Below are 72,089 nucleotides of genomic sequence, written 5' to 3'. Positions count from 1 at the left end.
AGAATTTATTTAATGCTTTAGGATTTGTAAAGTTCTTAAAATTTTTTCAAATAATAATGGTTTAAGATACACTGATAATTTGATATATTCATAAATAATTGTAATTAGAGTAATGTGCAGTTTGGGGAATTAATTTTAGGTGGCAATGGTGGTAGTGGTAAATTCATGATCTTAAAATGGTAAAGTGACTGAACCCTTAGCTGAGGACAAAAGGAATGGCATACGACTTCTAGTCTTCTGGTACACTGCCACCTTGGCTCAGTAGGGAGTTAGTTAATAGCCACTTACCTGGGGAAACACACCAAGAGTAAAAAGAGCAAATGTGTTTGGAACAAGTTAGATTTTAGAACTTAAGCTCAAGAGCAGTCTTTTGCCCTGGATTTCATGGCCTAGGACACAGCTGACATGGCATTAGGATTTCTTTGGCTTGAGGGTGAGGTAGCTCAAGATGGTTAAGATTCCTGAAAAGACTAGTATTTATCATATTGAGGCCTGGGAAAATAGATTTTGAAAGGTTGGAAAGAGCTGCTCTGGCCAACCAATTTCATGCTGATAGAATTAGAACTGTTCTCTTATCTAGGTTAGGAGAAAGACTTTAGGCAAGAATGAGGAAAGGAAAATAGGCAAATATCCTGCAATAATAATAATAGCAAATCCTTATGCTGCCTCGCAAATGCTATAGTTGTGAAAAGACTAAATTAAACTCTAAGAAGCATTTTAATATATGAAATGTTAATCTTTAATTTCTTGGCATTCTTTTACCTCTATTCCATTTCCCTGTATTGATGAGTCAATCTCTAAACAACTGAAACTGCCATTCACAATTTCTTCTCCAAATCCTCCCCTCTAGGGAGACTGCATGGTTCCTTTTGTTCCCATTGTCAGGAAATAGTGAACTAGGGAAAATGTTATGGCCTTCTTTTTAGATAGGACTTGAATTTGAGAGACTCATCTGTGCATGTCTAAATAAAGTATACATTTGAAATCAGAAGGTAATAGCAATTAAGTTTTGAGACCTGGGTTTACTGGTATGTAAAAGTCTGGGCTAGCTCCTTGGAGGCCTCAGGATCAGCCAGAGTCAGGATAAGCAAAAGTCCTTGGTCTTTAGGAGGAGAAGTAAAGGAGACGGACAAAACTGCCAGTTTTGCCAAGGATCCCTCCTTGATTCTAGAGTCCAGAATCTCCACACTTTTTTCCTTCTCTTCCTGCAGCCAAGTGCTGTTCTCTCACCTCTCTCACCCACCCCTTACCTACAATTCTCTTAATCCCAAACACTGAGCCAGCATTAACTGAGAGAAGAGAAATTCCAAAGATGCTGATAGTTATTGGTCAATAGGTAATTAGCCTTAAGTGCTGGGTTGTCTGATTCGAGCACACCTTTTAAGAGTTTCAGCCCTTTACACTGGTGGAAAAAAAGAAAAAAAATTTGGATTTTGGGAATAGAAGTTGGAGGACATAAACTGTGCAATCTTATAGTATTTTGACTAACAATTTTAATATGTATTTCATGGATTTCAGAAACACACACATATAGGATTTGGTTTAAGAAAAAGAATGGGCTTCATCATTTGCCAAATGCATAGGCATGTCATTGGGCATCTTAGGGTAAAGATGAGTCATGATTATCATAATAAAGCTGTGTCCCTACTGTCAATGGGGAATGCTGTTTTAAGTGTTTTACAAATATTATCTTATTAAATCCCCACAAAACCCTGGAAAACAGGTAAGAGTCTAATTTGACAATTGAGGAAACTGAGACAAATAGATATTAAATGACTTGTCCAGGGTCACGCAGTAGTAATTCTGAGGCAGGATTTGAACTCAGGTCTTCATGATTCCAAACCCAGAATTCTATTCACTAAGATACCTATCAACAGAGATGTTGGGTAGAATTAAATTAAATCATTCATTCATTCATCCACTCAACAAAATTTTACTAAACTTCTACTTTATACAAGACACTATGGAGGAAACAAAAATGAATAGAACATGATTTTTGCCCTCAATTTTAAACCGTAAAAAACTGTAAAAAAGCTTCCAAATGGTCTAGAGTAATCTTGATTCTTTTGGAGTTTTCATTGCCTTTATATTTCTGGCCCTTTTCATTGGATTGACAGCTGTTTGATGATAATCATAAAGGTTTACAAAACATTTTTACTTGTCACCCAACTCCCATCTGTGGTTCCAAGAAGCTACAGCATGTATAGACGCCACATTCTGGTGAACTAGAGTGACAAATGAGCTAAAGCTGCTTGAAGGTAACTGACAGACCTCAAATCTGTCAGTGAGTTAGAAAGATGTCTACCCTAAGCTTGTGAAGACTTTCTCTGACAGATGAGGCAGATGAGAACAATTTGTTCTTCAGGTGAATTATTTGTCAGGTGAAGCAGGTACTGTGAAGTGCTTAGTTTTTGGTTATCCACTTTATCTAGGGTCCAGTTGTCTTGATTTTTGTTTTGCTATCAAACTTCAGTGGTTCTAGAAGAAAGTAAGATTGATGCCTTTGGACAACTCTGCTTCACTTAAAACCAATTCATTTGCAAATTATGAGATCAATCTCATGATGTCATTGGTACTCTTCAAAAATAAAGGACAAACAACAACAGCAATAAAATGAGGGGATTCAATATGATGGACACTAAGGTCCCTAAATCTATGATTATGTCAAGTTGGAATGAATGATTCATAGAATTGAGGCAGTAAGAGAAATATTTCTAGTGTCTGGTGCTTGGAAATTTCCTAGCTGGACTTCACAGGCTTCCCCACAAAGGTCAAAATATTTCAAAATAATGTGATTCTGCATTTTGACTTTTTAACTTTCATTGATGAATGGCAAAACTTCTCCAAAGATTTGTTAATAAGTAGTATTGCCCATTATTCCAGAACCCAGAAACCTCAATTTAATATTTGATGTAAGGGTGCAAAAAATAGTTTTTTTCCCCTGTAATTACCACTGATTTTGCCCTAGAAGATATTGTTTGAATCATTTCTCTCTCTCTCTCTCTCTCTCTCTCTCTCTCTCTCTCTCTCTCTCTCTCTCTCTCTCTCTCTCTCTCTCTCTAACAATGCTGAAGCAAAACCGTCCCAGCCATATCTATATGATAACGAATTCCAAATTAATGAGATTGCAGAGCTACCAAAGAATACTGTCAGCATTTCACAGGAGCTGGGATAGCTGGATTTTTCTCTTAGTTGCGTGGTCTAGTTGTGCACCAGGGCTTGGCCAAAAGTAAAACTTTAGGAAGGAGTTTAAACAAAAACAAAATCTATATTGCTATTATTTTAAACCATCCAAACCCAGCTTTTAGAAGGGAAATAAGAAAAGAAATAGAGAATTGGGTCCAGAGAGATAGCTTTGTGGGTAATTGGTTGGTGTTTTCTTACAACAAAAGTAAACAAAAACTAGTGAGCCCTGAGCAATTGTTTCAACAACTTTATATAGATTTTAGTTTCACAGGCAGGATGGATACAATGGGATTTTACAGATAGCAGAAGAAAAGATAAATAGTAGCAAAATAGTAGCAAAAGGGGAATTTCTGCTTCAGGTAAAATGAAAAACTGATCAGGAAACACTAGAGATAAAGATGGAATTTGCAGACTAACCATTAACACTAGTGTTATAACTGGCTAGTTGAGATGCTTATCTTAAATGCATAGAGGGAATAAAGCTATGCCAGAAATTCCTCTTATCATTGATCAAGTAAATCACCAGGATTTCATGTTTTGATATCTGCCTAAATTTCTTCATGCTTTTGTCTAGTTTATTTTGACTTACTGTCCTTAAGGAAAATGGCCCCCTAAGTTGGAAAAAAATTCTCCTGTAAAACATGAAATTGGAGTTTACATTTAGATTTCCCAAGGACAATAGTTTTCCTATCCTCCAGTGATATCAGGAAACATTTTTTAGTCAGGGCAAACATAGAAACAAAAACAAGGGCCAAACTTTATTCTGCTATATAATAATGACAGATGACAAGTGTCAACCAGAAACCTGAGATGCCACTGATTCCTGGAATGGTAATCTCTATTAGTCAACTGGATAGATCCTTATGCATTGTGTCTAGACAGAAGTGGGACTATGATATTCCATGGACTTGAGTTTAAGTGAAAGTCTTCCAAAGGTCTAGCATTTCACATTCTTTGGCTAGGTGAGACTGTTCTAGAGGAAGTCAGCCCAATGGCCTGTAGGACAACTTGCACTTTTCCAGAGTGGAGTGTGAGCAGCACAGATTTCCATTTTTGGAAACTAAGGCCAGTGGTGGGGAAAATCATGAGTGCTTTGTACATCTTGCATAATCCTGGATCCTGGAATCTCTTTCAACTTGGATTGGCTGTCTTTGTTTTGGCTTCATGAATGGAAGGAGCTACAACATGGGAATCTGGGAGGACTCTACTCTTGGATTCTTACATCCATGAATATGCAGAACAGGTTGTGACTCTACACTTTCCAAGGTTCAACAAAGATATTTCTGCTTCAAAGCTGCCAGAAGAGCCTTTGTTTTCTTTTCATTAGGAAACTCAACAAGCATTTTGGATCTCAACTCCTTGTATCCCCCCTGGCCAGCTGGAAAACACCCACTTGTTGCAAGGAAACACCAACTAATTACCCACAATACTCATGTAAAAACTCTCTTTTGACCCAATTCTCTGTTCCTTTTCTTATTCCCCTCCTAAAAGCTGGGTTTGGATGCTTAAAAAATAGCAAAACAGTTTTTTGCTTTTTAAAAAACTCCTTCTTAAAGTTCCACCTTTGGTCAAGCCCTGATGCACACATAACACATACACCACCCACTTAAGAGAAAAATTCAGCCATGCCAACCCCTGTGGGCTGCTGACAGTGCTCTTTGATAACTCTGCAATCTCATTAATTTGAAATTCCTGATAATTCAGATATAGCTGAGATAGTTTTACTTTGGCATTATTTTAAAAAAGAGAGAGAGAGAAACTGTGCAAACAATATTCTCTGGGATAAAATCAATGGTAATTATAGAGAAAACTGGTTTCTACTAACCTTAAGCCTGGAGAAATCTATTTGCATGCAAAAAGTGAGTAAACTAACTTTCTTAGAGGGCCTTCAAAGTGATAAAATTTCTAAGATTGCTACTTATCAGCATAGTAGTATGAATTAACATAGAAGTAAGTTTAGATAGTTTAAGAGCCTGCATTGACCAATTAACACTGACCTACCTATTCAATAGCCATATCTTCTTATCTGTAGGAAAAATAAGTACTTCTGATCACTGAGGGGAGTAGGCATTTTGCAGAAATACATGCAAACCAGCTTTCACTAATGTATAAACAATTACAAGTAAAATCCTTATTATCAATCCCCTTATAGGAAGTGAGTCAGCAGCATGTTCTTTATATGAATATGACTCATGAAAACTCATAGAGAGGGCTCTTTTTAAAAATAATGAATTCTATTTTTTTTAGGTAACCTCTCCTATTAGAATATGAACTTCTTGAAGGCAGGAATTAAAAAAAAACTTTAGTGTTCAATAACCTCACATAATAAGGCTTAATAAATACTTGTTGATTGATTAATTTAGAAAGTGTTACCTTCCCAACAACCCTATAATGTAGGCATGGTAAATAGAGAACAAATGGGGTAGATAGGAACTAAAGGAGGAATTTTTTTTTTTTCCTTCCAAGTTCTGACTCATTACCCTGTGATTTAGGATAAATACCTTTTATCAATCCCTGAGCATTTATTTCCTCATAAGTAAAGTCAGGAGGTTGGACTGGATGTCCTTTATGGACCATTCTAGTCCTTTTATAAACCTTTTGATCCCTATTTTAAAAATACGGAAATTGAAGCTTAGATAGGGTACTTACTAAGACATAACTAGTAAGTGGCAGAATTCACTTAAATTTAGATGCAGTACCAGCTTGGTAAAGTATTATAGTCTACTTTCTGAGATAATAAGGAACACAGGAGATATTAACTTTGACTGATAGAGGAAGTTTCCTTATTTAAGAAGTTCCTCAAATCAGTGAAATCACAGGCCTGTATTAGGCTCTATTTATCAAGGATATTCATTCATTGATAAGGGCCAACACACCACCAAAAACATTTACCTTTTTCTCTTCCTTTCCTCCTCCCTCTCTCCCTCCTTTCTTCTTTCTTCCCTCCTTCCTTCCTTCCCTTCTTCCCTCCCTCTTCCTTTTCTTCCTTCCCTCCCTTTCTCTCTCCTTTCTTCCCTTTCCATCCTTCCCTGCCTTCCCTCTCTCCTCTCTCCGTCTCTCCCCTTCTTTCCTTTCTCCTCCCCTTCCTTCCTTCCTTCCTCTTCTTGCCCTTCCTTCCTTCCTTCCTTCCTTCCTTCCTTCCTTCCTTCCTTCCTTCCTTCCTTCCTTCCTTCCTTCCTTCCTTCCTTCCTTCCTTCCTTCCTTCCTTCCTTCCTTCCTTCCTTCCTTCCTTCCTTCCTTCCTTCTTTTTTCTTTCTTATTTCCTCCTTTTTCTCTGTGTCTCTTTCTTTATTTCATTTCTGACTGTTTACCTTTTTAAAAACATAACTACTACACAATGTTTTCAAAGCTGCCCTGCTTTTCTGTTTTTTTTTTTAAGTTTTTTTTTGTTCTCAGATCTTTACTTTTTAGTTTTCTCCTTCCTTTCCCACTTTACTTTAGAGAGGGCTACAATTAAACATATGTATGTGTGTGTATTTGTATGTCTATTGTATTTATATATCATAGTATACAGATTTCTATTTATCAGTTCTTTGGAGGCTGTTAGCATCTTCCTTTTTAGGTCCCTTTTTTTTTTAGCTGGTTTGATATTCAACATGAATTAGTCATTCAAAGTTATTCTTAATTCAGTATTTCTCTTACTATGGACAATATTCCTCTTGGTTCTGCTCATTTCACTTTGAATTATTTCATGGGTATAGTATTCCTTTCTTTTTAAAATACCTTTTTTATTTTCAAAATACTTACAAAGATACTTTTCAACATTCACCCTTGCAAAACCTTGTGTTCCAAATTTTTCTTCCTCCCTCCCTTCCTCACCCCTAAATGGCAAGTAAGTCAATATATGTTAAACATGTACAATTCTTCTATGCATAGTTCTACATTGATCATACTGTACAAGAAAAATAAGATCAAAAGGGAAAAACAAGGAGAAAGAAAAAAAAGCAAGCAAATAACAACAAAAAGGTGAAAATACTGTGTTGTGATCCATATTCAGTTCCCATAGTTCTCTTCCTGGATGCAGATGGCTCTCTCCATCACAAGTCTATTGGAATTGGCCTTAATTACCTCATTGTTGAAAAGAACCAAGTCTATCCCAATTGATCATTGCATTATCTTGTTGTTGCTGTGTATAATGTTCTTTTGGTTCTACTCACTTCACTTAGCATCAGTTCATGTAAGTCTCTCCAAGCCTTTCTGAAATCATTCTGCTGATCATTTTTTATAGAACAATAACATTTCATTACACTCATATACTATAACTTATCAACCACTCCCCAAATGATAAGAATCCACTCAATTTCCAGTTCTTTGCCACTACTAAAAGGCTGCTATAAACATTTTCGTACATGTGGGTCCTTTTCCCTTTTTTATAATCTCTTCTGGATACAGAGCCAGTAGAGACATTGCTGAATCAAAGGATATGCACAGTTCAATAGCTCTTCGGGCAGAATTGCAAAATACTCTCCAGAATGATTGGATAAATTCACAACTCCACCAATAATATATTAGTGTCCCAGTTTTCTCACGTACCCACCCAACATTTATCATTATCTTTTCTTGTCATCTTAGCCAATCTGAGAGGTGTGTAGTTAGTGATACTTCAGAGTTGTCTTAATTTGCATTTCTCTAATCAAAGTGATTTGTAGCATTTTTTATATGACTAGAAATAGTTTTAGTTTCTACATCTGAAAATTGTCTGTTTATATCCTTTGAATATGTATAGTCTTTTAATGAGCCATGAGTCCACCTAATCACAAAGTCATATAGTCCACATTTCTTCCATCTAGTATTATGAAAACCTTTGCACTTTACCACTTTTGTTTACTGGATTTTCAAGAGTATTACTTGTCCAAATATCTACTCTGAAACTCTCCTTGCTTTGACTGTTAAGCTAATCCATGGCTCATTAGAGATTTTAGATATTTTAATATATAATCTGCAATATTTGAACATATCATGTGTCTGTGATTATGAACTTGGGTTCCACTGTGGGAAATCTCTTTAGTAGATTAGTCCTAGGCAGCTGTCAGGACAGGAAGTTCAGAGATTTGTTTAGGATCATAGAATTAATAAGAATAATCAGGGTTTAAATTAAATTCTTCCTGATTCTAAGCTAATCACTCTATAGTTATGTATGATAGCACTTCATTATATTTAATAAAGTTTTTAAATTTATATATGGAAGGATTTAATTTTTTGTTATAATATTCATTGTGGTATTAAGAGGAAAGGTGTCTGATGGGAAACCTGTCCCTTAATCATACTATGTTACTATGTGAGCAATGGATTTTAAAATAGAAAATAGTATCAAGGCTCTTGAAACCATGACCATTGGTTCTTTCCTATATATGATAAGAGCTTATTAAAGTCCTTAAATAAAATAAAGCTAAATTTCCTAAAATAATAAGATAGCAGCATTATAATTGGGAAAGAACCCTTCATCTAGACTCAGACTTGGATTTAAAACTTAGTTCTACTACCTTACTGTCACTCACCATATTTCTCATTTGCAAAATGAGGAATTTTGGCTGGATAACCTGAGACCTTTTTTCAGACTTTTCAATCTATAATCCCATAGAGATTCTAAATTCTCTTCCATCTATAAAATATCATAAATCTATAACTCTAGCTGTCAGACTTTTCATTCTTTCATGCTGGATCTTCAGTTAAGTTGTCTGAATTTAGAAAACTTATCTGGATGCTAAGGCAGGGAGGAAGGTATTACAGTATATGCATGCCTAATGTAGAAAGGGATTAGCACACTAAAAAGATATAGGAAAAAAGTAACTGTTTCCCAGGCAATAGTGATGACAGGCAAGACATTTCAAAAGAGGACTCATTTGGGAAGCTCCATTGGTTCAACTGCTTGTCAATTTTCCAGTGGGCTGGTCTTTGTTGTATAATTATATGGCTAATTCAAGGAAATGGAAACTTTTGGATGAAATGAGTATATTTCTGAGGCTATATAATAATTTACATATAATTGACTTTGCTATATTTACAAAGATTTTCTTAATAATTTTGCATCTACCTGCTAAAGTTGATAAAGGTCTTAAAGATGTAGGAGCATAGCCAAATAGTAAGGGGAAAATATGAAAGATAGATGAACTCATCAAATAAACAGCAATTTGATATGCAATAGTCTATTGAAAAGAATGCTGGATCTGAGAACTTGAATTCTTCTGGCTCTCTTCCTAACTTTGTAAGTTCTTGAGAAAAATCACATGATCTCTCTGTGTCTAAGTTTCTTCATATATGGTCATTATTTTTCATTCTTGAAGAAAACCAAAAAGATATTGCTATGTTGGGGTCAAGATACTGTCTGACTATGGGTAATCATATCAACCTGAACTTGGAAGGTTCTAGTATATGTCCATATGAACATTTGGATTAGAGTTATCTCTAAATTTGTACATCTCATATTTCTTTTGGACTATAGCAATTATGCTTCACTTATAGAGCACAATGAATGTGGGCTTCCATTGCTGGGTGATGCCATTGTCTTTTTTGTCTCATAATCAATTATAAAGTTCTTCAGAGAGATCTTAAGAATGTCCTTGTATCACTTCTTCTGACCTCCATGTCAAGCAATTGCCTTATATAAGTTTTTGATAAAATAACCTTTTAGGCAAAAGTACTTTTGGCATTTGAATGGGATCCACTGGAGTTGTGCTTTCTATTGTAGGTTTGAATGCTTGATAGTTTAGATTGAGAAAGGATTTTAATTTCCAGTATCTTATCTTGCCAGGTGATCTTCAGATTTTTCCTGAAACTATTTAAATGGAAGCAATTCAGTTTTCTGGCCTGGTTCTAGTATATTGTCCAGGTTTCATAGACATAAAGTTAGCACAACAACTCTGTAAATCTTCAGTTTGGTAGGCAGCCTAGTACCTCTCCTCTTCTACACTTTCTTTTAGGGCCTCTCAAATACTGAGTCAGTTCTGGCAATTTGTGTATCAACCTTATCATTCTTGAAAACACCAAGATAAGCAAACTTATTCCTAGCATCCAAAATTTCTCCATTTGCTACAACTAATGGTCCAACATATGTATCATGTGGTGCTGGCTGGTAAAGAATCTTTGTTTTCTTTGTGTTAATTGTTAGACTAAAATTATTATAAGCATCAGAGAATTAATCCATACTTTGATGTGTCTCAGCTTCAGAAGATACATTGAATCATCTTTAAACAAAAAGTTACCTGGGAACAAAAAATTATACACCAACTCTTCTTTTATTTTATCTTGGTTAGTCTTTTCAAGTTAAATGATTTATCTGTCAGTGGAGTAGCTGGTTTTGATGCTCTTTTCATATTTATTGAAGGTATCTGACAATATAATAGCTGATTATATCATGCTAAAAGACATGGGAACAAACACATAGTCCTGCTTTACTGCACTGAGAGGATTGTACTTATGATCTGGGCCAGAAGTCTTGTGTTTAAATCTCAGTTTTGCCATTTGCTATTTGTATGTCCTTATGCAAATCACCTTATCTCTTAGAATCAAAGTTTCTTCATCTGTAAAAAAAAATGAGAACTGGATTAGATTATTTCTAGACCAATGATATTGTGATCCCATATTATGCAGCCCACTATCTGGAGAAAATAATCTAAATTATTGTTAGAAATCAAGCAAAAAGCAAAAATAACTGTATTTCAATGAATTAGTCATTTGGGGGGGGTGACATGTAGCACCTGTGAAGCCATTGATGTCACATCCCATTTCCTCTTTTTCTTTCTCCATACATTCTATAATGATTTCTCTCTCTTCCCTTCTTCTTGTCCTACTTTGTCTATGGACCTCTTTCTTCTTGTTACCTCCTTCCTTCCTTATGTCGAAGGGTAGTTAGAGCATTGATCCTTGGAGTCAAGAACTGAGTTCCATCCTTAGCTTAAGCACTTAGAAGTTCTATGTATGACACTGGTTGTCACTTAACCTTTTTCAGCCTTAATTTCCCTATCTGCAAAATAGGAATAACAATAGTAGCTACTTCATGAAATTGCTGTGAAGATCAAATGAGATAACATATGTAAATTGCTTGGAAATTTTAAAGCCCCATACAGATATTAACTGCTAATGTGACACATAATTATTATTGCCAAATGAAACTGATGACTCACATTAGCTTCATTTTATTAAGAATCAATAGATCTCTTTGGTTTGGCCTCAGAAGCTTCTCTATATGCTATTTTGTTTCTCAGAAAACTTGTTTTTCTTTCACAAGATTCACCCCCCCCCCCCCGAGTAATAGTGAGAAAGGAGGCTCTTTCAACCATTAGAAGTTTGAAATATCTGGTTGTATCAGCATACAGCATCTCCAACAGTGGTGGGGGTTCCAAAAATGAAATCACTATTACACCAAAGAAAGCCAGTTGGGTGTGTTTGTATTCATAGCACTTGTGCCTATTAGTTTCATCAGTCCATTTATGAGTGAAATTTATAAAGATTTCTTGCTATAGGTAGTTATATATATTTTAAAATCCATCAAAATTTCACGGAACTAATAAATCTAAGGCAAACGTGTGGTTTGTGAAGTAATAAATAGTTCTTGAAAACCTTTCCTAGTTTTATAAGCAACCTGAAGAGGTCAAACCCTGTCCAGCATTCTTATGTAGAAGGTCAGGGTGACATAGTGACAATACTTTTCCTTGAGGAAGAACAGACCAGTTTGTTGGATGATTAATGTTCTGTCCCAGCAAAGGGAGATCTCCAACCCAAATGGTTCATTTTGTTATATGAGGTGTTGAAATAAAGAAGGGGAAAGATCCCTTGGTCTGATAACACCAATCACATAGACATGATTTCAAAGCCCCTGGGGGCTACCAGGAGTTGAATGAGTAAGTTTATGGACTACAGTTTGTTTGTAACTCTATTCTCCCATGTGGTGAAGTGCCAATGCCTCGTTGTGGTGTAGAGGTAACCCTGGGCTCTTGGAGGCTATTCCAAAAGAGTGAAGCCTCTGGCAGATCCCACCTGGAAAGAAACTTTCACTCCGTAGGCAGACTATTTCTGCTGTCCAAAGACCAACTTTGTGAAGTATGAAGAAGTGTATCAACAATATGCTAGCTACTAGGTGATGAGTTATTTGGGCACGATAACCAATTTTAGCATTAAATTTAACAAAGAAGCATTATTTAAGTGCCTACTATGTACAAGATGAAAGAAATTCTCCCCCTTCATATTTATTTATTTATTTAACATTTTCTCCCAATGTTACATTTAAAAAAATTTTTTTTTTAAATTTGTTTTAAAATTTTTTGAGTTTTAAGTTTTCTCTCTTATCTCCACCATAATTAAGAAACCACATGTGAAATTATGCAAAGCATTTCTATAATCAAATTGTGAAAGAAACAGATTTTCCACCCTAGTGAAAATAAAAACCTTAAAAAAAAATTAAGTTAAAAGAGAGATAGAAGAGAAAGAGAGAATGCTTCAATCTGTATTCAGACACAATCAGTTCCTTCTCTGGGTATGGATAGAATTTTTCATCATAAGTCCTTCAGAATACTTGTGGATGATTGTACTACTGAGAATAGCAAAGTCATTTACAACTGGTCATTCCAGAACATAACTATTCCTTTGTATACATTACATTTTACTTTGCTTGTATTTATGGAGGACTTTCTTTATGAGAGCATCCCGCTCATAATTTCCCACAGAGCAACAAAATTCCAGCACAAACATATACCACAGTTTATCGATCCATTCCCCAATTGATGGGCATTCCCCCAATTTTCATTTATTTTTTTCTCTGAGAAGAGAACTGCTATGAGTAATTTTTGTAAATTTTGTCATTTTCTTTCTTTTTTTTTTTTTTTCCAATCCCCTTTAGTATTTATGCTTAGTAGTGGTGCTGTTAGATCAAAGGAAATGCATGGATTTATAGCACTTTCATTAAAGAGATTCTTGACTGTCATATTACCTAGGCAATATTAGTTGCTACTGCTTAGACTTAGTCCCAGATTTATTTTTAAAGAACATAAGGTACTTTTGGATATAACTTCCACTTTTCCAATAATTTCTTATCTATCTATCTATCTATTTATCTATCTATCTATCTATTTATTTCCTACCACTTTCTTTTTTTTATTTTTTGAACTTGGGAACATAAATCTTTCTTTTTTATGTTAAAATATGTTAAATTTAATATACGTATACATACTTATAGAGTTATCTTGCTGCACAAGAAAAATTGGATCTAAAAAGAAAAAAAAAACCTGAGATGGAAAACAAAAATACAAGTAAACAATAACAGAAAGAGTAAAAATGCTATGTTGTAGTTCACATTGAGTTTCCATAATCTTCTCCTGGGTGTAGATGGCTTGCTTCATTTCTGAACAATTGGAACTAGTTTGAATCATCTCATTGTTGAAGAGAGCTATGTCCATCAGAATTGATCATCATATAGTCTTGTTGTTAATATGTACAATGATCTCCTAGTTCTGCTCATTTCACTTAGTATCAATTCATGTAAATCTCTCCAGGCCTCTCTGAAATCATATTCTTGAACTCTGCATACACTTTGATCCAGCAGTACTACTACTGGGCTTATATCCCAAGGAAATACTAAAGAAGGGAAAGGGACCTGTGTGTGCCAAAATGTTTGTGGCAGCCCTTTTTTGTAGTGGCTAGAAACTGGAAAATGAATGAATACCCATCAATTGGAGAATGGTTGGGTAAATTATGGTATATGAATGTTATGGAATATTATTATTCTATAAGAAATGACCAGCAGGATGAATACAGAGAGGCTTAGAGAGGCTTGGAGAGACTTACATCAACTGATGCTGAGTGAAATTAGCAGAACTAGGAGATCATTATACACTTCAACAACAATACTATATGAGGATGCATTCTGATGGAAGTGGATATCTTCAACACAAAGAAGAACTAATCCAATTCCAATTGATCAATGATGGACAGAATCAGCTACACCCAGAGAAGGAACACTGGGAAATGAGTGTAAACTGTTTGCATTTTTTTCTTTTTCTCCCCAGGTTATTTTTATCTTCTGAATCTAATTCTTCCTTTCCAACAACAACAACAGCAAAATTCGGTTCTGCACATATATATTGTATCTAGGATATACTATAATATATTTAATATGTATGGGAGGGGGTGGAGGGAAGGAGGGGAAAATTTGAAACAGAAGAGAGTACAAGGGATAATGTTGTAAAAAATTACCTATGCATATGTACTGTCAAAATGTTATAATTATAAAATTAATAAAAAAAATTAAAAAAAGAAATCATCCTGTTGATTATTTCTTACAGATAATTTCTTACATTTCTTACAATAATATTACATAATATTCATATACCATAAGTTATTCAGCCATTCTCCAATTGATGGACATCCATTCAGTTTCCAGTTTCTACCCACTACAAAAAGGTCTGCTGCAAATATTTTTGAGCATATGGATCCCTTTCCCTCTTTTAAGATCTCTTTGGGATATAAGCCCAACAGAAACACTCCTGGGTCAAAGGGTATGCACAGTTTGATAACTTTTTTATCATAGTTTCAAATTGCTTTCCAGAATGGTTGGATTTGTTCACAGTTCTACCAACAATGTATCAATGTTCCAGGTTTCCCAAATGCCCTCCAACATTTGTCATTATCTTTTCCTGTCATCTTGGCCAATCTGACAGGTTTGTAGTGGTATCTCAGAGTTGTCTTAATTTGTATTTCTCTGATCAATAATGATTTGGAACACCTTTTCATATGACTACAAATAGTTTCAATTTCTTCATCTGAAAATTGTCTGTTCATATCCTTTGATCATTTATCATTTGGAGAATGGCTTGCTTTCTCACAAATTTGAGTTAATTCTCTGTATATTTTAGAAATGAGGCCTTTATCAGAACCTTTGAATGTAAAATGTTTTCCCAGTTTATTGCTTCCCTTCTAATTTTGTCTGCATTAGTTTTGTTTGTACAGAAACTTTTTAACTTAATATAATCAAAATTATCTATTTTGTGATTAATAATGATCTCTAGTTCTTTGGTCACAAGCTCCTTCCTCCTCCACAGATCTGAGAGGTAAACTATCCTATGTTCTTCTAATTTGTTTATAACATAATTCTTTATGTATAGATCATGAACCCATTTCAACCTTATCTTGGTATATGGTGTTAAGTGTGGGTCAATACCTAGTTTCTGCCATACAAGTTTCCAATTTTCCCAGAAGTTTTTGTCAAATAGTGAGTTCTTATCCCAAAAAGGTCTTTGTGTTTGTCAAAGTAATTTCTTATAATTTCTATTTACATATTCTCTTTTTCAATTGTACTGCTCTACTAATTCTTTCCTAGATATGATCTCCTTTACATATGGGCCAAGTTTTTCACCCCTTACACTCTCCTTACATTCTAATTTCACTTTCACGTTATAGAACTCCTACTTACCTTCACAATACAGTTCAAGAGCTTCATAAAAGCAAGCCTTTCCCCTCAATAGAAAATGAGGTCTTTGTGGGCAAAGACTATATTTTTGCCTCTCTTGGCATATCCAGTACTTAACAACAATGTCAGGAATATTATATGACACTTCATAAATGCTTGTGGATCAAATTACTCTTCTCTCTTTTCCCCACATTTCTTGTTGAAATTATTTTAAATATGCAATTTCATTATCTGTGTACAAGTTTTATTCCCTTAAAAGATATAAATTGCTTGAAGCAAGGAATGATTTTTAAAAAAAAATTCAGTTTTTAGTATCTAATTCAGTGGTGGGTACATAGTAGGAATTTAAATATTTTTAGAATTTAATTGAATTTAATTGAATAATCATTTCTTGACTATTGAAAAACTTATAATTTAGAATTACTTTGGAAAAATTAGAATTTGTACAATTTCATTTAATGAGTAATTGATTTGTATATGTTCATTTTGTCTCCCAAGTAGACTTTCTTAAGAAGCTATTCTGTCAATTTTTTTCTTTAGCGTTAGGTACAATGCTGGACACACAAAACACTCCTAACATGTTCATTATTGGCTGATTGATTGCTGGCATGATTGTCCATGAAAGCTGAGGGTTTTTATTCCAGTGTGTTGGGAGAGGCAGTACTCATTGTGGGCAGGTTTCTGGATCTCTGAACATATGTCTATAGCCAACAGTATCTCTTACTCTGAAGGGGATGAAAAAAAAAATCCATGGAAAGGGAACAATCGCAAGGCAAGTTTTGACCTCTGCAAGGCAGATCCCCTGAGAAATGTTATTAATATATTACTTTTTATAGGTGGGCTTTGGGCAATGGAAAAATGGGCTCACAAACACAGAAGTAGGTGAATCCCAAGTAATTTCTCCCTCCTTATTTCCATGAGAACCTGGAAATATGTCATCCCCTTGCTCCATCTGTCTTCTCCACATTGATACTGGTAACTCCCAGATGAGAGAGCCACATGCCAATCCAAAAGGTTATATGTGGCTATTTCCCTTCATAAGGAAGTGATTCAGCCAATCATTGGAGCTGAACAGCTTCTAAAAATCACCTTCACTAAGAAGAGTGTCAGCAAATGACTAGAATAGGAATGGAAACTCTAAAAATCAAATGTAGAACAGACACAGCAATCCCCACCCCTCCCCTTTTTTTTCTCTGAGAATAACAAATGTTTGGAACAGACTTCCAAGTCTAACTGTAAGCAGCACAGAAGCAATTAGATGCTGTCCTAGGAGAAAGAGCTTATTGGAAAGGAATGGCCTCAGTGGACTAAATTGACCTTCTCTTGTTCCTAGTGTTTCTTACATTCATATGAATAATGAGTGAATTTGAAACCACTATACACCAGGGTATTACTCTCTCTGGTCTTTATGTTCTTCATTTGTTGCTTCCATATGCTAGAGTAATTCTCCAAAACATTCAGTCCTGGTATATTAACTGCCCATTCTGGGTGGGAGGGGAATGTTGGACTTATAAAACAGCCGATAAAACAGTCTTACTCTGTAGTTTGACACAATACACTTTTCCAAAATTGACCCTAGCAAATAGGATTACGTATGTAACCTCTAGCTTAAAGACAAAGGCTTTTGAATCACCAGTTATGTTCAGGAGCTGGCCGATGTACAAACCTCACAGTAAACAACATGTTCATTTTTAACTTACTATGCCAGCTGCTTTTGAATATTTCTCACTCAGGGATTAGTCTATGAGGAATCTTCCCACATCTTGAGAGGAAGCATGGTGTCATGGAAAGAGCATTGGATTGGGAGTCCAGAGAGACCTGGGTACAAATCTTGTTGCCAAAAATATTTTAACTATATACCCATAGGCAAGTCACTTGAGCTTTAATCTTAGTTTCCTAGTATATAAAATAAAATTGTGGCACCTATTCACAGAGGTGTCTTTGTTGTGAAGATCAAATAAGTTAATGTATCTAAAAATGATTTACATGCTACATAAATATCAGCCATTATTATCATCTCAGGAGTAATAAATTAGATGATAGGGCATATTAATTTACTGTAGGGTTGAACAACCTCCATAGAACAAAGTTAATCTCCATAATTATAGATTGTTACACAAAAACTAAATCTATAAGTTTATGACTTACAGTCAAACTGTTTTTTAAAATTTGTTTTTAAAAACTGGGTCTAACTAATTTGTTTAAGCTGGAAGTTCAGGGGCTACTCATGGTCTGATCCCATACTGATTGTTGTTACAGCTCTGACCTGGACCAGTTTGACCCTTCTTAGAAAATATGTTTTCTTGCTTTTAAGGACTCCCCATATTAATGCTGAGCTTAGTGTGATAATCTAATTGGCTTATCCCACTAAATACCTCTATGATAATGTTGGGGGATGCTGTGAGAAGATATTCACATTAATGCATTGTTAGTAAATATATGAATTGTTCCAATTCTTATAGAAAAACAATTTGGATGCTTGCAAGAAAAAACATGAAACTGTTAACACCCTGATGTTCAATAATCATATTACTGTGCATATACTTAAAGAAGTTAAAGATAGAAACAATTTATAGACACAACAAAATATTTTTAGACTTCATTTTTAGGGGGCAGGGGAGGATCTAAAATTGGAAACAAAGTGGGTAGGTACTCAGTAGCACTTACTGAATTAGCGTTACATTGTTATAACTTGTGATGGATTGTATATTTTCTATTGATTATTTGCATAATCTTCATTGATCCCTAAGAATATTCTTATCATTAGATGAGGATAATCTTTCTGTAATTTCTGGTGTTTATTAGCTGGCTCCATATTGGGATCACAAATCCCTCTATTAAAAAAAAAAATCCACACACTTCAGCCGTTTCTGTAATACTTCTGTGTCAACATATTGTTGACCAAGTTCATATACTTCCTGAGAAATGACACTCAATTCTACTCTTGGATCTTAGCCATCTCACTGGCTCTGTCTTATTTACATTAGACATAATGTTTAATATCTGTTGATAACCTTTACTACTGCTTTGTGAAGTCTATTTATTCTAAAAGTATTTAAGTAATTTTGAAACCTATTTATCATGTCTTCAGAGAACATCTATAAATCTTTTTCTGCTTTTTGTTGAAGCTTTAACTTTTCAGATGCTGTCAGAATCACAAACTTTGTATTTTATTTCTGTAGTTTGAGTTCTTATTTAGACACTTCCTGGGTCCATTGTTGTCCATTTTGCCATTAGAAATGCATATATTAAGCCTGATATCATTCAGGTGGTAACTGATGTAAATGTGTTTTTTCCTATTAAGCTTTGACTTCAGGATTCCAGTCAGACTCAACATACTAAGCTTCAATTTTATTTTGATAGTCTTAAACTCAATTTGTCTTTCAAGGAGAAGAAGAAGGCATTTTTAAGTATCATCTTCATTTATTGATTCAATGAGCTGTAAGTTCAAATTCAGTTTTCAGTCTTTCTTCCTCCTTGACATATATTAAGAAGTTTTCACTTACCTAACTTAAATGACATTTTGGTATCAATGAATAAAAATTCTGCAATATGAAAAAGTTAGTTAATGTGTCTTTATGTATGGCTATGTCCTTTTGATATCATCTATGCACACCAAATGATTAGTGTAGTATTCTATTTTGGCTCAATTTTTGACTTGAAAGTAATATTCAATTTTATTTATTGATTATTTTCAACATTATGTTTTGAAACAATGGAATAAACCATGTTTTGTGGCATGTTTAAATGGAGAACAGTTTTCCATATGGATATCTATGGATATATACAATGTTCCTTCAATGTTTCCATCTATTTTATACATATGGAGGATGCTCAATCCTAGGATTATAAATCAGTGCAGAGCTGAGTCAAAAACTTTGTGATAATCTATAAAGGCTATATAAATATAAAATTTATGTATATAAACATATAAATCATAATATGTATATTATATACATAATATTTAAAATCTATAAATAAGCCACTTAAAGGTTGTTTATTTTAAATAATCATTGAATCAGTAAGAAGTTGCTCTTTATATCTTTGGTACATTTTGGAATAATCTTTTTGCTCCCCCAAAAAATGTTGCTTTCTTAATAGTAGTTCTAGTACACTAGTATTAGTGTTGGTATTTTTTTTTTTTTTCCAGTGGTACAAGTCATGATTATTTTACAAAGTACATAAATAGGTAATTGATCTACATTTGAAAGAGAGGAAGTATCCAATAAGTATCCAATGCCTATTAAATGCCAGGAGCTATTCTAAATATAATACAATAATACAAAAAAACCTTTTTTTTTTCATCCTCTACACATCAATAGCATTCTATTAATATCCCAGAGTTGAGGAAACTGAGACAGAGGTTCTGTGACTTGCCCAGGGAAACAGAGTTAGTAAGTATCTACAGCCATGTATATGAAGTTAGGTCTTCCTGATTCCAAATGCAATGCTCCAATCATTGCATCACCTACATATGTCCAAAAATAACAAACATATCTATTATGTGCTAGACACTATGCTAAGTATGTTACACATATTATCTTACTTGATAATGTAATAATGCATATTTGATAAAAGAGTTATTTCAAGCTCTCATCTTTTGGTTTAAAGGTATATGCTGCCATTTGTTAGGAGAAGAAGGATTGGTATCAATAATTATAGCCCCACTATTTTCCAGTTTTGAGGAGTATTTAGAATTTCAGTTTTTTATTCTTTCAATGACATCTATCTTTCTATGTTGTTTTTGATCCAATTTATGTTTGCATTGTGTTGGATGTGTTTTGACCAGAGATCATCAGAAATTATATCACATGGTCCTTTTTGGGGGGAATTCTTTCTCCTAATTTCTTTGCTGCTGTAACCTCTGAAATATAATTTTTAAAATAGATAAGGAATTACTTGCTTAATTTTTTAACTTTACTACTTGTATTATTTTAATCTTTTGCTTTTAACCATTGATTAATGCTTTCAAGAATTTCTGATCTATATCTATATCTATATCTATGTCTATATCTATATCTATATCTATGTCTATGTCTATATCTATTTGTTTTCTGGATTCCATTCTAAAGGACTCTTTTTTTTTGCCTTCAATCAAGTAATCTATTATTTAATTTTCTACTTCATATTCCAGTTAAATATTGATGTAATCTTATAATATCTTTTTGTTGATCTTTAATAGTTTGCTTATCCTGCTTCTTCCATTATGCTATTTTATTTGGTGTTTATTCTTAGGTAGTACAACTTTTCCTCTATCATTCTTGTCATGGCAATGACACAATTTTTATACTATTGGATGAAAGTCTTGGCAAGTTTTCATACTCTATCAAATATTATGGAAAAATACATTCATGGTACTTTTAATAGATTGTAACATTTTTTGAATTACTGTTTTTGTATAGTTGGTTCTTTTAAAAAATTGCAATAATTCCGTTTATTTTTCATAAACTTATCAAAGTGAAGTAGCATTAAGGAATTGAAAAATGTCTTAAATAAAAAGGATTTTTTTGAAATCCCAAACTAAGTATGCTCATCTCCTTTTCAAAGTCATTTAAGACATCAGCCATTCATCAATCAATAGATTTTGTCATCCATCTAATTCTAGACTTAGCACTTCTGCAGTTGTGCTAATTAAATGTAGATTTTTAATGTCTTCTAGTTTTTCCTCTAGTTCCTCTATATTTTTTCTTCCTTCTAGTCTATATGAACAACACCTTAATTTTTATTTCCTTTTTTGTGTGTTATCTGGGATTAGGTATGAAGCTATCTATTTATTCCTGGATTTATTCCTGATACATATGACTTGGAATTGAGGCAATTATTGCAAAAATAATAGGAATTCCATGCTTATAATTAGTAAAATCCATTGTATATGATATGTTGCAAAAAACCATTTTGTTGGGGAAAAAACCATAGCTTTAGTTCATTTCATATACTCTTCATTTACTAGCTTTGAATCAATGCAATTGGTACCAAAACTTTTTCAGCAAGTGAGGAATTTTTGTCTTATTTATTTTGATTTATCTTGTTTTTTTGTGGTACCATAACATAAAGGTACCATAACACTTATTCTGCTGACCTTCATGTTAAGGTGATATTGAGGATAGTTCTGAGCAGAGCCAGCTTCCAACCTACTATCATCCTATTTCTTAGATTCATAGAAACAATCACATCACACTGAGTTGGATGCTAATCCAGTCAGTAGTATTGCCAGACCTTCATTGATCACTATTTTAGCATTCAGGTTGGGTCTTTACAACTTCTGTAGCAGACTCAGGATACCCAGAACTTTCAACATACAAGACTTTTGGCATTCTCTTTGTTTTGCCATTACTCTCTTTATCTCTTGTGAGATAGAGGATGGATTGAATTTAGAGACTATTATTATTATTATGCTTCTGTCAGGAAACAAATGGATTCCTACACATTGGTAATTTCTTTTCTTTTCTTTTTTCTTTTTTTTTTTTTAAAGAAATCAATACTTATCACATGCTATTGGTAAACCCATTGAGAGATATTTAACATAGAACATGTTTAACATGTGTGACATTTTAAAATTTGTTGGAAATAAATATTGTTATGACCTAGTGTGGCTGAAGAATGGACATTCTCAATTTATCACCTGAATGTAGTAAAATTGACTTAGAAAAGTAACTTTTGCATGTGAAGAATCATCCACATTGGTCTCATATACATTCAGATACATGATTTTTTAACCATTTGTTTAATTTAGTAACCCATCAACTTAGTTTTCTTCATCTAATTTCTTTCAAAGATTTATTTTCTTTCTTTATATCCTTACTGATCTCAGAAATCCTTTCAGTTTTAGTTTTTGTACTATTATGACCAGACTTAAAATACAAATCCTCTTTATTTTAACATAAACTTCTAATACACATATACTCACAAAGACACACACACACACACACACACACACGTGTGTGTGCACATATACACACACAATGATAATCTTATTTGAGATTGTATATTACATCATCTAATAAATTAAATTAACATATAGTTTACACAAATCAAGAAACTTGTGAAAATGCTAGTAAATCAAAGGTTATTATTCAAAAATATAATTTAATCTTTACATTATAGAAGCACTTGAAGACATGCTACATATATCTTCTGTATCATTACTTGAAATTTTTATGCTAGGAATGCTGACATGTCAGCTGTCATGACACTTATCTCCAAATTTAATAAGCCACTTCTGATTAAGCCACATATAAATGCTAAATACTTAAGTGCATGATCTAAATACAGTTTCTGAGTTAAAAAATACTGATATCTGAGTAAAGAATCAAAATTTGTTATCTTAATGCTATCAATGTGTTTCTTGAAAATAGTGGTCCAAAAATCCTTGCAAATGAACTTCATGATATCTAATTCATCCTTGAACCTTGCAGTGACCTTTGTAAAACTTTCTATTAATCTCTGTCCCACTTTAAAACTAAAGACTATTTTCTACCTCTCTGTGATTCATGGATTTGTAGATGCAGGTCATCATTTTGTTGTGGAGAAGCAAGAAGAGAGCCTCACTTGCTATTTCCTGCTTCTTCTTTCAAGTTCTGGGGTAGGTGGAGGTCAGGACCTAAGCCTGGGCTGTGACTCCACTGGGGCAATGCCCAGTCTAGTGAGTGGCCAGAGTATGGAGGATAGTCAAATTTGACTATCCTCCTAGCTTCAGGCACCCAGCTCATGCCCAGGCCTACACATTGGTAGTTTCCACTAGATAGAACAGTTTTGAAAGCATGGAGGTACAGAGAGATTGGTGATCTGTTTTATCTTTAAAATTTGTTACCTATATCTATATTATTGCTGAGATTACCCAAATTTGTATTTTAACCAAGTCACAAAGATTGACTTTCCTGGTTAGTTATTATTTTCTGGAAATAGCTTCTGCACAAGCCAAGTCTTTATTTACAAAGCAGGTTTGACACAAGGGGAAAATTTATTACCAAATAATAAAGGTGCTGATTGCACTAGGATTTGGGAAGCCCTTTTATTCCTGAAATCTTGGCTGGACAAAGCATCTAGGGACATGAAAACTCCTTCCCACCCTTCTTCCTACTCCCAAGTGCTTTCTCTATGAGAAGGGTGGAGGAGAATTTGGTCATTCTGTTGGAAGGTCTTATGCTCAGGCAAAAAATATGAATAGATGACCAAAAGGATGTTTTCCATATCTCATTTAGTAAGGCCTGGCTTTCTGCTATGTTTTATTCAATAGTGGCTGGTGAGTTTAATGGGTACCTCTCCTTAATTTCTTCTTATCTATTCTCTCCCCATTCCAAGATCTCTCCCTAGTAACATACCAATTATTTTTTAGTTCTGATTTTCAAACTTGTTTTTCAAGCGTGGGTAAAATGGGAAAATCATTCTCTTCTCCATTGTGCTATTTACTGTGTGTTATAGATGTGAGGTTAACTTTTTATCTATACAGATCTCTGCAGCTTGGATTATTGCTGCCATATTGGCTTATGAATAGTAATAGGATGTGGATGACTAGAAAAGGTCAGGAATGAAAATTTAGCTAAGCAAGAAGGATTAGACAGATGATGTAGAGTTAAGTAGGTTCTTAGAGCTTGGTTAATAATAAAAGAAGCAAGCAAGTATCATAGATTTAGTCAGTCATGCAGGCAGGAACCACAATCTGGGAGGAAGAAGACAACAACAGCACAAATAGGCAAGGATGACAAATCTTGACCATAGGGTAGACACTGAGATTTCTGTTCTGTACTATATTGCCTGTTAGATGTGGGTAAAGCTGAGACTTTGAGGATTGAGCATAGACCAAAAAGAATCATAATCTCAGAGCCTGAATGGATGGATTCACATAATTCTAGATCCAAAAGAAAACCAAGAAGCATCTGGTACTAAGCCATAGTAAAATAGGAATCCCATTTATAAAATCCCTGACAAAGCAGTATCCAGTCTCTAGATCCTAAAGATGTCTAGATATGGAAAACTCATTAGCTTCCAGGGCTGCCCATTCCATATTTGAACAATTTAATAATTAAGAATTATTTTTAAATATCAAAGTTTAGGTGACTCTAGCTCATTGCTTGGTTTTTTTTTTTTTTTCCAAAGTCCATGGTAACCCTCATCCCATAACTTCTTTTTAAAAATTAATTTTTTAAATCAACATGCATTCATTTCTCTTCTTTTGAATGCCCCCACCTGTCTCCCTTTAAAAAGAAAAAACAAAATCTTTGTAACCAATATGCACAGCCAAGCAAAACAATTCCCCATCTTGGCCAAAGCATAATTTCTTTTCTGCATGATTGTTTTTCAGTTACTTGAAGGCAACTATTATCTACTCAACATTTTTCCATCTTGTCTCCAAGGATATTGTGAGGACAATCAGAGGACAATAAGAATCTGGAAATGAATCGTATTCCTGACTATGGCAAGGAAAAAGACATAAGGATTGACTTTTTACTTGGACTTTGAGATTTCAAAGTTAGTAAAGATTTTGCTATTTTTAAAAAATTGTATTTTCTTTAAAGTTTTTAAATAATTCGTAGTAATTTAGTACTGAAGTCCAAAGACCTGAATTTTAGTTGTCATAGCCTAGGACTATGTGATCTTAGGCAAATTAACACATAGAGTACTGTACTGTGTACCCATGGGCAAATTAGGATTTCTGGATCTTGGTCTTCTCATCTGTTTTATTCCCAGACTTATATTTGATTGGTGTAAATAATTCCTCAAAAGAAACCCCCTCTATTAATTTAAATCCACAATTGTATTGGGATTTAAAGTCTTAGAAAATTGCTTGGGCAGTAAGAGGTTAGTTAAATGGTTTGCCAGACATTTTGTGTTAGATTCAGACAAACAAACTAGATAGTTCCAGTGAATAGAGTTCTAGAACTGCAGCCAGGAGAGACTCGAGTTCAAATTCAGTCTCAGATACTAGTTTTATGACCCTGGGAAAGCTACCTATCTGTCAGCCTCAGTTAACAATCGGTATTATTAGTTATTAATAACAATAGCCTAACTTAGGTTTTTCTGATTCTAAAAATGATCTCTTTATTCATTATCCAATGCTGATTAATTGTATTCAAACATTCTATAATCAGAGTGATTATATAAGGACATATGAAGATATTATATGAGGGATAACAGGGGTCAAAGCCCCAAGAAGAAGACATGAATGGTCAAATATAACAACTAAGCATAATTTTAAAACAAAGATTAGTAGATTAATCTGATATCATGATACAAAAAGCAACCACTCTTCACTTCCTCTTCCTATCTTTACTTCCCTTGGTGGAGACAAGGGCCCAATTCTCTCCTACAGTTATTAAAATATGCTTTTTGTTTAGCCATAGCTTATTCATATGATCCATTGTGTTTTGATGGAAGGAAGGGAGGATTCAGAGCATCCCTTTTATATGTCTGGACACTAAACTTATTAAGTTTTCAAATTTTAAAGGAGAAAATAAAATAAAGTCACACTGTAATAAGGAAGAAGACTTCCTCAGTTCAGACAGATGGTGAAGAAGGCTTCAGCTGTGGAGGGGAGGGATTCTTAAGTGATTCAGGAAATAGACAAGAGAGCCCCCAGGGGAGGTGGGTGGGGAACCTTGTGAGAAAGGAAGTGCTTTTCACATTAAAAAAAATTTATTTCAACACATAGCAGGGGTTTCCATGAAGTCTTCTTTGTAATTTGTTTCAGCTCACTTTCTGGCACCCAGTTAATTCTTCCTCCCCCTCTCCTGGGGCTGGAAAACATTACAGTTACTGAAATGCACAGGGAGTCTCTTTGGAGTCAGCCTTGAAATCCTCTCCTGGTAAAAGAGACAAATATGAAATGATTTTCTGGCCAACTTCTCAAAGATGATCATAGAACTGGAACGGGAGGGCCCTCAAAATCCATGTAACCCAACCCATTTATTTTACAGATGAAGAAACTAAGGCCTGAGCCAATTAAGTGATGTACCCAGATCACCTAGGGAGGAAGTCAGAGGTAAGATATGTAGGCTAGGTCCTTAGACTCTGTAGAACATATTTTGTGTTATATCGTGAAGTACATTTCAAAGATATCTAAATATTTCCTTCATTTCATGCTTGCTTTCTTATATTGGGAGTCAGAGATAGTAATGCTGGAAGAGATACCCCATTTATTATTGGAGCTATTGGATACAACTATTCCAGATATCACAGAACAATAGAAATGGCCTTGTTTTATAGAACATTATTAGAGTGGAAGGGACCTTAGATAGGGTATCAGGTCAGAAAGCATTTATTAAGCTCTTACTATTTACTAGGTATTGTGCTGATCAGTGGGAACACAAATACAAACAAATAAAAGGTTCCTGTTTTGAATGTGTTTACATTCTAATGGGGAAAGATAAATCCATAAAGGAGAACTGAAAATTGGGGGGGTGGGTAGAGAAAATACCTATGTAGGGGAATGATGGAAAATTCCAAGGAGTCAGAAGCAAAGTTCAGAGAAGAGTGGAGGTGTGAGGTTGGCTGGCCCAGGTACTTTTTTAAAAGGACCTTTCTGGGAGGAACTCAATTGGAGGAGAGAGCTAAAGAAGTAGAGGAATTTTCCAGAGGTGAGAAAGCTACTGGGGATCTCCTGAGAAATCTGAAGAGTGAGGAGCAGTTTCAAGAGAAGATTAGAGGAATGATAAGTTCATTGAGTTCAGAGTATGGTTGTGATGAGAGAAAGGAAAGGGGGAAACCTGTTTGTCAGTACAAAGATCCCATGAGATGCAGTGTCCCCTGTAAATGGCCCAAAAACCTAGATTGATAAATAAAAGGTTTATTGTAGAAATTTGTAATTAAAGTTCAGTTACAAAGACACCAGGGCCAGAGGTGGCTGCTGGGCGGGCAGGAACCCTTACATGGCCCAAAGGATACCATGTGTTGGCGGGGAGGGCTCCTGCAAAGAGAGAGCTCCAGCTTGTCTCTTTTATACCTAGAAGGAGATTGTGGGCAGTTCCAAGTTCTTGGCAGGCTTTTCAGATAGCTCAGATCCGGTGGGGGGGCTGGGGAAAGCTGAGCAGATAGTAGGGGCTGGGCCCGGATATTCAAAAGGGTGCTTTTTGACCAGGATTTGGTCAAAGGTCAAGCCATCAAGGTCAGCCATGGCGTTTGGGAAATCAGAAAGGAATTTTAAGGGGACCTCAACCCCCATCAGTTGGAAGAATGTATTAATCTGGAGTTGGAGACCTGAGTTTGAATTCTGTCTCTGCCACTTAAACTCTTGGATTTATTTCCTTCTCTGGCTTCTCTTCTTAAGTTTTCTCATCTTAAAAACTATAAGGGTTCGATTAGATGTTCTTTAAGATTCCTTCCATTTCTAAATATGTGATCCTGTGATCCTATTCTCAAAATCACACAGGGATAAGGAAGTGGTGATGGGCAGAAATGGTATTATAACCTAGATCTCCTTGATGAGGTGAAGTCTAACTTTTGGGGATCCTGGTATGGGAACCAAAAATATGATGAGGTTTAGGTTTTAGGGTTCCCTTTTGTAGGGAACCAAATGATCTAGATTTAGGGAATAGGTCTAGATTTAGGGAACCAAAATGAGATTAGAGTTTCTGGTAGTCAGGGAGTTAAATGATAAGGTCTAGTGGCAGGTTTGGGGTTTAGGGAACCAAATGGTACCATGCCCCCTTGGGATTTGGCACAAGGGTAAGGAGTTTCCCCTTCTGGTAGCATAGGGATTCTCTGTAAAGGAATTTACAAACTTGAAAAACTGGACTGATAAAAGAGGTTTATTATAGAGATTGGGAAGTAAGGTTAGAAATCCTGACAGAGAGACAGTCTCTTTAGGGGAATAGGTGAGGGTAAAGAGAGGGTAACATTAGAAAAGAATATTATTCCAGTGGCTAGAGGCTTCCTTGGCATAGTATGGCATGTTTGGAACCTCTGCTAAGAGAGGATTTTAGATTGGCTCTTTTATAAGAGGAGCTTTGGCTACAAGCTGAAGGGGGCTATTGGGTGGAGTCGTAGGTTGGCTTGTCTACTAACTGGGTTTCAGCTTGAGCTGGAATTTGAATAGAATTGAATGAGTTTCTTTAATTCAATAGGTTTGGAATTCTTTTTCTTAGGACTGAACCAACCCCACCTAGATAACAGAATAAAACTGTCTTGTTTCCCTTGGGAGGGGTCCCTTACTGAGGCAGAGTTGACAATTTTCTCCTTCAAGGAGTTTTAGAGTTTTAGGGTCCTGTCTTCATTCTGATTGCCAATCCTATGCTCTCCATTGACTTTATGATATAAATGGCATTGGAAACTCCAAGTAGCCAACTTAGAGCTTCTAAATCCTATTTGATACATTCCTATTGACAAAGTCTATTATTATTGTCTGCCTTACATGAATGTAAGAACTGAGCCCTATTTTTGTGTATTAAACTCCCAATCAAAACATACTATTTCATAAACTGAGTACTATTTGAAATTTCTTTTCAGGACTGATTCTGAAGACCTCAGAATAGACCAGAATGCTTAATGAATGGCTTGAAATAACCAAAAATAAATAAAAATGGGAGCAAGGTAGTGAAAGAGTGGATAATTAATTTAGTTTTCAGTTGGTCTTGAGTTCCCTACCTTTAATTCTCTAACTCCAGAGACATGTCTTATTTATTTTCATACCCTCCCCTTTGCCCTCAAATCCTATCTAGACTCAGTTACTTATTCCATTCCCCTAGGTCCAAACCTGGCCACTGGTAGTTATCAAGCTATAGACTATTAAGATCCTAAATTTGGGACCTGGAAAAGAGCTTAGAGTTGATTTAGCTCAATTCCTTCATCAGATAATGGGAATGATTTGCTCAATACCACATAGAACCTGTTCAGCATCTAGTCATTCTTTCTAATGATCCCGGTATGGTTTAGTGTCTAAATTTCAGTGATGAGGTTTCATGTTCTTGTCACTTAATCTTCTGCCCCAGCTCCACACATTCACTTCATATATATCTACATGTCCATTATCTGTACCTTCTGCAAGGTCTTTGAGTGGAAGTGTTTTATCAACACAGCATTTCTGAACAGATACTACAATATTTCTTGGCAGTGGTAAAAGTAGACATTCATTAATGTTAATTTTCTAGATCTGACTAGAAAGCTATGGAGTATAGTAGAAAGAACATTGAACCTTCAGGGTAGCTGAGTTTAAATTTAGGTTCCCCTGCTTTCTAGCTCTGTGGCCAAAGGCAAGTCACATGATCTTTCTGAAACTCAGTTTTTTCATCTATAAAATGAGGATAATAAAACATATACTACTTATCTCACAGGGTTGTTATGGGGAAAATGTTACAGAAACTTAAGTTATTATTTTTAATAAGTATACTATCTTTCAAAATGTTTCTAAATCATGGACACACATGCCATCAACCCATATAACCTTTCTTGATGCTCTACTGCAAATGTGGGCCACAAATCAAATTCACTTGGATTGAATCTTATACAATGTAGCGCCAATCTGGCCACAGGGCACACTATCAACATTGCATGCTGCCTCTTGTCATATTGATCTGCCTAGAAAATGCTGACTCCTACAGTGAGTGTGGGCTAAAAGAGCTCACCCATGTGGAAGACACAAGCCTAGTCTTTAACCACTTTTCCCTTTGCTAAGCCTTATTCTCTAAGAGGCCACGAGTACAGCATGTTAATTCAAACATTTCATAACCATGAAACCACTGAATATCTCAATATCCGAATATGCATTCTCATTTGCCTACCCTATGTTAACAGAGAAACATTTGGTTTTAAACAAGACTTTATTTGGGGGGGAAAGTATATAGAATTACATCTGAAAATGTAATTATTGAAAAGATAAACCATATGTCATTTTTGTGTTTACTTCCTGTTCACCATGACTGTTTTGAAAAGTTCATTTGGAGGTGTTTGGAATTTCTAATTCTTTTGTTACTAGGCTGGATAAGTTGAATATATCTTTACTCACCAGTCATGTGTGTTCTTGTTTTGATGTAGCTCCTGCCAAAGCATCTAGAAGTCCCAGTGGTATAATTTTACTACAAAAAAAAGAGCCGAAATTGTTGACTCAGAAATCCTGAGCCTGAATCTGCTCACCCACTTCCCCACCATGAAGAAGGTTTGTCATGAAAGAAGAACTATCATAAACATGCAGAGACAGTTCTTGGGATGTGGGTGAGGAATAAAAATGACTAGAGGAGAAACAGGGGCCTTATTATGATGAAAGTAACTCAAATGCTGCTTCCTCACTTCTGAGCAGGTGCAGTATAATATAGGGTTTTTTCACCCATCATTTCTGCTTTTCCCAGAAACCCTGGGGGTCTTCCCCTCCCAGATTTATTTTTTTTAGAATTTTTTTTTGGAGAGGATTCTTTGCTTCTATTGCTACTTAGCCGTAATCACTGAATGGGTGTGACTTCAGTCAAACTGAGACCTATTAAAGACCTCAGCTTAAAAATGTCAAGATCTTCCATTGCATCCTGGGCTATCTCCAGTCATGCTGATCTATATCTTGTCACTGGACTGAGTTGCTTCTGGAGGGGACAGTGAACCAAGTGACCTTGCACAGCCCTCCCTCACTTAAATCCAATCATTTGCATGCCATGGCATTAGCTCCCTGATGTCATGGTCCTCTTCAAGAATGAAGGACAAATGGCAACAAAAATCCTTCCCATCCATTTGCACTTAATGACATGAAACCCATCCAAGTGCAGACAACCATTAAAAGAGATTTAAGTCTCTTGAGGAGATTGATGCTGATCCAGGGTCAGAGGATTATGGAATTCAAAACTGGAAGTTATATTAAATCTCCTTTACTTTAACTCTCTTGTTTTATATATAAGAGGAGACTGAGGTCGGGAGAAATAAAGTGACCTGCTCAAAGTCATATTGAAATCTAATAGAGTAAATAAACCTGTATACATGTAAAAATTGGTTCTATTACTTTCAAAGTCACTGGGTAAAATTAGAATTTTTGGTGCTATCCTTGAGAACACTTCTTGTATTTTGCCTTTCCAATTTTGTATTTCCAGCACTTAGCACAGTACTTGGGACATAATAGGCCCTTAATAGCTAATAATAAATGTTTTAAATAATAATAAGATAATAAATTTTATTAAGTAACACTATTTGACTAACTAAAATTCTCAATTTATCTTTAGACCATCTAAGTATATGCTGTTTTAGGGAAGATATCAGTGCAAAGGAAAAAAATATTAGATTTGGACCAGATTTGAGTACTGACTCTGCCATTTGCTATATGTGTAACCTTGGATAATACACTTCCTAATGGGTCTCGGTTTCCTTATTTGTAAATAGAAAATAAGGCTTAATTACATTTCTGAAGCCTTTTCTAGCTCCTAATCAGTGAATTCTAGGATTATTGATGAAAAACTAGAAGGGATCTTTGAGGTCAACTAGTTCAACATCATAATTTTACAGTTAAAAAAATTGAGTCCCACAGAAAGGAAGTAAATTACCAAAGATCACATCAACATTGCATGCTTCCTCTTGCTATATTGTCCTGCCCTAGAAAATGATAACTCTTGAAGTGAGTATGGGTTAAAAGGCTCACTCATGTGGAAGACACAAACCTAGTCTTTAATCACTTTTCCCTTTGCTAAGCCATATTCTCAAGGCCACAAGTACAGCATCTTAATTCAAACATTTCATAGCATGAAACCACTGAATATCTCAATATACAAATATATATTCTCATAGTCAAGTCTAGCACTTCAATTACTCTTAATTTTGACCTTTGAGGCCCAAAAGAACAAGTCTAATTCTTCTAGGCTAAAGCCCTTCAAATACTTGCAAAGCAATGATTTCTGTAGGATATCCCTAAGTAATTTTTTCTCCAGGTTACTTTTACAATGATATGTTTTAAAATATCTTTATTTTCTACCTCCGGATGATGCATATGCAGGTGCTGGAATTCTATCTTCCCAGAAATCAGCCAGAGTCAGGATCATCAAAAGTCTTTATTCTTGGTCTCTTGAGGTCCCTGTCAGGAGAATAGATCTAGTAATCTCCACACTACCTTCCTCTCTCAACTGCTACGAGAGAGAATGCCTCAATTTCCTCCGCCTACTCTACACCTACACACACACACACACACACACACACACACACACACACACACATCACTTCCCCCTCTTTTACCCACCAATCAAGTCAGCACAGAACAGCTGGGGAGGGTCAACCTTCAAACAAGTTAATAGAGAACCGTCCAATTGGCAATTAGTCTCACGTGCTCCATTATCCAAGTGCATTGCTCAGTTCTAGCTCTTTATATGCAGGAACTACTTAATTCATGTTTCTTGAATTACAAAGATTTGAGAATGTATTGTAATGATTGTTGCCAATGCACATGGAACTTTTAGGTATTCATGTCAAAAAATTAATGGGAAGCAAATTGTTGTGTTTTGGAAAATGTCACCATAGGTGGAAGACTAAGAGCTAAAACTGTCCTTAGAATTTGTATCTGAATTATAATAAATGAACAAATAAATAAGCATCTTGGACACTATTACTATTACCTAAGAGACATCATGCTATCTAAAATCTAATATTGTACATCATTATAATTTAGATCAGTACATTCCAGAATGATGTAACTCAGCTTCTATGAATTTCAATGAAAAGGTGTTTGGCCTCAAATTAAAACTCAGAAGAAGGATTTCCAACAACAGGATTTAAAATATCCAGTCATAGTCCAAGCCAGACCTTATTTTATCAGCTCTTAGTCATGTTTCATTTTCCAGGGCCTTCCTTTCATTTTAAAAGGGTTTTCTTCTGTCCCTGGGAGATGGAGTTTGTTGCCTTTTAGGAGATGAAAAGACTCATTTGCTCAAACTCTAACTAAGGGTGAAACTGAAATATCAGAGAGTTCTTTGATTTATGGAAAACTATATATATATATATATATATATATACACATACATATATATATATATATATACTATAAATAAGAATAGTATAGTAAAACTATAAATAAGAAACAAAAACATGAAAAAGTATTTTCCTTTTGGCTTTATATATGCTAATAATTTAGCTTATTCTGTTTCATGCAATAGAACATTTTAAAACAATACTATGGTGCCAGTTAAATTGCATATCATCTTGAAACCAATCATTTAGAATTTAAAGAAGAAGGAACTAAATATTTTCAACATAGAGGTAATGAAGTCTTTAAAAGCTAAAAATCGTTTGCTAAAGACTTTCACACTAAAAATGAAAAAGCTATCAGAGCATCTCTAACTGAGAAAGTTATATTGTTATGACTAGAGAAATGAACATAATAGCTAAGATGCTAATAAACCCTTGTGCAGTTGGCATAATGCCAATACCTCTTACATGAAAAGTTACTAAGAGAAATCTTGTCAATGGCACTTTCTAATGACACAATAATGCATTGTTGCAGATTTTGCTATATGCATGTATTAAACTAAGATTTTGTTTGCAGAATTTTATTATTGTCTTACAAATAGATGAATCTACACATGTGATTGTACTTAAAATTTTGCTTATATTATTCTGTCTGGTATCAGTACCAACTAATCATGTAAGGTATTTTATGCAAATATTTGGGAAGAAACATAAGTGATGCTGAAATATTCACAGTATTTAATAACTTTTTGAATCTCATGGTTTATTGGAACAGCTAACTATGTTGACATTTGTACTGATAGTGCAAAAGGAATGATGGGTAAAGCTAGTGGTTTCTGCTTCAAGTCTCTCCATCCTCTAATTCATTCTCCATTTATTCACTAAAATAATTTTCTTAAAACACTGGTCTCACCATGTCATTCACCTATTCAAGGAATATTGGTGTCTCCATATATATTTAGTGGCAAATACACAATCCTTCACTTGGCATTCAAACCTTTCATAACCTGGCCCTCTTCCTGACCTTTCCAATTTTCTTTCACCTCAACTGGCTTTTTTTTCCTGTTCCATAATTAAGACACTCCAACTCTCAGTTACAAGCATTTTTTTTTCAGCAGTCCCCCATGACAGAATGCTCTCCTTTCCTTTATCTGCCTTCCAGCTTCCTTTAAGCCCCCATCTGTTACAGGAAGCCTTTCCAAAGCCCTTTTATTTCTAGTACCTTCCCTCTACTAATTATATCCTGTTTATTTTATATATGGATTATTTGAATATATTTGTTTACATGTTGTCTACCTCCATTAGTTTGTACATTCCTTGATGATCGGAACTGTCTTTTATCTCCTTTTTATTCTTAGCACTTTCCACAGTGCCTGAAATATAGTAAGTTCTTCATAGGAATCAAGACAATGACACCAATGACAATGTCTTAATAGTCATTGTGTTCTTTACTAGCAAATATTTGCAATAAAAATTAGTTCAGTTAACAATGTAAGATGAACTAATAAAAATTTATTTTATTAAATCTCTCTTGAATGAGAGAAAAAAATAAGCATGTATTAAGCAACCACTATATTCCAGACATTGTATTAAGCCAAAATAACATCTTATCTGATCTTTACAATAATCCTGAGGTAGACACTATTTATTATCTTCCCCTTACAGTGAGGAAACTAAGGCAGACAGAGATTAAGGGACCTGTTCAGAGTCACACAATTAGCAAATGTTTAAGGTCAGATATGAATTTTACTCTTCCTAACTCCGGACCTACCACTTTGTTCATTATACTCCCTAGCTCCTGTAAGTATGCTAATTTTTAATTTTTTGTGTAATGAAATGGAAAGTATTCAGAAAACACATATTCATAGAGAAATATGATGGTTATCTTGAGGAAAAATCCTTGTGTGATTGTTTCAGTTGTGAACTGAACTAGTTATTTTTTTTTTTCATGGAATACCATTTTTTTTTGAAAGAATGACTGACAGGCTATATTTATTTAGGCTTAGGGATTTTACAAATATTCATGAAAATGAGAAAAAGTGAGCCTGTCACTTCAAGGAAAATAACTGACAGTATTTATTGCCAATGACAAAAACTTTAGGTTTTAAACAAAAATTAGAATTGGAACATTTGTATCTAATACTGTGAGCCTAACAGTTTTCCAAATATTAAAGCCTTTTCTAATTAGATCAGCAATGCAATAAACAAATATGCTTTTTTGATATTGTATAATGAAATATGTCAACATTTGAAAGATCTGCATAAGTCATGAACTAATATTTTTTAAATTATCCTTTCAATATGCTCCAAAATCATGGATGAACAAAATATTGATTCAATGTGTGAGAGACCAATGGATTTTAATGTAATAGAGCAACATAATTATTAATATAGTTTCATGTTCCATTTTTCAAAACTGTTAAGAAATGATCACTTGTTGCCTTTTGCTGTGGTATCACTGAAGAACATTCTTAATTCTTTGAAAAGACTATTAACTTCTTTATTCCAACCACATACCTGTGTGAAGCCAGATTTTCTTTATATACTTCATCCAAAATAATGTACCATAATAGACCGAATACAAAAGATTGAAAATTCAGCTGTCTTCTATTAAGATAGACCAAAAAGAAATTTTCAAAAATATGTAAAATAATGCTACTTTTCTCACTAATATTTTTATTTTGGAAAATTTAGTTATTTTTCATAAAAGTATGTTATTTATATTAACATTTAATAAGCTTTTATTGTTATTTTAAAATGAACCAATACATATTTAAAATGTATATCCATTTTAATTTCAAATATGATAAATATTAATGTTAAAAATTTCTTTGGCATCCTTAATAATTTTATAAAGTATAAAGTAATTCTTAGTCCAAAAAGTTTGAGAACCTCTCTACTACATAATGCTACTCATGGTTATTATAGATGTTTAATGTGGACAGTGATTTTGATGTTTACGTGATCACCTAAAACTCTTACTCTTACTAAGTACAAAGTATTTTGGTAGTTTATCAAATGCTCATCAAATTGTTTACAAAGCCTACAAAAGTTTGACTTTTAAGAACAAATCAATTCTCAAATTGATGGTCATGTGCATATTTTTCATCTGTGTTTTGTATATAACACCAGAGTAGCTCTCTTATTCTCCAAATACTCTACAATGGTACCTCATCAGCTATGCAATCAAGATGTTGTGAACATTTGTATTATAATAGCACAAATTTCAGGCTGTTTAAAACCCATGACCTTTGGATATGTTCATTATAAGCCAACTTGATACCATCATGGACTACAATAAATATTCTACAAAAAATAATTGGTTAAGAACAAATCAATTCTCAAATTGATGGTCATGTGCATATTTTTCATCTGTGTTTTGTATATAACACCAGAGTAGCTCTCTTATTCTCCAAATACTCTACAATGGTACCTCATCAGCTATGCAATCAAGATGTTGTGAACATTTGTATTATAATAGCACAAATTTCAGGCTGTTTAAAACCCATGACCTTTGGATATGTTCATTATAAGCCAACTTGATACCATCATGGACTACAATAAATATTCTACAAAAAATAATTGTCTTTTGCTGAATATTGTGGCTGTTTTCTGATTTAAATTTATCCCATGGACATCTGGGTAGTACAGTGAAAAGATTGCCACATTTGGAGTCAGAAAGATTTATCTGCCTGAATTCATATCTGGCCTCAGACACTTATTAGCTATATTATCACCCTGGGCAAGTAATTTAACCATGTTTGCCTCAATTTCCATATCTATAAAATAAGTAGGAGAAGGGAGTGGCAAATAACTCTAGTGTCTTTGCCAGAAAAACTCCATATGGGACCTCAGAAAGTCAGATATCAATGAACTGACTGAACAACAATGAAAACAAAAGAAAAGAACAATTTATGTTTTATTCTATCTGGTGGATTTTCAAAAGAACTCGTCAGATAAACTGGCCATTCATTCCATAATGTGTATGTGAGAGTGGGGTATAGCTGGTATGCCAATGGTAGAAAAGAAGGAAGCCATGACACTAGAGATTCTTTTCTTATTAAGATTAGTTTTTCTATAAAACATTGTTAAAAATGGAGCTAAATATATATATATATATATATATGTATGTATATATACATATATATAAAATTAAAGTTCAAGTAAGTTTATAATTTAACATATTGCTTATTATTAGGCAGTGGGGAAACATATTTTTTCTATCATAACTATATTTTTATTTTCATTTGTTGGTTAGATGACTATTAGCAATGAGTTTTCATATCTCAGAAAGAGAGCACGTAAAATTTTCTCCCATTTCCCATCATGCATTTCCTACCATGAAAATCCCAACATTTTCACTTTATTCTTACCTTAAATAAAATACAGAAAGAAATTTGACATGGAATCAGAGTTAAGACTGTCTTTGTTACTGAGCCAAATATTACAAACCTTTGTTCAAATAAGTCTAATGTAGAAATTCAGATTTTATATGATTATTACATTATGCCAAATATCTTCAAAATTGTAAATTATTTTATTTGTATTAAACAAAATTTATAAAATAAGGAAATTGAATATGAAGTGTTCCAGAAAATAGTGAGCATTTGAGGTTTTGCTGAAATATTCCTATTTATTATTACAGAACATCCCACATTAAATATTTGTGTTTTTATAATTAGAGTTTTATAATTTATACTTAATTTCCATAATTATTGGTAGAATAAAATTATATGTTTTATCATTGTAATTATATAATATAAATTTTAGTCTAGGGCTTTTGGGGGCCAGAGGTATTGTAGGTAATGGAAACACTTAATGAATAAAGCAATTAAAATATTATTTACTTTAAACATTCTTTTATTTTTAAATTTTGAGTTACTTATTCCCACCCCTCAAACACACATTGAGAAGGCAAACAATATATCAATTACACATGTGAAATCATACAAAGTATGTTTCCATATTACTCATAGCACACACACATAGATACAAAAGAAAAAAAAAGAAAAAGAAAAATTGTATTTCAATTTGCACTCAAAGTTTTTCTTCAAGTCCTTAGATTATATATTGATAATGATAATCAAATCTATCACAGCTGACCTTCATTATAGCATTGATTTTACTGTGCACAATGATCTCCTATTTCCTCTCAATCCTCTTGTATCAGTTCATATAGATCTTAACATTTTTTAAAATTGAAACCACCATTTTCTGAGAGTACATTATTTCATCACAACCATATATTATGACTTATTCAGTCATCCCCCAAATGATGGATATCCTATCAATTTTCAATTCTTTGCTACCACCAAAATACCAGAAGAATTTGCTTCTATACAAATTTTGTACATATAGTTGATTTCCTTTTTTGGATCTCTTTGGGGTACAGATCCAGTAGTGCTATTGCTGGATCAAAAGGTTTGCATAGTTTTATAGCGCTTTGGGCATAATTCCAGATTGTTCTTCAGAATGGTTGGATCAGTTTACCATTCTACCAATAGTTCATTGATATACCCCTTTTCCTTAATCTCCTTTAGTATTTGTCATTTTAGATATGTAGAATTTGTACTTTAGAGTTGTTTAAATTTACATTTCTCTAATCAATAGTCCTACCAAAGGATATTATGGGTAGTATATATAATTACCTTTAGGGTTCATCAGATGTTTTTGTTGTTACTGCTATAGTTGAAAGGGATTTTCAGAACAAAAAAAAATTGTGAATATTAGAGATCTAGCCTCAAAGCCAGTAATATAATGGTTTAAGACCTTTGATCCACAGTGACTATATGGTTCTGATAAGTCACTTAATCTTTCTCTTTTTATCTCTATAAGAAAGACTATCAGTTGCCAAACTTAGGTAAAGAGAGTTTCTTCATGTGAGAGTTTCCTATACCTTTATCAAATCCTATCCCTTTTCCTTCAATCTAACTCAGCTGTATACATTTGAACTGAGACTATTTGGAAATATTAGAATTTGTTCCTCATGTGCTTGATATAATGAAGTTGAAAGGCTTGTTATATAACCACAACTTTGAATCTAATTTTATAAGAAAGATGGGAGACACACACACACATACACACACGAACAAACAAAGTTTAGTCATTGTCTAATAATCAGTCACACTAAGTTTAGGAGGCTCCTCAACAGATTGGTTGCTGATTGATTAACCTTTTATCTTCTGAGATTTCCAAAGGCCATCTGCTAATGTAGAGTTAACTGTATCAGTGAAGGGGGTACCCACAGCAATGGAATCTCATATACTTAAAAGACTAAAGTATAGATGTCTTTATTCAGTAAAAAAGGCAATGTAGAATAGTGGATAAAGAACTAATCTTGGAATCAGAAAGACCTGATTCAAGTCCCACGTCCTTTTGACACATATTGGTTGTTCTGACAGTGAGACCTTGGTCAAGTTATAACATTTTGGTGCTTCAGGTAACCAGTCCTTTAGAACTAGAAGTTGGAAAGAAGAAGCTAATTTGTGTTGGTAGAGCAAGTTCTTCATTAAGAACTCTCTATGACTATGAAATGACAGGCATATTTGAAGAAGTATGTATGAGGGTACACACACATGGTTCTATATACACATAGAGATACATATATGAACACATACATTGATACACACACACATATATATATGTATACAAACACATGCACATACATATTTCACTATATCTTGGAGTATCATGTATATATATATATATATATTTGTGTCTTTATATATATGTACACATAGATATATGTACACAGATACATACAGTGTCACAAAAGTTAGTGCAGTTTTAATTATAGGCATATATAAAATATTTATATTTACACACTATGCATAAATGTACCTGTATATATATGTGTGTATATATATGCACATTTATGTATATATAATAGATAATATACTAGGGGTGTACTTATCACAAGATGGTGGTATGGAATAGTTTTATGCTTGATTTGTTCTCATTTTCTATGGACTAAATTCTTGAACATGTTTACTATTATTTGTATATAATGCTTATTCTCCTTTCCATTTTTCTTCTTTAGCTCTTTCATTTCCCCTCTGTTTCAATTCTTTTATATATTCTTACAATCCTTATGACCAGGAAATTCTTTTCTCTAAGGTACTTCTTGGATTACTTATGGAGTTATTCTCTTCTTTTCCCTTGGACTTATTTCAGTCCAAGATATTTCTTCATTATCTTCAGAATTTTATTCTATTTATTCATATCTCCAGATTCTGTTTCTGAACTGGAGTTTTGTGTTTGGTTTAAACTATGTTCTTATAGTCCTGGATAATGTGTTTAGACCCACTCGATCTAAATTTATGATTAAGAATAGGTTTTGAATTTTGCAGACAAAAGGTCAGTTTGGTGCTCACTGGATGCTGCTTTGGACTTGTTTCCTGCTGTTTCAAACTTCGCCTTTCTCATACTAAAGCTTGTTTCTGTCCTGTGTTTTTGTAAGATTGTGTGTGTGTGTGTGTGTGTGTGTGTGTGTGTGTGTGTGTGTGTGTGTGTGTGTATGTGTAGGCTAGGACCAAAGGGAGAACTCTACTGGGAGATCTGAATTCTACTATTTGTTAATAATACCTTCCCATATTCCTATAATTCTAAAATAGTTTTAAAAACACATATGCATGGACTGATGTATTTATGGCACTTTGTAATAATGGGTCTACAATTAGCTTCTCAAGAAACAATTTTACAATGCTTATATTTGATTTTTTAAAAATCCAATATTTTTACCACTGCTGTGGACTAATTACAAAACTGACTGCTGTGATCAGTAGGTTCACTGAGGGAAATTTAGGTTTTATAAAAGAAATATAATAAACCATTACCTTTGAGAAGATGAATGATAGAAATGCTCTTCTCTTTGCACTGTATGTAGGCTTTGAAATTGGGTGAATAAAGCCAACTGGGGGAAGAGTAAAGTGAACTCATTCTTTCCAATGACTAGTCCATCAGGAAAGAAACCATAAGGGATATGTCTTCATTTTTAAATATGATCTGATAAACACAGGAAAAGGTAAAACATTCATTTTGTTTAATATCCCATGAAGGTATTTGAACTGGGCTATATTTTATTGTCTAAGAACATAACAAATATCTGTCATATCCCAGTAATGAAACATGTCAAGAAATGATCATTATTTGGAAAAGCACAGTTTATAGAACATGCGTTCTCTAATAAATCATAGTATGTAACATAATATGGTGTGGCTATGTTAAACAAATAATTACATCCCTTTGTGGAATCTAAGCCAAATGGGAAATTTAAACTCTCCTTCTTGAAACCAAGGCTCAAAGATAAGTGAATTGTATTATTAGATGGCCTAAAGAATGACTGGGACATTATTGTTAAGGAATTTGAGTATCTTGATCAATCAATATTTATTAAGTACTTACCATGAGGCTGTGGGGATATAATCCCTACTTGCAATGTGCTTGCATTCTATTGGGAGAGACAATAAAGACATAGATATATAGGATAAATATATCAAAACAATTTGAGAAAGAGGATACTCACTAACAGTTGAATTGTCAACTTTTGGATTGCGATTGCTCATCAAATGAGCAAGTATGGTTTAACAGATAGAGCTTCATATTCTGTATATGTTTAAAATGTTTTAGTATATAGTCAGGAAAATTTGAGTTCAAATCTTACTTCAGATTCTTATTAGCAATTCTTTTCTGGGCAAGTCACTTAACCTCTCTCAGTCTCAGTTTACTTGTTTATAATATGGGATAATAAATATAATGCTTATATCTCAGAGTTTTGGGAAAGAACAATTGAACTAAAAGATGTAATCATGTCAAATGTTGTCTTCATTATGACTTCTTTTTATGCAGACCCTTAAGAATCTGCTTGTGAAAATCTGTATCTTGAGAGAGTTTGAGAAGTGTCCTAGCAGAGAAAAAATGAAATGAAATAATGAAAATTGGAGTTGGAATCAGAGGATCATTTTATAGACTGACATCCTCTCAAGCAATTTGGTTCACAAATCTCTGAAACTAATTCCCTAAGCTTAGAATGAAGTTAGCAAACAAGAGGAATAATTTAAGGCTTTATGAATAAGGGATTATAGCTGGCTGTACCAAATAAATATACTTTTGATCATAGGTCATATCTCTATGATTAGGAAGAGGCCACAGGGACTTCAACATATATGTTGCTGTCCCTTCAACCACTCTGGCTTCCTATTTCACTAACCTCTCAACTCTTATGATCTACATTTTTATTCCAACTCATCCAAACTCAAGAATAGCTATATTTTTATCTCATCATTATTTATCTCCATTTTCCGGAGCTCCCAAATTTCTCAATTTGACTGCAGTTTCCTATCCTTGAAGTAATTTTGGAAGTGGAAGAAATAAGATTAGTACTTGTACCATTTTTTATTCCAAGTAAGTAGCTAGTCTTGGCAAAGTGTTGCTCACAGAAACTGACTTCAGTCTGACACTTCTTCAAGAGTTCTTCCATTCCCTTTATTGGCTTAGTTTTTTCCATTTCATTAATTTTGAACTTCCTATAACTTTGGGTTCAAGTTTTGAATATTTGCATAATACTCTTCTCATTTGTTCAGAGAATGTTAATACTGCATTGCTTTGTGAGTCAGTCAATAAACATTTTTAAAGTATCTATTACATCAAATACTATGCAAAATGTACTCATGAAATCAAACTTAGATTTGCATAAGAATGCCCTCATTGGTGGAGAGGTACAAAATGCTGTGGGTTCAAAGAAAGATAATTTTCTTTCTTCTCAAAGAACTCACGTAATGAGTGAGGCAATATGAAAACAATTAGATATAAGCAAGATATATACAAGATTGGAGATATTAGAAGGAAGGCACTATGATTAAGGGGGATCAGAAAAGTCTTTACAGAGAAAATGAAATTTTAGCATGGTCCTGAAGTAAGTCAAGAGAGTCAGGAAATGCTGATGAGGAGGGAGAGTATTCCAGACATGGAGGACAGCCAGTGAAAGTGCCCAGAATCTGAACAGAGAAGGTGGTCTTGTGAAAAGAATAGTAAAGAGATCAGTTTCATAGCATCATATGTGATATCAGAGTGGTGGAGAAGGAGTAAGTTGTAAGAAGACTGGGAAGGTAGGAGAGGGTCACATTGTAATGAACTTTGAATGCCAGAATGTTTTATATTTGATCCTGGAAGTAACAGAAATCCCTAAAGTTTATTGAGTGGTTTATTGAAACAAAAAAATTCTTTCATATTTTCTCTGCTAGGACTCTTCTCAAACTCTAAGATTTCAGATTTATTTATTTGTTGTGCATATATGGAGATTTTAGATCTATGCTTTAGGAAGATAATTTGACAGATGAATAGAGGATGGAGTGAAGTTGGCATAAGAGCTTTGCAAGCACACAGCATCTAGTAATTTTTATTTCCACTAGTGAGGCAGTCTTATGCAAATGATCTAAGTTTGACTTCCAAGTTTATATTCATATACATTATTATTGGAAGTAGCATAGCAAAGAAAAGTCTCGTATTCCAGGGAGGGAAGAGTCGAGACTTGCAATCCAAAGCCTCCCAGTTTCACAGCTTATATCTGTTTGACAGAAGTGTTAGTTTCCTTTGTGGTATCAATATTTTTATTCTCCTCTGTATGTGCTGTTATACTCCAAAGTTCTGTAGCTCTATTGTGACTTGTTTTCTCTATCTCTATCATAAATACTTGTTGAATGAGGAAAAATATCTAGTTGAAAAGTAGTCAATTCTGTATATCTATTTTCTTTTTTTTAAAATCTAACTATTTTCATAAGCAAATTAGAGTAATGTGACAATTTGATCATTATGACAAATTTGACCCAAGGGACTGCAAGATATTGTCTCTTCTGGCTTTATGCCTAAAGAATTATAGATAACTCTATATACATGGTAGAATACAAAAAAGAGGAGAAAAGTGAGAATCTTTATTATGCACAGCTGGCTTTTCTTTTTTATGTTTAAAATAATAAATATAACATGTAATTTTCAAAGCTACCCTATCTGTGATTCTTTTTGACTTTCAGTTTTCTTCTGTGTATTTAAAAAGAGGCTTCAATGAGCCTCTTTTCTTTGTTTTTCTTTTTTGCTAAGCTATCCTTTAGCCCCAAAACATTTTAAATGCAGTTCAATTTAGCTCTTTGTGAAATACCTACAGTGTGTTCACAGCTATGTAATCTTTTTAGTTTAATGAATATGTTGGGATTTTGAGACTGTTAGATTGTCTCACATTCATGGAAGGTTTGAATAAGCTAGCTGTATCTCTAGAGGTAAACACTAGGGTTCAAGAAACCCTTTCCTCTTTTCAGGATTCTTATAAACACTTGCTTTACCATTTATACAAGTTCAAAAAACTTTGCTCTGATGCAACTATAAAGGCAAACACCCCAATTGAGTGATTTCCTTTCCCTTCACCACCAGTGAATGAAATCTGCATATGTCATTAAGTAAATTATATCTGTAGAGTTTTTCCTTCCTTGGCAATTTTCTTTACATTTTGTGAAGGGGCCTCATTCTGGGGAGAAAATAAAGTTTTCCAAGAAAATAAGTTTTTCCAAGGCTTTTGCTATTTGCTAAGAGACTAGCATACTAGCAAATCTGTGATCAATAAAAAGTCAAAAAAGGAAAACAGAAACACAATTTAAAACAAAAAATTTTAAAACTCCACAAAAAGCTGGGATTAATATAGAGCATACATTCCTCTCCACTTGAAAAAAAAAAGTAGAGATCGAAAAACATTGAATAAATAATATTTATGAAGAACCTACTATGTGCTAGGATCTAGTGAGAGTAAGGCAAAAGGAGCTTAGATACTACTGGGGAAGACAACATGGGCATGTACTCCAGCTAGAATGATCAAGATGAGCCTCATGGTGAAAATGAAATTTGAGTTGAGCTTTGAAGAAGACTAGGGATTCTAGATGATTAGGCACAGGTGAGAGAACATGGAGGCATGGAGGACAACTAAAAGAGCATAGATACTTCCATGGAAGGAAGTATAGGAGAATAGAAATGAGATGGTCAGATTGTATCAGTCCCATATAAAAATTATTGTTTTGCAACAATGTGTGACTCCACAGTCCTAGAATATATCTTATACTGTCTAGTATTCTACACACTTGGTGGATCCAAACACAAACTCTTTTCATCCTCATCAGGATCAACAAGCTGTGGAATATATGCTTGTAGGTATCCCTAGATAAAAGTGAACCCTAGGACTTATCAATGTATACATTATGCCTGTGTAATCTTGGACAAATTATATAACCTTCACGGGTCTCAGAGGTTTCCTATAAAATAATAGGGTTGAACTAGATGGCTTCCAAGACTCCTTCTATCACTAGAGTTCTGATGTTATGATTTTGCCCTTTCAGGCTAAAGGAAGTAGATCATGAAAATGGAAAGGCCTGAGCACCTAGTTCACCTTGGTAATATTAAATACAATTATTTTTGATATTCAGGTATTGTGAACTCTGCTATCTTCCTTTCCTCCCTCCCTTGCATACCAAACCAAACCAAACCAAGAGAGCAGCTCATGTATTGCTCTGAAACAACCCTTGGTGAGACAATTAAAATAACTGGAGAAATCAGAGTAATTAGTCAATTAGTCAGTTTCTTCTTCTGTAAAAAAGATGGCATTGAATTATATGATTTCCTAGGTCCTTTTTTGCCTTTAAATCTATGAAATTTATAAAAATTTAATAGTACAGATAGGGGATATAAACATATCATTGAAATGCATTGGCAAGATGTTAAGATCCCTATTCTGAAACCATATCCTACTGGAGAAGGCACCATTTGTTCTATGGTAGATTATGTTCTACAAATCAGGGGTTTTGTCTACTTGCTTGAAGGTCTAAGGAATCTGTCCTGGGAGAGAGAAAACACACTCAGCAGGTTTGATGGGTCTCTTTCAAACTATTACTCTTGGCAGAGTCTTGTTTTAAGATGAGGTGGTAAATTAGTAAATTGCCATGGAGAAATATGATTTTGTAAAATTAGGCTGAATATAAAGAAACACAATTAATTCCAGGCCCTTGGGCCAGGGTGATGAAGTAAATGGAGTCTTTGTTCTTTCACGTTATCAAAAATGCCATCTTTCCTTCTGAGTAATAACAGTCTCTCCCTGACTGTCACTCCAAGTGCCAAGTTTGCATTTACAGTTTTGACAGGGCCACCCTAGAAAAAATTCTTGGTGGTCTGTAAAGGATGGGAGGAGGGGCAATGAATCATCCTCCTCAGGTCAACTTGCTCCTTCATCCCCAGCACAGAAACCTTCTCCAGTTTTTTAATGGCACAGGGGGGTTAGTACGTTGACTTTATCCAAATTCCCACACTATCTTATTGGAATCAACAGTATGATTTCATGTCTAGTGGGTACAATAATACTAAATGATATTTATAAAATCTTGTTGGAAACATGTCAGTCACTCCCTTTTCAAGAAGTTCCACTGCTTTCCTATTGCCTCTAGAGCCCTTAATTATCTGGTTCCAGACTATCTTTTTAACTTCATTACATACTACTCTTCTCATGTCCCCTGGTGTAAGCAATCTCACCTCCTTGTCCCTAACATATGACATCTTATTCCTCATTTCTCCTTTTTGTAATTGCATAGATGACTGTCTCTAGTTGGAATGAACTCCCTCCTTAACTGTTTCTTAGAATCCCATGTTCTGCCTCCTACTAATGAGTACTTTCCTGATCCTCCTAGTGGTTGATTTCAATCCCTGTCAAAAACACATTTTACCTAGAACTGAATTTACTTTGAATATATATATATATAAATTACATCTACTTAAGTTTGCCTATATTGTTTGAAAGCAAGGATGATTTCATTTTTTGTCTTTGCCTGGCACAATGCCCAACATATAGAAGACAATAAATGCTTGCTGATTGATTGGTATTCCAAACCTGTTAAGGAAGCACCAGGAAGTAGCCACTGTGACAATTTCTTTTAGGCCTAGGACAGATCTCAATTAAGGACATATGGGGAACTCCAAATTCCGAGATGTCTTCCTTATGACATGTTCCATTCTAATAGGAAGGGAGAGGAAGAGGAAAAAGGAAGTGGTTAATAGTCCCATTGCCCCTCCAAAAAACCTAAAACAAAACAAAAGCTGATATGGTCTTATGTTGCTTTTATTACTATATACATTATTTAAAACAAAAGAAGTAATAGTTCCATTGTACTCTGTATAGTTTTAAAATGCATTTGGATTATTGTGTTTAGTTCTGAATCTCATGTTTAAGGGAATTAGGTAGATTATTCCCAGATTAGAAGGATAAGGCTGGTGAAGGAACTTTGTGTGTTGTTATCTTGTCCATACTAAATTAGTTGAAAAAACTGAGTAATCAGAAGACAAAAGTTAGGGGGAGAGCTAATTATTGTCTTTAAATATGTGAAAAGGTGTCTTGCGAACTTAGACCTAAGCAGTTTTAAGGGCCTAATATATCAAGATACTGTGTGAGATGTGAACACAAAGCAGAATGCCTTTAAGGAGCTTATAGTCTACTTGGAAAAATATAACAGATGAGCAAATCAGTATATACATGATTCTTTGATGAGGGAAAGAGCACTAGTAACTAAGAAATCAGTAAAGGTTTTCCATAGGAGTTGACATATGAACTGACTTTGAAGGAACATTTATTAAAAAAATCCACATTTAGTAAGCACCTATTTTATTAATAGTACAGGATCAGTAGCTCAAAAGAAAGTGCAACTGAAAATGAAAAACAACTCTTAGAACTTACAAACTATTGCTTTAATATAGCCTAATTAACACGGTACATCAAGGTCAGGTCAAAATGGGTTCATGACCTAGGAATAAAGAATGAGATTATAAATAAATTAGAGGAACATAGGATAGTTTACCTCTCAGACCTGTGGAAGAGGAATGAATTTATGTCCAAAGAAGAACTAGAGATTATTATTGATCACAAAGTAGAAAACTTTGATTATATCAAATTGAAAAGTTTTTGTACAAACAAACTAATGCAGATAAGATTAGAAGGGAAACAATAAACTGGGAAAACATTTTTACAGTCAAAGGTTCAGATAAAGGCCTCATTTACAAAATATATAGAGAATTGATTCTAGTATATAAGAAATCAAGCCAATATCCAATTGATAAATGGTCAAAGGATATGAACAGACAATTCTCGGATAAGAAATTGAAACTATTTCTAGTCATATAAAAAGATGCTCCAAATCATTATTAATCAGAGAAATGCAAATTAAGACAACCCTGAGATACCACTACATACCTGTCAGATTGACTAGAATGACAGGGAAAGGTAATGCAGAATGTTGGAGGGGATGTGGGAAAACAAGGACACTGATACATTGTTGGTGGAACTGTGAATACATCCAGCCATTCTGGAGAGCAATTAGGAACTATGCTCAAAAAGTTATCAAACTGAGCATATCCTTTGATCCAGCAGTGTTGCTACTGGGTTTGTATCCCAAAGAGATCTTAAAGAAGGGAAAGGGACCTGTATGTGCAAGAATGTTTGTGGCAGCCCTCTTTCTGGTGGCCAAAAACCGGAAACTACATGGAGGCCATCAATTGCAGATTGGTTAAATTGTGGTATATGAATATTATGGAATATTATTGTTCTGTAAGAAATGACCAACAGGATGATTTAAGAAAGGCCTGGAGAGACTTACATGAACTGATACTGAGTGAAATGAGCAGGACCAGGAAATCATTGTATATTTCAACAACAGTATTATATGATGATCAATTCTGATGGATGTGGCAATTTTCAAGAATGAGATGAACCAAATCAGTTCCAATAGAGCAGTAATGAACTGAAACAGCTACATCCAGCAAAAGAACTCTAGGAGATGATTATGAACTGTAACATGCTGTTGTCTCCAGAAGCTGCCGATCGCTCTCTGGGAGGAGATCTGTTGGGTCAACTCAAATCTCTCGGACAGATTCTTCTTCCTGTAGAGAACCGTTGTCTCCAGATAGTTGCCATTAACTGTCGTCCAGAGAAGTGACTTCCCTTCCTGCAGAGAGCCGCGTCAAGCGTGGTCTAAAGCAGAGACTCCCTATCTCCTCCAGAGTTGCCCTCTTTATCCTCCCAGAGAATGGGCATGGGATAATGCAAGGGCTTCTGGGAAGAATTACTTCAACCAATGAGCTTGCTCCTCCTAAGCATGCAAGCTCTTCCCCAGGAAAGGCTGGAACTAGAGAATTGTCAAGTACCGACTTAGCACTTAGTAAGAACCTAATATCTCATTATCTCATTAGCACTTAGTAAGAACCTAACAATGAACCACTATATAGAATTCCCAATCCTTCTATTTTTACCACCTGCATTTTGGATTTCCTTCACAGGCTAATTGTACACTATTTCAAAGTCTGACTCTTTTTGTTCAGCAAAACAACTGTTTGGTCATATATACATATATTGTATTTAATTTATACTCTAACATATTTAACATGTATTGGTCAACCTGCCATCTGGGGGGGAGGAGGGGAAAAATTAGAACAAAAGGTTTGGCAATTGTCAATGTTGTAAAATTACACATGCATATATCTGGTAAATAAAAACTATTAAAAAATATAGTCTAATTACAACTCAGAAAATAAGCAACAACTTTCAAAGAGACCTCTTTTTGAAATTGGAAGAAAAGTGAGATCTTTTTTAAACTGCTAACTTTGGCTATATAGAAAAAATTACTTGAACAGCATAATACAAAGACTGGATTACTGAAGACTGGAAAAAGATAATTTTTGCAGATGAAATTTGCTTTTTTCATTCAAGGTTACAGCAAAACTAGAGTCAGAAGAATTCTGGCTGAGCCTATTAAATCTAGGCATATTGTACAATATCAATAGAAAAATGTTTTTTGGCTTTGTTTACTTTCAGTGAATATGGAAAGTACTGCCCCAATTGTGGCAATGATGAACTCCAGTAAATATATTAGCATACTGAGAGGTGAAATTGTCCCATAAAGAAATTAACAAATGAATGATAACAGAATACTACAACAACTGCACACCATGCCATACTTCAAGAAAGATTAAGAAATACATCTAAGAGATGGGACAGAACGAGGAAAAGGGAACAAGCATTTGTGTACTATGTACCAGGCACTGTGGTAAGCACTTCATAAATATTCCTGCATTTCATCTTTACAGAAACTTGGGAGATATGTGATCTTATTATCCTCATTTTATAGTTGAGGAAACTGAGGGTAAATGACTTGCCCAGGAGCACACAACTAACAAGTGCTTGAGATTGGATTTGAATTCTTTCTTTTTCTAAGAACTCACCTGATTTAAGTCCTATTGAAAACCTTTGGCTTATAACAAAAGCTAGACTTAGAAAAAAATGAATTATTCAGCTTAATATATAATATAATACATATAGTTTCATAATAAAGACATAATGGATAGATACTAAAATCTCATGAATTTGATTCCAAATTGAGTAAAACAAGTAATTTCAGGGGAAAAGGATATAACACATATATATTTTTTGAGATATATATATTTCACACCACTACACGTAATAACAATCATCTTCAAAAGATGCAAAAGAGCATCGCTATCCCAGACACCTAATGGCCACAGGCTTAAATTCTGCCCTCCACCCTAATTATTAAGGGAGGGTCTCTTTTAATCAAGCAATCAATTAATCAGTCAAAAATTTAAAAGTGCTATGTATCAGAAATTATGCTAAGTGCTGGGTATATAAAGATACCTTTTAAATAAACCTTGTCTTCTTGGCTTCACTCTGACTTAAAATTATAAATTCTTTGTGTGTTGATGTTTAATTTCAAAATATTAAAGCCTTTCTGATTTGTCTGTAGTTAGAGCATTTTAATCTGTTAGAATAGCAACTTGGTATTGGAACCTGTAAGTTTTTAAATTTCAAAACCCCCAATTAGTCTTCCATGAAAATAAGTGGGAAGGCGGGGAAAGCATAGGAATAAAACTAAATTTAATTTGTCAAGATCATTCATTGTCTTCCTCTGCCTATTTAATTATTGGTCTTTCAAATGCTTGCATGATATTTCCAGGTGCAGAGAAAAATGAGTCATTGTATTTTTATTTAGGACTTTTCAAGATTGAATTCAGTTCATTTAAACTCAAATTCTGGTAATGCATTATATAAAACCTAAATTAAACTTCAAGATATTTTGTTTCTTTGAGTCTTTGTATGTGAACCACAGAGAACTTCAATTCTTCAATGAATCCATGCTTTCTCTTCAATGCAGTTATGGTATCCATCATACAAATCACCAGTCACCTGTACCTTTCATCCTATATAATTCTTGCAGTCTTTCCATAAATCTAAAGAACTGCAGATAATGCTTTGACTCTATGAAAGCTTTGTGCATATCAGTACAGAATTCAAGTTGTCATTCTTAGTATAATAAGGACTTGTTATACTTCCCTTTTCACATATAAGTGATTTTAGGATGGCTCATCCTGGTCACTCTTTCTGTGAGCTATTTTTTTTTTTTTTTTTAATACCTCTAACACTTTTCATTGTTTTGTGAGGCAAGATTTTCTTCTGTTTAATACTGACAATTCTTCCACTAGATTTAGGGTACAGAAATTCTAGAATATTTAAATACTATTCATTTGGGGCAATTCATTTAAATTTTGACTCTTAGATTTCTCCTTTTTAAATTAGAGGGTTAGACTGGATGTTTGCTAAGGTCTAATTCTTATGATTCTATTATCCCATGCAATAATAGCCTGCCCTGTATTTCAATGCCTTGTCATTTTCACAACCACTATCAGATGAGTAATGGCCCCACATCTGAAACTTTGGCTACTGTTACTACATACTTCTCTCTTTTAGGTCCCCTGCTTCTGAATTCTCTCGCAATATATACTCTGTATTTTGGACATTAAAATATGACACTTCACTGCTTCCATCCTTGATGATACAGTAAGAAAGTTTCATTTATGTTTTCTTTGTAATTTAAAAATACTCAGAACAAATAAGGATCTCATCCCTTTCATAGGGGGATAAAGTGGAAAGATTATTCACTAGGAGAGAAAAACCTTCAGTGAATGAATTAGGAACAAATGAGGAAAGAGTGAATTACATTATCCCATGTTATTCTTTTAAAACAGTAGTTTATATTTACTTGGAAAGAAGAGAAAGAGAAAAGGCACAGATATTTGATGTTCCATATTGCAGTAATAATAATTTCAGCTGAGAGAAATTAAACTCAGTGAATAGATAAGTTAATGAAATAATTAACACCTGTATCTGAAAAACACAGTGGGCATAAGATGAAACAGATGTATAAAAATGTGTAAACAGAGGTAGGAAAAAACATAAGCAAATAAATATTTTAGATAAATCTACATTGCAACTGCTACATTAGAGAACAAATACTTAATTTGCCTTTTGCAGTTTTGTGTTTTGTTTAATTTTCTTTTATCACAGTAACAATGGAATCATAGGACAATAAAAACAAAGGGGATCTTATAGGTCATTACAATTCTAGTTAGACAAGGGAGGAACTGAGGTACAAAATAATTTGGAAAAGTGATTTTTGTCACATAGCAAGTTAGTAATAGAGATATGTATGACAAGCCTTCAGTCTTCTACCTCCCTTCCACTGCTCTTTTTACTCCACTCTGCATTCAATTAATCGTTATGTAGATCTCTTTATGTAAAAGGTTCCACAATTATGTTGTGGAAAGATCAATGGCTGTGGAATTAAGAGATAGCTAAATTCAAATGCCATTGTTGGCTCTCACTAATTGTGTGACTTACGAACAGATTACAATTTTCTGAACCTCAATTTTTCAATAAAATGGAGATAATAATAGTGCCTATCTCCTGGGTTAAGATTAAATGAGATAACTAGTGTAAAGGACTTACTAAGCATTATATAAAAATTCGCTGCTATTGCTATTTCTTTTATGTAAAATACTTTTTGGCATGTGTTTATTTATGGAGGTATGCCACTATGGTTTCATCAATATTGGCAATTTATGATTTATAGCTCTATAGAAGCAATTTGAGATTAAGTGACTTTCCCAGGGTTAGAAAGGCAGAAACAATACTTGAAGCCAGGTCTTCCTAACTCCAAGGACACTAATATATTTAGTTTTAAATGTTTTTCCTTGAATACCTTAATTTTTTGGTAATACATATATTTATTTTTAATACATATTGCTTTATGAATCATGTTGGGAGAGAACAATGAAAAAATTATGGGAGAGAAAACAGTAAAGAGAAGTGAATATAGCATGAGTTGAATTATATTCAGTATTCTTAGATCTTTTTTCTGGATGCAGTTGGCATTTTCTGTCCAAATTCTATTGGAATTGCTTTGGCTCACTGAACTGCTGAGAAGAATCAAGTCTTTCCTAGTTGATCATCACACATTTCTGCTGTTATTGTGTACAATATATTCCTGGTTTTGCTTGTTTTACTCAGCATCAGTTCATATAAATCTTTCCAGGCCTTTTTATAATCAGCTTCATCATTTTTATAGAGCAATACTAGTCCATTACCTTCATGTACCACAACTTGTTCAGCCATTCCCCAATTGATGGGCATCCACTCTTTTCCAATTCTTTGCTACCACAAAAAGAGCTGCTACAAACATTTTTGCACATGTGGGTCCTTTTCCTTCCTTTCTAATTTCCTTGGGATACAGACATAGAAATGGCACTGCTGGGTCAAAGGGTATGAACAGTTTTATAGCCCTTTGGGCATATTTCCAGATTGCTGTCCAGAATGGTTGGATCATTTCACAACTCCACCAGCAATGCATTAGTGTCTCAGTTTTCCCACATCCCCTCCAATATTTATCATTATCTTTTCCTGTCATCTTAGCCAATCTGAGAGATGTGAAGTGGTACCTCAGCATTATTTTAATTGGTATTTCTCCAATCAATAGTGATCAAATTTCTTAATTTTTTACATAAATATATCTGAAGTGAACAAACTGAGGTTCAATTAATTAATCAAGAAGAATTTTTTAGGTACTAAGTATTATTACTGTACCATGCACTAGATTATAATCCATTTTGGCTTCTCTTTTTTTAATCTATCACTGAAATAAGCCTATTTGCTCTTCCTGTGTGGTACAAGAGACACAAGGGACCTCATGTCTTTGATAATTTCAGTATTTTTTCTAAAAGAAAGAGCACATTGGACTGAGTTGTTTAGTCATCTTTCAGTCCTGTCTGACTCCATGACTCCATTTTGGCTTTTCTTGGCAGAAATATTTCCTCTTCCAGCTCATTTTCACAGGTGAGAAACTGAGGCAATAGGAATAAATAACTTATTCAAGGTCACACAATTTGTAAGTGTCTGAGGTCAGATTTAAACTCAGGAAGATGAGTCTTCCTAACTCCAGTTACAATATTCTATTCACTGTACCACCAGCTGCCCTTCTTAATCATCTAGTACCAGTGACCAATTGCAAAAGCATTTGGGAAAAAGCATAAAAGTAATTGCAAGTCTTTTTAGGAGTTGCTCTATAATTTCAACTCCTTTTTGGTGAGGGATATGTTTCAGTTATGACGTATAACTTGATAAGTAGGGGACTCGTGTATGCTCACAATAGCAATATTTCTTATTTGTGCTGCTTATAACCATTCTTGTCCTATTCCTGATGGAATTTGAACATGCTCCAAATTTTGTATAGATGACCTGATCTGAATTTACATTTCTTTTGGAGGAAGAGACTGCCATGACAATTCCTCATGTATTCCCAATGGTTTTGGTACACCCAAAGGACAAATTTCCAGTATCCTCACAGAGAAATATGCTTCTCTTGGCAAAAATAGTATTTGATGATTAAAATAAATAATATGCAATTTTAAGCCCATTGAGTTAAGAGTTGCTTTGTTTGCATCAAATGCTTAATAACCCTCTGAAGCGCTCCTAAGTGAATCTTTAATAATGAAGACTAGTACTAGGAGTGGACATTGTACCCTAAAAGTGCAAAGTCCACAATAATGTAATTAAGTTGGCACAGCTTCTCTATTTGCTCCAAAAATTAGCTGCATCTCTATCCAGCTGATGGTGTTTTCAAAAGATACATCTGGAAAGCTATAAGCACAAAAAACCATCTGTTTTGCTGTCATACAAAATAAAAAGGGCCAGCATCAAATCATTGTGGGAAAAAATAACAAAACAAAAAGAACTCTCACAAATCTTTGTTCCAAACAGTTTACTGTTTACTATCTCCCTGTATTGGAGGATACTTCAGAGATGTGTCAAATGGTAAGGCTGAACTGTTACAGTATCATCTCAGATACTGTCTGAAAGTTGGCTTTCCTTGACGATGATAATAGAAGCTGTATCCCTATACAATCTATGACTCTAAAGAACCTCATGTTCTCTGTAATTTTTACTATTTTTTTCCTACCAGAAAGCCAAAGCAGGTCCTGGTTAATTTAAAATCTATCTTGTTTTTAAGGATTCTCTCCCCTTAAACTTTTTTTCAATCTACCCATTCCCTTGCTCTCTGATAACAGCACAATAAACTTTAAAGTCCTTAAAAAAGAGAAGGAGAATAAGAAAGAAGGAGGAGGAGGAAAAGAAGAAGAAGGAAAAGTCAGATCAAGAATAAATAAAATGGTCAATATATTGCCTATATGGTACCAGGACATCCAGTATAATTGTAGTGTATAGGCTTTGGTTCTCTTTCTTAGAGCCAGGTTGTTATGTTTTCTTGTTCAGGACGTCCCTTCTTTCCTTTCATAGACTATAGTCATCAGTCATTATGTCAATGCTATTCTTAGGGAGCCTATCACTAGCATTGCAATTCCATTTACATATATATATATATATATATATATATATATATATATATATATACATATATATACATATATCTATATGTATATATATATATATGTACATACACACACATATATACATATAACTTCACAAGGATAATGAAAATAAAGTACAAACATTTCTCCAATGCCTCAGGGATATAATCTTCCCTATATTACACTAGTATACAGAGGAGTAGGTTTGAATTTTGTCCAGCTCCTACATAGTATATTGATGCTATCCAGTTCAGATTGAAAGATAATGATGTTGCAAATGAATCCTCATTTCAACTTTCACTGGTATGGACCAGAGTTTTCTCCTTTTTTCTTCAGGGTATGGATCCTTTGCTGACTAAAAAACTGCATTTACAAGAATCTTTGAATTCACAATATCATGGAAGGTCTGCTCTCTTCATTTAGAATGGAAAAAAAGAGCCAAGGAGTGAAGCTTATTTCTTGGGAGCCATGTGGCTTCATGGGTGAAGAAAGCCTTTAAGCTTCTTCCCTGTGCAGGGTATTTCAATAAATGTTATTGGCAAGGAGGTCACCAAACTAAGTCAAGAGATGAGAGGAGACAGCCAAAGATGATTCAGGTTTTTTGCAAAGATGCTACTAGTTGTAGCTGAGCAATCAATTGAAAAAAGACTCCTCATCTACCAGTTATGAATATGAATGCATGCTGTGCAGTATCACTAAACACTTCCTTTACATACCATCCTGATTCTCCTGGAAGGAAATTTCCTAGAATATTCCAAATGGAAGGACACCAGCTGAGGAAGATGATGGGGTCTCTGCCATTCTTGCTTAATTCCTATTAAACAGTGAAATCTTCATTTGGAACATGAGAAATGAAGCTTACATACAATGAATACAATAATTGAAAGAATATATCCAAGAAAATGATTGAAACCATAGCTGTCCTAAAATACTATAAAAAGTAGTGCCAGCAAAGAACTAGAAAATATTATAAAATACAAAATGGATAATTTTGATTATATTAAATTAAAAAGGTTTTGTACAAATAAAACCTATGCAGCCAAGATTAGAAGGGAAGCAGAAACCTGGGGAAATTATTTTTACATCCAAGGACTCTGATAAAGGCCTCATTTCTAAAATAAATAGATAATTAACTCAAATTTAGGAGAATACAAGAAATTTGTCAATTGATAAATGATTAAAGGAAATGAACAGTTTTCATATTGAGAAATTAAAGTCATTTCTAGTCATATAAAAATGACTATTGTCATTTTAATAATTTCTAGTCACATAAAAATCACTATTGATTAGAAAAATGCAAATTAAGACAACTCAGATATCACTATACACCTTTCAGATTGGCTAAGATGACAGAAAAAGATAAGGATAAATATTAGAGGGTGTGTGAAAATATAATGATCATTGTTGGCGGAGTTGAACTCATGCAACTCTTCTGGAGAGCAATTTGGAGTTATGTCCAAAAATGCTATCAAACTGTGCATATCCTTTGATCTGGAAGTTTATCTACTGAGTCTGTATCCCCAAAAAGATTATACAAAAGGGAAAAGAATCCACTTGTGCAAAAATATTTGTAGCAGTCCTTTTTTTGGTAGTGTCAAGGAACTGAAAATTGAGTGGATACCTATCATTGGGGAATAGCTGAATAAGTTATGTTATATGAACATAATGGAATATTATTTTTCTGTTAAAAAACCCCCAGCAGGCCTGAAGATATTTGTATCGACTAAGTGAAGTGAGTAGAACTAAAAGAACATTGAACATAGTAACAAGAAGGTTATGTGATGATCAGCTGTGATCAACTTAGCTCTTTTCAACAATGAGGTGATTCAGGCCAGTTACAATAGACTTGTGATAGAGAGAATGATCTGCATCCAGAAAGAGGGCTATGGGGAATTGATGTGGATCACAGCATAGCATTTTCATCTTTATTATATTGTTTATTTGCTTTTTTCTTTCTCAATTTTTTCCATTTTTGATCTGATTTTTCTTATGTAGTATGATAAATGTGGAAATATGTTTAGAAGAATTGCATACATTTAACCTATATTGGAGTACTTGCAGGCTAAGGGAGGAGGAGGGGGAAAGGGCAAAAAATTTGGAACACAAGGTTTCAAGAGTGAATGTTGAAAACTATTTTTGCATCTATTTTGAAAATAAAAAGCTATTAATAAAAAGATTAAAACATATGAAAAAAAAGAGGTAGTGCCAGGTAAGATCCATAATTATTCTGATAAATGCTTTACAATGGAACATAACTTAATAGCAAGTCACTTTAAGCAATTTCCTCTCAGATGAAGATCTTCTTTGAAGATGGCATTGTGGATCTATTATCCAAAGATGAGATGACCAATGGATTCTCCAAATAGAGATCAATTATGTGATTATATATTTGATACAAAGCATTTATAGCTTGTATTATTAAAAAAAGAGATGCTACATAGTGAACATAGAACTCACTTTAGAAGAGGGTACTCAGAACCTTGATACAATTCTTAACTTCTGTCTTATTGGCTATATAATATTGGGTAAGACATTTAATGTCCCAGTACCCTGGGCAACTCTCTAAACTTATGAATTTCAGTGTCTGCAGCCAAAGAAAAGGTTTTCTAAATTAGAAGCTACTAATAAAACCAATGTTCTAGTCTTTTCTTCGTCACAAAGTTAAAAAAATCTCTCATACAATATTATTGTTCAATCATGTCCAACTCTTCATGACCCCATTTAGGGTTTTCCTGTCAAAAATATTTAGGTGACATCACTTCCTTCTCTGGATCATTTTAAAAATAGTGTGGTGCAGTAGATAGAGCAATTGGGTTTAGAATTAGGAAGACTTGTCTTCATGAATCTGGTCTGAGATATTTACTGGCTGTATGACCCTGGGCAAGTCACTGAACTCTGTTTTAATTCCTTTAAATATATATACATACATACATATATATGCATGTATATAAAGTATATATATATATAAAATACATGATGTAATAAAATTATTTTTAATAAAATTATATATTGACTAACTGAGAAGCAAAAAGACATGTCAAAAAGCCCCAGGGTTGTAAAACACAAACTTTATCAATTTGATAATTACTGACCAAATTTCCCCTAAAAGGGGTAATATTTGCTTTTGTTGATTATCACACAATCTTTGTTTTTGGCTTATTCATATACTGCAAACATATAAAATAGACTCAAACATAGACTCAACAAAATAGAGTATTTGGTGTTAATGTGGAAAAATTATATTCTTCTTAAATCATGCTACCAACACAGTCATGTCAAGAAAAAAATTGATTTTTAAAAATTTCATGTTTTAGGGCAATGATTTAAGTCAATTATGGTTCTTTTTTTTTTTCCTGAGGCAATTGGAATTAAATGAATTGCCCTGAGTTCAAATTTGGCTTCAGGAACTTAACACTTCCTAACTGTGTTGACGCTAGGCAAGTCAGTGCCCAGGGTAGATAATTATATTTTGAAAATAGCTTTTTATTTTCAAAATATATGCAAAGATATTTTCAACACTCACCCCTGGAAAATATTTTGTTCCAAATTGTTCTCTATCTTTCTTCCATTTCCCTCCCCTAGATAGCAAATAATCCAATATAGGTTAAACAAGTGCAGTTCTTTTAAACAAGTTTCCACATTTATTTTTCTGCACAACAAAAATTAGATCAAAAGGGAGAAAAATGAGGGGAAAAAAGCAAGGAAACAACAGCAAAAAAGGTGAAAATACTATTTTATGATCCAGATTCAGTCCCCAAAGTTCTCTTCCTGGATGTAGATGGTTCTCTCCATCACAAGTCTATTGGAATTGGCCTGAATCACCTCATTGTTGAAAAGAACCAAGTCCATCACAGTTGATCATCGCATAATCTTGTTGTTGCTGTGTACAATGTTCTCTTGGTTCTACTCACTTCACTTAGCATCAATTCATGTAAATCTCCAGGCCTTTCTGAAATCATACTACTGATTGTTTTTTTCTAGAACTATAATATTCCATTACATTCATATACCATAACTTATTCTGCCATTCTCCAACTGATGGGAAGCCACTTAGTTTCCAGTTTTTTTGCCACTAAAAAAGGCAATACTAGAAACATTTTTCATATGTGGACCTTTTCACCTTTCTTATGATCTTTTTGAGATACAGACACAGTACAGACACTGCTGAATCAAAGGGTGTGCACAGTTTGATAGCCTTTTGGACATAGTTCCAAATTGTTTCCCAGAATGGTTGGATTAGTTCACAACTCCACCAACAATATCTTAGTTGAACTGGAAAACTATAAAATTTTTAACATAAGTTAAGAAAATACATATATACTGAATGCTTTGAATTGAAATCTGAAGATGATATATAAGAATATCTTAATTTATGACATGCAAAATAGATTGAGCATAAAGATATCAAGAGAAAGTTGTGGATTTTAAATATATGTTTTAATATATTTACTGGAATCTAGAAAATTGAATTGATTAATCAACCAACAAAAAATACATTCATTAAACATTTACTCTGTGCTAAGCTCTGTCTTTTATGTTGAAAATACAGGTAGAAAAGTGAGAAATTAGATTCTCAGTAACTGGACATTATAATGGAGAGCGACAACAAATATAAGATAAATTTTATGGTAAATTGGGAAGGACCAATTGCCTTTTGTATACAAGATTGTAATGTGTCAAAGCATAACATGAGGATACATAGAAATGATCTGGGGTGCTGTCTACAGTGGAAGGGTAGATAGTATTCCATCTTATCAAAAGGGTCCTCCATATTATCAGAAATCATATAATCGTGCAGTTGTTAACTTTTTCCTCATTGAAATGTTATGAGAGTCTAAGTTGACTCCACAGTTAAAGGCTGGAAGAACTGAGGTCCACAAAAAATAGGAGAAGATTCCAGTGGAATTGAATCAGAAAAAGTTTGGAGCATCAAGGAAAGAATCCCATGTGACTCGGTTGGCTCAGACCATCAGGGAGGTTGGGCTGCTGGGTGAAGAGTTACTGGGCAACAAATTAGAAGAAAACATTAAAAACAATTCACATCAGTGCACTAATAATATTAGTGTGCATTTTTGGAACAGCGAAATGGACTATAACAGATTTGGAAAAACTATAAGATACTGATACAAAATAGTGTCTTATGGAAGTAACAGAAAAATTAATACTTTTTGGTCAAAGAGAGGAAAAAGAGAATTGATAGATATGCACAGAACACAAGATATATATGAAAAACCGGCAGAAATACTTTTTTTGGAATAAATATACTTTCAGAATAAATAGCAGGCACAGACATGTATATCTGTCTGAAGTAACCAGAAATGATTATCTTTACATAGATAGAGAGAGCCTGTGAACTATCTAATAATTAAGGTTGGAATCAAAAAGACCCTCCAATTGATAAAATTGATACAATTGAACAGTTGAAAAAATCGAACAATGTCCTAATAAAGCAACAGAAATGTTTGTAGACATGGTGGGGATATAATGATTCAGACTATTCAGAGCTAGATTATTACCACCAGAACTTACACAAAGATTATCTTTAGGCATCCCAGATTTAATGATCACTCTCTATTATACAAGCAAATTGTGGTAACTGTGCATACATCACTGCAACCTATAAAAATTTAGCACCTACTGAATACCCAGTGAGACATGACCTTATCGCTAGAATTTCTCTCTAGAAGTTTGTAATCTTTCATGGATAGACTGATGACAAATCCTCATACCACAAATACAGACCTCAAAATATCCCAGAGAACTCAAATGTAATGGAATCAAATCAGATTATTACCCACAATCTCCAGGGTGTAGCATTAACCCATAAGCACTTAAGAATAATTTTTAAGAGATGTAGCCAACTTAAATACTTAAAATCACCATGCTACAATTATTGAGAAGTTTTTAAAATATAGAAATCTAACTGAGAGGTCATGTGGGAACAGAATGAAATATACTTCACACAGGTTGTCCTATCTTCTGTAGCTATACCAAAACTTCTTTTAGTGAGGCTACAAAGGATGACCTTACATCCTAATATTTTTATTTAAACACAAAAGCAATGTTTTTATCCATTTGAGAAAAAAAAGTTATAAAATATTTTAAAAGTCAAGAGAGTAATTTGTCCTAAAACTTTCTATGGGAAAAGATGAGTTAAGATAATAATAATAGCAATAATATAACAATTTAACCAATAACAAAGAGTGTAGAAGAAATGGCTATCATATGGCTTTATTTGTAGAAATAATGGGTTTCACATAGTAAAATTGTACATGGTTATTGTTATCAGAAACTTTAGAAAAATTTTCATTAAGGAATTGGGCTTTTTCTTTTTTACCTTATTTTCAACTGTATCTTAAACAATTTTTGCATTAAAATTCTTTCCTTCCTTGAGCCCCTTCTCCCACCAATTGAGAAGGCAAGCAATATCATAGCAATTATACATTGTCTGGGAGAGGATTTCTGTGAACCTCTAGGAAAGGAACTTATATCCCATTTCTTTAAAACCAGTCATTTTGTGGCATAATAATATTCCATTATATTACTGTAGAACAACTTATTCAGCAGTTTACCATTGATGAGAATCTATTCTGTTTTCAGTTCTTTTATAATATAGAAAATGCTGCTATAAATATTCTTGTGCATCTGAGTCCTTTCTCTGTACATGGACTCCTTAGTTTATGGTATTAATAGAAATACTATTTGGGAAAGCTAGCTGGCACAGTGAATAGAGCATTAACCCTGGAATAAGGAGTACTTGAGTTCAAATATATCTTCAAATACTTACTTGCTGTGTGATCCTGGGCAAGTCCCTTCATCATGTCAGAAGGAGAGGGAGAAGGGAAATGAAGAAGAAGAAGAAGAAGAAGAAGAAGAAGAAGAAGAAGAAGAAGAAGAAGAAGAAGAAGAAGAAGAAGAAGAAGAAGAAGAAGAAGAAGAAGAAGAAGAAGAAGAAGAAGAAGAAGAAGAAGAAGAAGAAGAAGAAGAAGAAGAAGAAGAAGAAGAAGAAGAAAAGAAGAAAGAGAAAGAAGAGAAGGAGGAGAAAGAGAAGGAGGAGAAGGAGGAGAAAGAAGAGAAGGAGGAGTAGGAGGAGGAGAAGGAGGAGGAGGAGGAAGAGAAGAAGGAGGAGAACGAGGGGGAGAAGAGGAAGGGGGAGAAGAAAAAGGGGCGAGAAGAAGGGGAAAAGAAGAAAGGGGAGGAGAAGGAGAAGGGGAAGAAGAAGAAGAAGAATTCCAGAATCGTTGAATCAATTCAAAGGTTAAACAACAATGTATTAATGTATGGATTCTTTTACAACCTCCAGAAGATTTATGTGAACTGAAAAAGTAAAATTAGTAGAACCAGGAAAGTTTTGCTTGATCTGAATATCCCTATTATCTAACTATTATACAATATTTCTTCTCCCTTCCTCAACTAAAATCTTTGAGAAAACTGTCTATACAAGTTATTTACGCTTCCTTTTCATTCTCTCACTGACTTCTGAATCCTTAGCAATATTGTTCCCATCTCATTATTCAAGTGAAACTGTCCTCTTCAGAATTGACAACTGTCTCTTATTTTCCAAATCTAACTGCCTTTTCTTCAATTTTCATCCTTCTTGATCTCCTGAACTATTTGTCACTGTTGATCACCATCTCCTGTTGCACACCTTTCTCTGACAAATGCTCAGTCTCTTTTGCTGAATCATCCATCATTCATGTTATACCTACTAATAATGGATGTCCCCTAGAGCTTTGTTCTGGGTCCTTTTCCTTTTATATACTATTTCACATAGTGGCCTTATTAAATCCTTTGGATTCAATATCATTTCTATCCAGCAGATTTCCAGATTAATATATCCATCCTTAACCTCTAACCAAAGCTTCTATACTGTATTCCCATCTACCTTTTAAAACATCTTGAATTGACTTGCTATCTCAAAGACTTCAGAAACTCAACATGTCCAAAATAAAACTTATTGTCTTCCCTCTCTCCCTAGATCTCTCCTCTTCCCAGTTTTCCTATGACTATTGAGGGTATTGCCCTCTTCCTATTCATTCAAGTTCACAAAGAAGGTGTCATTCTTTACTCTGAGTAAATTGTCTTGAACAAAGTAAGAGCCTAATGCTTGTTGATGTCTGGCCACCTACTTGTATTCACTTCACATATCTAATATGACATCAAATTTGGTTATTTTTATATTTATCTTGAATATATTCCTTTTATTTTCGTTCACACAGACACCATCCTAAATCCTTCCAATATTATCCCAATAGTCTCCTGTCTGGTCTCCCTACTTTAAGTCTCTCACCTCTCCAATCTATCCTTCATTTGGCTGCCAAAATGTTTTTCCTATAACTCTAATGTGATCTCAACTCTAGATTTCCTATTATTAGTGATTCCCTATTACTTCTAGGTTGCAATGTAAAGTTGTTTTTAAAGCTGTTTACAACCTAGTTCCCATAATGCCCTCTAAGAGCTTCAATGGCTTACTTGCTATTCCTAACACATGTACACTATCACTGTTCTTGAGCCCCTTTGCACCAGCAACCCCAATGCCCACAATGTTCTCCATCCTTTTTTCTGCCTCAGTTTCCTTGTTTTCCTTACAGAATCAGTTTAAGTCCCACATTGGCAAGAGACCTATACCAGATCTCCAAGCTTTTAGTGCCTTTCTCTCTTTTATTACTTTTCATCTTCTCTACATACATCTTTTATGTAAATAGTTAATTATATAATATCTCTCACATTAGAATGTGAGCTTCTTGAGGCTGTTTCCTATATTTTGGCCTTTCTTTGAATCATCAGCATTAATAAACTTCCTGGCACATAGTACATCCTTAATAAATGCTGTCCATTATTCTATTCACTTTTTTTCTCTAGGCTTGAAAGCTGTAATTCTGCTGTATTCTAAGCCATTCCACATTTTTCTAGAGTAAAATAGTTGCTGGTCCCATTGAAAATTTCTGACCTCTTTTTCTGAGAAGAGTCTACAAAATAACTCCTTGAGCTAATTCAAGGCTGAAAAAGAATAGCTTTTTCCAAGTATATTTGTCAGCCCCTAGGTTATGAGTTCTAGACTGTGAGCTCTAGGTTAGCAGCATTCCCCATGCCTCCAACACACATTCATACACACACATGCACGCAAACATCTTGCCACAGACTGGCATTCTCTGACACTGGGAGGAGAGTTCATGTTAACTCCTCAACAACCAAGCTTAAGATAACATGCCAAAGAGCCAACAGAAGGACTACATATTGTTGCTCAGTAGTTTCAATCATGTTCAACTCTTCATGACCCCATTTGGGATTTTTCTTGGCAAAAGATACTGGAGTGATTTTCTATTTCCTTCTCTAACTAATTTTATAGGTGAGAAAATTGAGAGTTAAGGTAATTGTCAGCTACCAAGTGTTTGAGGTCATATTTGAACTCAGGAAGATGAATCTTCTATTCTCTCTACCACTTAGTTGCAAATATATATATATATATATATATATATATATATATATATGCATACATATATATTAGATAGATGGATAAATTAATAAAATAAGTAGGTAGGTAGATAGATAGACTATTCTGGTTTGTGTGTGTGTGTGTGTGTATGTGTGTGTGTGTGTGTGTGTGTGTGTGTGTGTGTGTGTGTGTGTTTCCCTAGTCCTCTGCCAAGGATAGAAAAATATCTATCTTTCAAGGGCATGAATTACTGCCTACATGGTTCCCTATTTGCTCCTAAAAATTGTATGTTCTTAATATAATTATAAATGAGAAATATATGGCACACAAAATATTGGTAGATTACTCCACCACTTTCTCTCTCCTCAATCCATGCAAAAATTATGCAAGACTATCTTTCCATCCTGCAGAACAACAAAATTCCCAAAAGCAGCAAATTATAGTTTGTTTTTTTACTTTTAGTAATAGCAAAGCTTGGAACATTAACAATGAAATGTTGGGCCAAACTAAAGGTCATACTAACCAATTATTCTGTATGACAACTGACATCCAGAGCCTTCTCGTGGGTGAGTATGGTGGTTGTTCTCTACAATGGCAATTTCAAAATTTCTCTCTATGTCCTGAACATACCCAGGCTGACCTTCATAAGCAATTGTGGAGTCAGCTCATCATAGTATTCTACAACTGATGGGACCTTAAAACTTACCTTGTCAAACTCAATTTAAAGATAAGCAATTCCTAGAAATTAAACTACACTTTTTCTGAAACTCTTTTTAATCTTTAAATCCTTTTGGAAGTGATGAATTACATATATTGCTTACATTGATCTATCAGCACATTGTATAGAAGGCATTGGGCACTAGGACACAAAGATATGCTAAGAACTTTTATTTTTTGTAGTAACCAGACAGCTGGTTGGAGCACATATAGGTCTGAAGTGATCTGATGGCTTGATAGTGGGTAGGCACAGTCTAAGAACACTTAATGAGCTACAAAAATACTGACCCCCTTGGGTAAAATTACGGTTTTTCATAACTCAGGTGAGTTTTGAATGTGCTCTGCAGGAGCCATCAGATAAATTGTGGACTGGTTCACATTGAGCTTTTGAAAAGAGAGGGCAAGCCTTGCTCCCCCTTAACTATGCTGGCTGCTCCTTGGCCAAGTTCAGATTGAGCACCTATTAGTCACGTCTGACAGGAAAGCACACACTGTATCCTTGGCCTTCATGGTGATGTATGGGAGTCTGATATGGCCATTTGTTTCCCTTGACAATAGCCAGCGTCTACCTTCCACATGGCGTTAAATAACCAAGAAACAGAGTGTTGGGGAGTGCCAGTTAGTCGAGTGATGGATTTCAGCTCGACACTAGGATCATCAGGACCTAATGAATCAGTTTGTGGAGGGGTGCCACAGTCAAAGGCAGAACCCCTTGCAGCCAACAAAATGTCTTGCTTTTTGTTCACCCGAACAGCGATGCTTTGGGCAAGTGCCTCATAAAATCCCATGCACATCAAAAACTGGAGAATTATATGGGCCTCAAGATGCTCATGATCACTTTTTGTTTTTGTTTTTTGTTTTGTTTTGTTTTCACATTCTGTTGGGCTCTTCATGACCCTCAACTCCAATGGGATGGAGTTTCAGGAAAGATGAAAGCCTATGTGCTTTTTTTTTTTTTTGCCATCAGGATAAATAAATAAGGGCTCAGTTTAGGAAAAAAAAAAAGAACTTTTTTATGTTTTCCAGCACTCCTGGGTGTCACGCATTAAAATGAAAGTGTATACAAGTGAGGGAAAAACATGATACTATTCACTCATGGCCAAGTAGGGCTTCTTTTCAATGTGATGAAAACAAAACCTGGTAAGAAAGATTCCCCCAAAAGAGAAGAACTTCTCGATGAGGTATAAATTGTCTTTCATCTGGCAAAGGATCTTTATTTATATACATCTATTTATTTATTTGTTTTGGGGAGAATGCTTTGACCACAGAGTTCCTGTTTGCTATATTTCTTAAGGATAAAGTTATTCTGTGGTCAGAGACACCTAAGACCATTAGACACGCACACTACAGATCTGAAGAAAGTCTATTTACCCCAGCTTCCAGGAAAAATATTGACGAGGCAGTAAAAATACTTTCCTTGATTACTCAGCCTCATATTTTAAACCTAAAATTACAGGAACTTTTCTTTTTTAGCCATTTATTTTTAGCCTCCCTATTTTTTCCTTTTTTTGCTTACCTTTTAAAACACTGACTTTTTACACTGACTTTGCAATAGGAGGACTAGCAGGCCCTTTTAAAATCTTGTCACCATTTTTCCCAGCACTTTTTTCAAGCTGTTAAGGGAAAAGGGGGAAAAGAAGTTTTGAAGATAAGTGGAAAGAGGAGAATTTAATCGCTGAATTTAGAGAGCCCTCAAAAAGTTATATGACACCTATTTCTAGGAAGGTTAGCACCTGAACCAATCCTAGTCCTCCCAAATTTATGAGTAAAAGATTCCAAATAGAAGGAATATTTTACTGGTTGTACCTAACATTGTCCCTGGCATCCATCCTAGCACCAACACATAGTGTGAGGTAACTGACTGATGGAGTGACCATTATGATATTAATTACAAATCAATTTCTCTATTGATCTATAGAGGAGTATTTTGTCTTTATTTCAAATTAATCTAAATTATCCTCATAGGCTCTTTCCTTTCAAAAGACCAAGTCAGTTCAAACTTGAAGACAATTGTTTAAAGACATAAAAGTTATCTTTAATAAAACAGTATTAGACACATTCTTTTTGTCTTGGATGTACAAATTGCAAATAGAAAGCATTTAAAGAAGAATTTATGTGAATTATTGAGATTCTTTACCTTAAAAGTGATAACATAGGACATGAATGTGTTGAAGCTTTCTTGACCAGGCAAAAGAGAGCCAATTGTTAAATTTTTAGTGTGAGCATTTATACCTCAGAAATCTGCAAACATTACAAATCCATGCTTGATTTATTTTTTTTGATGATTATCCACACCTAGGAAATTAACAGAAAATGTTAACAATGTAGATTATATTTATAAGTATGTCACATCTATATTTCTCCCAGAGAACATTACATTTACCAGCACATCTGATACTCATATACAATCAGTGATTGCTTTTAAAAATTAGAATTCACCAATGAGCAAAATTTGAAATAGCAGAGAAACTTTTGGGAATAAACCGTAATATCTGTTGCATGAAGCAATTAAAGCAGAAAAGAGAACAGAAAGTGGAATAAATCCTCATTTTTCTAATAGTTTTTTCCAAATAGGCCTATTTTGGGTACTATTGCTGAACTCCCTTAAGAAGCCAAGGGGAAAAACAGGGAAAGAAAAAGCCTTCAGCTGTTACAAAGGTAAGAGTTGGTTTCCTGGAAGCCATCCTTCATATTCTGCTGCTTGGCTCTTCATTCTCTCCAATTCTTACTTTATTTCTCTCCAGAGAAATTTTAAAAATTACTACTCCAACAGAGAACTCTGCCCTCAACTCTCAATCCCCCAATAGCTTAATCTGTTCATTACCAGGGAGGAAATACAATTCCTAATGTCATTAGAGATAGAGACCCCCTCATAAGGCAGCCAGTCTAATCATCCAAACTCAAACAGAATGACTTAGACACTGCTTCATGGAAACATTCTGTCCCTGTTGGAGGAAGAAGAGGGAGAACAATAAAGGATAGATTATGGCGTAATGGAGAAACACCTAGACCTTGTTTCCATCCTGTCTAAGAAGGCTATAATACTCCACAAGGCCTATGGGGATATTTTTTGAGGCAAGTGAGACCAAAAATGCTCTGGATAAAAGGAGTTTTTCAGTTAAAACAAATTTCCTTGTATTGGAATTTGAATGGAGCCAGCTTATAAGGATTCTGGCCAGGCTGCACCCAAATACCTACATGGAGTAGGATTTCAGTCAAGTGTGTTCCCATGACTGTCCTCCTTACTCTGGTTGCCTCCAGCAATCTGGCTCATCTTTACCCCAAGACACATACCTGCTTTGGGTGATCTACTTTAATTTTTCCCTTTGTTTATGGGAGTCCCCATTGATACTATTCTATGCCAATTACAGTGTGTCTGCTCTACTTTTTCCATACCTTGAGTCAAGCTTCCATAGATCCAGTCTCTGGAAAAAGAAGAAATACTTATTAAATGACTACTATGTTCCAGTTATTGTAATGAGTGCTTTACAAATGGCATCTCTATCCTTAGTTATCCCAACTTTCCTCTCCCTTTTACTCATCCTTGCCTTCCTATGCAATAATAAGAGCAAATATTTCTACAGAGCTTTGAGGTTTGCAAAGCATTTTATAAATATTCTCATTTAATCACCACAAAAACCCTAGGGAGGGAGGTGCTATTATTATTCCCATTTTACAAATGAGGAAATGGAGATAGGTCATATAGGTAGTAAATGTCTGGGGCTGTATGTGAACTCATGTCTTTCTGACTCTGGGGCCAGCTGCCTCTAGTTTCATTTTCCTTACCTATAAAATGAGGGGATTGTACTAATTGATCTTTGTGGGTCCCTTGGCTTTATATTAATGATTCTGTATAGTATTTTTTTTTTAAAAAGATGTTCAAAGAGTTTTAAATGCATTACCTTATTGATTTTCATGGCAACCCTATGAAGTAGCAACTTGTTATTATATTCATTTTATAGATGCGGAAAGTATGGCTCAGTGGAATGACTGACTCTTTTGAATAATCTGAGGCAGATTCCACCTTTATGTGAGGAGAAATGGGAGCAGAACCAGCAATAATAAAAAAGAATATCTTCAATCTCTCTCTACCTGAAACTCTGCCTGATTATCTCATATTGTAGGACTCTCCCCAGCCTATTTTCTGGCAGTTGTCTTGCTCTAGTTGGTGAAAGATTGTGCATATGTGCTGATGTGATATCCTAAAAGTGAATTTACTAAGATTGATCTACGGATCTGTATTACTCTTGGAAGCTGATTGAGTCTTTCCAGCAAATGGATGGACCTTTTTCTTCTTGGATTGGTATTCAAGAATGAAAGCATTTTAGATTATTTCCAGTTCTCTTAGTGATGATGTTATTTAGATATACCATGTCTGTAATCTACTTGGCAAAATAACAATATTGTGCTTACCCTTTCAACTAAATCTTCTCCCTGTTCAGTAGGATGAAATATTAACAGTTAACCCCAGGAAAAATCTCTATCTCCTAGGGCTATGGATGATTAAAAAAAACAAAAACTTGAATACAAACATATTGTATCCAAGATAAACAAATTCAATAATATTTTCTTCTGGAAGTTTCTTATTTTTCTGGAAAATGACCAAGGGTGCTGTACTAAATATGATTAGAATAAATACGTGATTCTAACATAAATTTTCTCTATTTCCTCAGGAGACAGTAAATAAATTTCTGAGTATTTGAGGATCCCATTTTTTAATGGCATTAGGGGAATATTTACAAGCAATAAGGAATGGTGAAAGGCAATAATCTTCCTTTATTTAGGACACAAGGATAGTGAGAATCTAATGGAGTTTCTTTCCAACCCAGTCTGTATTATCAATGATCAGTTACCATCAAAAACATTTGTTATTCAATCATTTTAGTTATGAAACTTCATGACCTTATTTGGATACTGGAATGCTTTGCCATTTCCTTCCCCAGCTGATTTTACAGATGAGGAAACTAAGGCAAACAGGGTTGAATGATGTGTGAAGGGTCATATTGCTAGTAAGTGTCTGAGGTTAGATTTGAATTGACTTCATCTACTATGCCATCTAGTTTTAACATAACTTGATCTCCATTGAGTATTATCTTTTTGTCAGTTTTTTTATAACATATTTCAGGCACTGGTTACCATGACTTTTCTTCTGGATTTTTTTAATTTAAATTTTTTTTATTCTTTAAATGCATGTGGATATAAAAGCAAGTCTTCTTTTTGACTCCATTATGTCCTGCCCTGAATAAAAAGAAGCACTCATTAGTATCAATTCATAACCAAAGCAATTATTCAACAATTACTTTCTAGTTTAGACTTCAAAATACCAACATAGAGTGGTGTACAAAGGGCAAATGTGAGAAAAATAGGAAAATTATAGTTCCTTTAAAAAAAACTTCACAAAATTATCTCTTACACATGTGAAGTAATTCTTGATTGCTTAAGAAGTCCCTGCCTGTTTTTTTGTTTTTGTTTGTGGCAAGTTGCAAAGTTTACTTGTACATAGCTAAATTCCAAGTCATTTGCTGAGTTTTAGGATTGCTAAATTATTTACCAAGCTGCTTTTTCTTCCAAGTCATCAAAACATGTAGAAGAAAAGAAAGAAGGTGTCAGTTCGGATACTCACATTTATGTCTTTTAGATAAGCTAATCCTGAGATGAAAAGACAAAAAGGCAGGATGTTCAGAAATGAAACAAGATCACATTCACTTGGGGATA

At 34.2% G+C, this 72,089-nt stretch overlaps 1 pseudogene; it reads right to left on the bottom strand.

The window, feature by feature from the left end:
* Window positions 1-22,684: 22,684 nt before the first annotated feature.
* On the bottom strand, window positions 22,685-64,775 carry LOC141540646 (trafficking protein particle complex subunit 6B-like; annotated as a pseudogene).
* Window positions 64,776-72,089: the final 7,314 nt, after the last annotated feature.

The sequence above is a fragment of the Sminthopsis crassicaudata genome, chromosome 4 (genome assembly GCF_048593235.1).
Source record: "Sminthopsis crassicaudata isolate SCR6 chromosome 4, ASM4859323v1, whole genome shotgun sequence".
In the NCBI taxonomy this organism is placed as follows: Eukaryota; Metazoa; Chordata; class Mammalia; order Dasyuromorphia; family Dasyuridae; genus Sminthopsis; species Sminthopsis crassicaudata.
This window is presented reverse-complemented; position numbering and strand designations above follow the sequence as displayed.